This window comes from Tenrec ecaudatus, chromosome 3 (assembly GCF_050624435.1).
Source record: "Tenrec ecaudatus isolate mTenEca1 chromosome 3, mTenEca1.hap1, whole genome shotgun sequence".
Taxonomy (NCBI): domain Eukaryota; kingdom Metazoa; phylum Chordata; class Mammalia; order Afrosoricida; family Tenrecidae; genus Tenrec; species Tenrec ecaudatus.
In genome coordinates, this window is record NC_134532.1 from 170034362 (window position 1) to 170106450 (window position 72089).

Genomic DNA, 72089 nt, shown 5'->3' on the forward strand with positions numbered 1-72089 from the left:
TAAAGAATCAGTTTTTTTTGTATGTGAAGAATACACATTTATACTTTTATATATAGTCAATGTGCTATAGATAGTCAATCAAATTGTTGAGGTATGCAATTAGAAAAGGGAGCACCATGTGATTTTGACTGGATCATGCTTGTGAGGGCCCAGTGGATCACATGGCTTCTGAATTCCATCCTGGTTTTATGAGCTCATGTTTCTAGAATTAGGCTCTAGACCCCATTATACACTTTTGAATTTAAAAGATGTCAGTGAGGATACCCAAGCCGTGGTGTTTTCTTTTTTTATTTTTTAATTTTATTTTTTTTCTTTTTTTCTCTCTTCTTTGCCGTGGTATTTTCAATCACCTTATTTGTATGCAAAAACTGGATAATGAGTATGCCCGAAGTAAAAATTGATGCCTTTGAATTATGGGGCTGGCCAAGAATACTGACTGGATTGTCAGAAGAATGAGCAAATCCGCCTTGGAAGAAATACAGTCGGAATGTTCCTTAGAGGGGTGGAGGGTGAGACTTCATCTCAAGTACTTTGGACATGTTGCCAGGAAGAGCCAGTCGTGAAGAAAGACATCATGCTTGGTAGAGTAGAGAATCAGCGACAACGAGGAAGAGCTTCAATGCGATGGATTGACACAGTGGGTGTGAACAATGGGTCAAACACAGGGAAGATTCTGAGCATGGCCCAGGGCTGTTCTGCCATGCCCACGGTTGCTATGGGTGTGAACCAACTCCGTGGTATTGAAGAGCAACACCAGTGAAGCAAACCCAGTGTCATTTGTATTGCACATTTACAGCATTAAAGTCATGGGAATAGCATCGACATTATTCTAAGACAGGCTAAGAGAATACTCACGAACTGTATAGATGTGTTGTAAAAATAGTTGGGGTGTGTCAGAATGTGAATTAAATATATATTACTGTTGTTAGGCGCTGTCGAGTTGGCTTGAACCCCTATCAATCCTATGTCTACACAGTGAGAGTTAAAGCATTCAGTTGCCAGGAGTGCGAACCCACCCAGATGTGCCGTAGAAGAAAGGTCTGGTGATCTGCTTCCACGTGATCCAAACTCATTTGCTTTTTCATCAAAGACCTGTGTCCTCTACACAGAATTGATTAAGAGTCATAGTGACGCCACTGATCAGAGTCAAACCCCCTCACAGAGACTCCCAGGCCATCAGTCTTGATGGAAGCAGGCTGCCATAGCTGTCTCCTTCCAAGCAGCTGATGGTTCTCACTGCAAACTTTTCTACTAGCAGCTGCATGTGTGGTAGTTCAGGTTTTATGTCAACTTGACTGGGCTACAACTACCTGTGGTCTCGAACAAGTAATCACCCATGGTGGATTCTCCTCTAGATTGTGACCGGCTTCCAATATAAGTAGTTACTGTAGAATAGCTTACTTGCTGTAGTAGTCACTTAATCTGGTATCAATTTAAGGATTCAGAGTGTAGGGGTGAAATCTAGGCTGTCAATCTGGAAATAGCCAATGAGACTTCTGTGTGGGCATGGCCTTCTCCTGAGAATTCTGGGGAATCTGGTACTTCCTCCTTGGAGGTGGCAGACACTGCTCTCTCTGTGCCACTTCCTGGAAGATATTGCAGAAGACAAGTCACATGGATGCAACCAAACCTCTGAAGCCGGAGAAGCCATGTAGAGAGACCCCTGCCAGTGCTGAGATGCTTACAACGCCACTGGAACCAAAGACTTTCCACCCACTGGCCTGCGATCATCCTGCATTCGGCATCATTGAATGTGTTTCATGAGTCTGAAGAGGACTTTATAGATTGCTGTCAGACATATGGGCTGATATCGGAGTTATAGACTTGATCTGGACTGGGCTGGGATGTTTTCTCAATGTTCAGTTCCCCTTGTATATAAACCTTTCCCTTATATACATATGCGTATTTATGAATTTGTTTCTCTAGTTTACCTAGACTAACACACTTGCATTTTGCTGTGCCTGGATTCTGCATCTGGCTCATTGACCTCTGGATCTTTGGATATGAACCAATGGCCTACCATATTGTCTGATAGTCCTGGTAGTCATCAGTGACTTCCCATTTGGCCTATTGACCTTGGATTAATTTACTTCTATACTAACAAGCCTGACTGAGCAACCTTGAATTCATTAACCTCTGTAGCTAGAAGCCCATCATCTTCCTGCTAATCTTAGGCTCCTCAGCCCCCAAAGCCACACAAGTCAAGAGAAGCCTCCAGCCTGACATCTGACTCACAGACTTGAAACTTGCCCATTTGAATAACTGTGTGAGCCATTTCATTGATAGAAACCTCTCTGTATATATGCACATAAGGAGCCCTAGTGGTGTAGTGGTTACACATTGCACTAACTACAAGGCCAGCAGTTCAAAACCACCAGCAGCTCTCTGAAAGGGAGATGGGGCTTTCTATTCCCATGAAGAATTGACATCCCAGAAACTTACGGTGGCAGTTCTACCCTGTCCTACAAGGTCACTATGAGTTGGCATCAATTTGATGGCAGTGAGTTTGGGCATATATATAAAACACACATATTTGCTGGTTTTTCTTCTCTAGAGAACTTAGCCTAAGACTAAGTGCTTATCTGCTACACGATATGATCAAATTCCTATTAAAATGGTCATGATCTTGAAAAACCCTTGAATAGTGCATAAGAACTCAACATGTGTTGGAATTGACTTAACAGCAACTGGTTTGATTACGGTTTAAAAAAGAAGAACAATAGCTAACATATTCTGAGTGGCCACTGGATTCTAGGCACAGTGTTCTAGATTTCATTCCATTTTGCCTTTTCAGAAATGCAATAACCCCACTCTCAAGTAATTTTGAAGGATGTACTTTTTGGAACCATAAATGTGGTATGAATTCAGACCTGGCACTCCAGCAGAGTAAGACTTATTTCTTCACCCAAGACCTTTCCCTACACAGAATTCCAAGAGAAACACTTCTTGCACTGACTCTTTGGGCCATTTTTCTGATCTTCATTTACTGAGTAGACAGCCTTCTCAAAGACCCACGGGGATGCAGTGGTCCTGCTGTAAAGATCATTTCTTTCGAAAAATTAATACCAGACTAGTCCTAATGGGGCAGACATTAAAGATGTCCAAAATGTCCAATTTTTCCAAAATGCTATACCATTCATTACTCCTGATATTAATTACCACTCCTCCACTTAGTATATTCTTTCAGATCTCAGGGTTCTTTAACTGACTGCAACATCTCACAGAACCGACAAACAGGTAAGGAAATGGTTCATGTAGCTGTGAGTGCTGCTAAGTCTCAAATCCAAAGTTCATACATCCATGTGGAGGATCCTCTTTATCCACGAGGCTACAGAAGCTAGTGAAATCAGGTCAGGTGACAGACAGGACCCGAGAGAAGTCCCAAGAGCCAGAGGTCAGGTAGGAGCAAGCCAGACACAGGGTCCAGAGCCAGAAGTAAAGCGTCTGAAAGTGAAAGTAGGTCTTGCATGCTTCACAAGGTGACCTTTGGGGGGTTTGTTTGTTTTCTTTTAATAGATTATTTTATTGGGAGCTCGTGTAACTCTTACCACCATCCATCCATCCATCCATCCATCCATCCATCCATCCATCCATCCATCCATCGTACCAAGCACATTTGTATATTTATTGTCATCATCATTTTCAAAACATTTTCTTTCTACTTGAGCCCTTGGTTTTCAGCTCCTCATTTTTCCTCCTCCCTCCTTCATGAACCCTTGATAATTTATACATTATTATTATATTTTCATGTCTTGCACCGACTGATGTTTCCCTTTACCGACTTTTCTGTTGTCCATGCCCAGGGGAGGGGGCTACAGGTAAATCATTGTGATCAGTCCTCCTTTTCTTCCCTCACCGTCCCCTTCCCCTCCTGGTATGGCTATTCTCAGGGGTTTATCTGTCCTGGATTTCCTGTGTTTTCAGCTCTTATCTGTACCTATGTACATGCTCTGGTCTAGCCATATTTGTAAAGTAGAATTGGGGTCATAATAGTGGGGGAAGCAATAAAGAACTAGAGGAAAGTTGTATGTTTCATCAGTGCTATACTGCACCCTGACTGGCTCATCTCCTCCCCACAGCCCTTTTGTAAGGGGATGTCCAGTTGCCTGCAGATGGGCTTTGGTTCTCCACTCCACACTCCCTCTCATTCACAATAATATGATTTTTTGTTCTGGGTCTTTGGTTCCTGATACCTGATCCTATTGATACCTCATGATCACACAGGCTGGTGTGCGTCTTCCATGGGCTTTATTGTTTCTCAGCTAGATGGCCGCTTGTTTATCTTCAAACCTTTAAGACCCCAGACGCTATATCTTTTGATAGCCGGGCACTATTAGCTTTCTTCCCCACTTTTGCTTATGCACCCACTTGTCTTCAGTGATTATGTTGGGAAGGTGAACATCATGGAATGGCAGGTTAATAGAACAAAGAGTTCTTGTGTGAGGGAGTACTCGAGTAGAGGTCCAATGTTCATCTGCTACCTTAATATTAAACCTATAAATATATATACAGAGATCTATTTCCCCATTGTCATATATAAATATATTTACATCTATATGCTTGTATTTGGACCTCTATAAATGCCCTTTGCTTCCTAGTTCTTGCCTCTGTTTCCTTTTACTTTCCTCTTGTCCCACTATCCTGCTCAGCCTTCACTTGGGTTTCAGTAATGCCTCTGGGTTATATTGCCCTTTATCAAGCCCTCCAGGTCTCCTACACCCTCCTTGTCAACAATTTTAGATCACTTATTGTTCCCTTGTCCCTGGGTTTGTTAACAGCCACTTCCTTCCCCCGCCCCCCTGCCTTGCCCTCTTCCACGTCCCCCCAGAACCGTTGTTCCCACTGCTTTCTCCTCCAGATTGTTTATCCCGCCTATTTTATCTAGGTAGACATGCAGAGATAATTACATGTACAAAAGCAAGACAGAGCAAAATAAAGCAACAACAACAACAAAACAGAACAACAGAGCAGACTCCATGTTTTCCCCGCATGGAGTTGTTGAGTAGGTTAGCAGCTAGTGCTTAACTATTATGCAACCAGGGTTCCTTGGTAGATAAAGGAGTAGATGAAAAAGGGGAGACCCTCAATCAGATGGATTGACATAGTAGCTACAATACAACAGTAGCGCAAACATAGTAATGATTATGAGGATTACACAGGGCAAGGCAATCTTTCCTTCTGTTGGATGAGGGACTATCCCCCCAAAACCAGAATTTTTTTTCAAAGCTACGTATTTTCACAAAACAACCTTATCACCTTCAAAATACTCACCATTACACTTAATACAGTTGTTAAATCTATGATCCATTCTTGGAAACATTTTTCAAACTCATCTGTTTGGATGACGGGCAGCACCCCCCCCCCCCGTTTTTAAAAATTTTTTTACATCACAACATGCTTTTTAAAAACATTTACATGTGCTCGTGTCCCTTAAAATATTGTTCCCAAAGGTACTCAGCCCCTGGCTCAGTTGGAACCTCTGGGGAGAGGCAGAGACAGTTTGGCAGAAAGGGGAAAATAAAAAGATGTGATTTCTTTCCTTTTGGGGGGGCGGGGAGAGGGGATGGGGAAGTTTAGGGATGGGGAAAGGTGGCCGGCGCAAGGAGAAAGCAGCCTTCCAGTTGAAGATCAGCCCTCAGTTAAAGGTCAGCTGCAGGCAGACTGGCGTGACAGGGAGGAGCAGTGGCAGGCCGGGGCTGGGCGCTCTACATCTTGTTCAGGTCCAGCAGAGTCTGGTCCAGCATCCGTTGTGTACAGAGGTGTGCCTCTTCGGTGCATTTCAGTTTATCTTCCAAATCATCATTGGTCTTTTTCCAGCTTGGCTACCGATCTCTCCGCGAACTCGGCATGGGTCTCTGCCTCCTTGAGTTTATCGGTAAGAATCTTTATTTCTTCTTCATATTTGTCTTCTTTTTTAAAAAATTTTATTTTATTTAAATTTTTATTATTATTTTTTTTAAATATTTGTCCTTTCTGAGAGTACTTTTCCTCGGCAGCACTCAAACACTTCAGATTTTGGTCCATCAGTCTGATCTGCTCGTCCATCTCTCGGCAACGGGACTCTGCCGGCTCAGCTCTCTCCTCTGTGCGTTCCAAGTCCCCTTCAATAATGACCCACTTACGGGCCACCTCCTCATACTTCCTGTCAGCCTCTGCTGCGATGTGCTTCGCTTTCTTGAGCTGGATTTCCTGGAGTTCCATCTTGTCTTCATCTTGTAAGGCCCGGTTCTCAATCACCTTCATGCCTCTCTCCCTCTCATCAGCCTGTCTCTGCCTCTTCCAGCTTCTGCAGGGCAGTGGCCAGGCGCTCCTGAGCACGGTCCAGCTCCTCTTCAACCAGCAGGATCCAACGGTTCAAGGAGCCCACCTCAGCCTCAGCCTCTTCCCAGGCCTGCCTTTCTCCTTCCACTTCCCGCTGGAGGTGCTAGGCCTGCTCCTCAGCATCTTGGGCCTGCTGCTGCAGAACCGGGATCTTGCGCATCACTGCCTCGATGATGGTGATCCCGGCCATGGTGCCCACCCAGCATTTGCTCCCACTCCGGTTCCTGCCTCCTTCGCTTGGCGTAGCAGTGGCTTCTCCACCTCCCATTTTTTCCCTTCATGTCGTCTACGTCATCAAATCACAGCCCTGTCCTGTCTCTGCATTCTCAGAAACAAAAAGAGGTCACACAGAGTGAGGCCAGGTGAGTAAGATGCACGGGGAAAGAGAGTCATGCTGTTTTTGCCAAAAACTGGCGCACTGAGATAGCTGCATGAACAGGTGCATTTTCATGGTGGCAAAACCAGTCCCCCATGTGTCACAAATCAGACCTTTTCATCACACATTGTTATGCAATCTTTTCAGGACCTCTAAATATAAAGCTTAATTAACAGTCTGACCTGGTGGATAAAGTCCAAAGGCTCTATGAGTCAACCTTTTCCTCCATTTGGGAAGCTGATGGATGTCCCAAATGAGGTTTGTCATCAATCAACATTTCACCTTTTTCGATCTGTGAAAACCACTCGTACATTTGAGTTTCCCCATAGTGTTGTCCTTGTAAGTTTTACTCAACATCAGAACCGTTTCTGTGGCATTTTTCCTGAGCAGAAAACAAAGTTTCACAGCTGCAAGCTGTTCTCTTAAATCTGCCATCAGAAAATATGATGTTCGAGTGAAACTGCTTTTTTTCCCCGTTTTATTGGGGGCTCATACAACTCTTATCGCAATCCATACATACATCAATTGTGTAAAGCAAATTTGTACATGCATTCTCAAAAGATTTGCTCTCTACCTAAGATCCTGGTATCAGCTCCTCATTTTTCCCCCTTCCTCCCCACTCCCCCCTCCCTCATGAACCCTTGATAATTTATAAATTATTATTTTGTCAAATCTTGTCCTGTCCGACATCTCCCTTCATCTGCTTTTCTGTTGTCCGTCCCCCAGGGAGGAGGTCACATGTAGATCCTTGTAATTGGTTCCCCCTTCCTCCCTCTCCTTCCCTCCACCCTCCCGATATGGCCATTCTCATCACTGGACCTGAAGGAATCATCCATCCTGAATTCTCGGTGTTTCCAGTCCCTATCTGTACCAGTGTACATCCTCTGGTCTAGCCGGATTTGTGAGGTAGAATTGGTATCATGATAGTGGGGGAGGAGGAAGCATTTAGGAACTAGAGGAAAGTTGTACGTTTCATCGTTGCTACATCACACCCTGAGTGGGTTGTCCCCTCCCTGAAACCCTTCTGTAAGGGAATGTCCGTGGCCTACAAATCGGTTTTGGGTCTCCACTCTGCACTCCCCACCTCATTCACAATGATATGATTTTTTGTTCTGACGCCTGATAGCTGATCGCTTTGACACTCATGATCACTCAGACTGGTGTGCTTCTTCTGTGAGGGCTTTGTTGCGTCTGAGCTAGAAGGCCGCTTGTTTACCTTCAAGCCTTTAAGACCCCAGACACTATATCTTTTGATAGCTGGGCACCATCAGCTTTCTTCACAACATTTGCTTATGCACCTATTTGTCTTGAGCAATCTTATCATGGAGGTGAGCACACAATGATATGATTTTTTTGTTCTTTGATGACTTATAACAAATCTCTCTGGCACTTCTTAATCACACAGGCTGGTGTGCTTCTACCATGTGGGCTTTGTTGCTTCTGAGCTAGATGGCTGCTTGTTTCCCTTCAAGTCTTTAAGGCACCAGATGCTATATCTTTTGATAGCTGGGTACCATCAGCTTTCTTCACCACCTTTGTTTATTCACCCACTTTGTCTTCAGTGGTTGTGTCAGGAAGGTGAGCATCATAGAACGCCAATTTAATAGAAGAAAGTATTCTTGCACTGAGGGAGTACTTGAGTGGAGGCCCAATGTCCTTCTGCTACCTTAGTACTAAACCTATAAATATATGCACATAGACCTATTTCCCCATCCTCATACATAAATATATTTACATATGCACATGCCTTTATTTAGACCTCTATAAATGCCCTTTGCCTCCTAGCTCTTTCCTCTATTTCTTTTAACGAAACTGCTTCTACGAGAAAATTCACTGTGACCAGGGAGACCCTTCCCAGGTGACATCCCTAGGTGCATTAACTCAGAGTGAGTTGCTTGATGCTTGCTTAGCAAGAAAAATGCATACTACAAAAGCTTCACTCTGCCCATTGCAATTTCATTCTCTTTGGGGGGGTGTCCCCTTCTTATATAAGATCTGTTTGGCTTGAAGTCAACTCATTGACATATAACAACATATATATGTATATATACCAATACAAATCATTTTATTGGGGGCTCGTACAGTTCTTATCACAATCCATATATACATACATTTTATCAAGCACAATTGTACATATTTGACCATCATCATTTTCTTTCTACTTGAGCCCTTGGTATCAACTCATTTTTCTCCCTCCATCATGAACCCTTGATAATTTACTTTTTTTTTTTCATGTCTTACACCAACTGCTGTCTCCCTTCACCCACTTTTCTGTTGTCTGTCCCCCTGGGAAGGGGTTATATGTCAATTATTGTGATAGGTTCTCCCTTCACCACATCTTCTTACCTTTCTTTCTTTCTGTAGGTCATCTTACCTCTCAGCAATTTGGTCACTTCAATGGCTACCTCTATTATCCAGGAACAGATGGGTCCCAAATGTATTTATTTCTTACTTTGACTTTGCTTTTGAGATCCCTCCCCTACTTGTCCCCTTTTTTCGCTTCCCCATGCTCTATGTTATTTATCTATTTACTCACTCACCCATCCATCTATCTAATATTCTATGTTCCAAGTGCTGTCTAGCTCCACTTGAGGATCTCACATTTCCTATTCTTTTTTTTGTTTTTTTTAACAATTTATTAGGGGCTCATACAACTCTTATCACAGTCCATACATATACATACATCAATTGTATAAAGCATACCCATACGTTCCCTGCCCCAATCATTCTCAAAGCATTTGCTCTCCACTTAAGCCCTTTGCATCAGGTCCTCTTTTTTTTCCCCTCCCTCCCCTCTCCCCGCTCCCTCATGTGCCCTTGGTAATTTATACATCGTTATTTTGTCATATCTTGCCCTATCCGGAGTCTCCCCTCCCCCCCTTCTCTGCTGTCCCTCTACCAGGGAAGAGGTCACATGTGGATCCTTGTAATCGGTTCCCCCTTTCCAACCCACTCTCCCAGCATCGCCCCTCATACCCTTGGTCCTGAAGGTATCATCCACCCTGGATTCCCTGTGTTTCCAGCCCTCAAATGTACCAGTGTACAGCCTCTGCCCTATCCAGCCCTGCAAGGTAGAATTCGGATCATGGTAGTTGGGGGGAGGAAGCATCCAGGATCTGGGGGAAAGCTGTGTTCTTCATCGGTACTACCTCGCACCCTAATTAACCCATCTCCTCTCCTAAACCCCTCTATGAGGGGATCTCCATTGGCCGACACTTGGGCCTTGGGTCTCCACTCTGCACTTCCCCCTTCATTTAATATGGTATATACATATACATATACACATATACACACATATACACGTACATATACACACTTATATCTTTTTTTTTTCATGATGCCTTATACCTGGTCCCTTGGCACCTCGTGATCGCACTGGCCAGTGTGCTTCTTCCATGTGGGCTTTTTTGCTTCTGAGCTAGATGGCCGCTTGTTCACCTTACATTTCCTATTCTGAATTCATCATTCTTCCCTACAAATCTGGGAGATCGTTAGGCACGGCTGAACCCAGAGGACTCAACTACGGTCATCAAAACCAAGTTATGATTTACTTCACCTCCTGGTCCTCTCTAACATGATGTTGGCATTATTGTAGAGCAGTCCTTGTCATTGCATTTGGGGGGGTGGGAAGAGGGTGGAAGCTGTCCACTTCCTCCCCCGCCCCTTCCCAGTTGTTCAGTTTAGAATCTTTAATTGTATCTCATTGGCTTTGGCTGAGGGTATACCCATTCTAATCATCACAGTGCCTCAGAGAAGCTGCTGATGCTTTCTGATTGACCAAATCGACATTATATGCCCATCCCTGGACCTGGAGATATGGTCAGTTTAGCTCCCCACATGTATTGAGGGTAGAGAGATATCATTTACCATAATGAAAATTTGGGAAAGGGTGTGTGTTGATTCCAGAGAAATAGTTTGTAGGGCATATGCATGCTGTGTTAGTTGGACCACTGCTCCGGTAAAGATCGACAGGCTCACAAGTACTATATAGAGTCACTGTGGGTTGCCATGGACTCAGTGGCAGGGGTTTTGCATTTGAGTTTTGGGTGGTGCAAACAGAGGCCAACATGCTCACCTGTTAACTGAAAGAATGGTTGTTCAAGTCCACCCAGAGGTCCCTCAGAAAAAAGACCTAGGGATCGACTTTCAAAGATTAGTTCTTAAAAGCGTTATGATGCACAGTTCTACTCTGACACTCATGGGGTTAGCATGAGTTGGAATTTCCTGGATAACAGCTGGTTTAGGGTTGATTTTGTTTTTCGGTTCTTTTTCTATCCTGTTAGGTTGGAGGGAGTCATTCGTCCTGAAGGTACATGTGATGCAGCCTAGAGGAACTCAGGAGAGGAGTCCAGGCAGGGGCGGACCCACTGCAATGAGCAGGGGAACCACTGATGGGAAAGCACAGGAAACAGGACCCTGGTGGTGCTGCAGGTAAAGCATTGGACTACTAACCCCGAAGCTGATGGTCCAAACCCACCAGCTGCTCTGCAGGAGAAAGATGAGACTGTCTGCTCTCATCAAGATGTAAAGTCTCAGAAACCCTAGAGAACAGTTTTATTCTGTCCTGTAAGGTCAAAGGAAGTCAGAATTCATTCTGATGACAGTGGGTTTTGGATCCAGGAAGGCTTGGAGTCTGATGTCAGCAGTCTCTGGGAAATGTTTCTCTCCTCCTCCCTCAGCCTTTGGCCACACTCCCAGGTCCACACTATTTTGCTGGCACGGACAGGTTTTTCAGAGCAGGAAGGCAAAATTCAAAATGGGAAGGGCCGAAATAAAGGTAGTCCTCACCTTAAAATCAAGGAGGTAGGAGTTACAAAGATCTCTCTGCTGAATAGATCTTAGAACTTTTCTCCCACATAGAACGAGTGTTAAGATAAAGGGAAGTTCATATAATTCTTCTGGAAATAGCACCAGAAATAACAGATCCGTTTAGATAACATCTATTGAGTTCTTCTGAAGCAGGAACTGTGGAAGGTGCTGGAGATTTAAGCAGAAGGTACTTGTTGACTTCCTCTGTCCTTAAAAAGTTGTCAGGTGTGTGTGTGGTAGAGGTATGTGTTCTGCTGCTAACTGCAAGGTTAGCAGTTCAAACCCACCGGTAGCTCCTCAGGAGAAAGATGGGCTTTCTATTTTCATAAATAAGTATAGTCTCAGAAACTCAGGATCAATTCTATAGGTTCACTGCAAATAGGCATTGACTCAGTGACAGTGAGTTTTTTGGAAGTTGGGGTGGGGTGGGGTAAAGTGATGATTTAGATATTTGGAACACTACTTTCTTACCTTGTTCAATGTTGCTTCAGGTAGATGAATTCAGTCACAGAATCCAAGCTGTAGGCTGTGTTGGGAACACACTGAACTGCCTTCCTCTTGTTCTTCCTTCTTCTTCTTTTCGCAGCTCTCCTCCCACTGTCTAGCTCTGGTTCCCGCCGAGGAGGAAATTCAGGAGCTTGATCCACCTGATGAGCTGGAGTTGTCTTTGATCAAAATGTGATCAGTGGCCCTGAAAGGTACATGGAGAAACCTGGGTTGGTGTCAGTTCTCAATAAGATGGCATTAACTTACAATAATGTCCACAAAACCAACCATCACAACTCATTTTATAAACATATGTAAAGTGCTTTGTATCTGTTTTGGAAAAAGACTTTGAGTGATAATGTACTTGTGGAAAAATAATTGTTCAATTTCATAAATTTAAAATGATTGTCCTAAAAAAAAACCCAACCAAAAGCCATGTGCCTATGGGAAAGTCAGCATCTTTGAGACTAAATGACTTTGTCTGTGTACGTTGCAGGAGCACTGGTGGAATAGGGGCTGGAATTCACCAGCCACTCCATAGGAGAAAGAGGAGGCCTTCTGTTCACATGGAGATTTACAGCCTCACAAACCCAAAGGGACAATTTCACTCTGCCCTACAGAGTCTGTCAGTCAGAATTGGCTCTGTGGTAAGTGAGTTTGATGCTTACCTCACAGAATTTTTAGAATACTAAATGTTATATATGTGCATCAAAAATATGAACCCTCAGCCAAACTGCACTGTCCCTGAGTCAAGTCTGACTAACATTGACCCTAAGTAGAATTTCAGAAGTTATAAATCTTGATGGGAGCAGATAGCCTTAATGTTCTCCCAAGGAGCAGCTGGTGGATTGACTCTCTGATCTTGCAGTTAGCAGCGCAATGTTTACCAAACAGAGCCATGAGAGCTCCTTCCAAAATAGTTGTCAACTGGGAAGGCAGTATGGGAGTGGCATCTGACTTTCTCTGGCTATGTGCAATAACTGTAAATGTTTTAAAAGAGCTCTCCTAGCCATAGCCTTTGTTAATCTCACCAACTGAATTTTGTTTTCCTGATGGGTCTGGCTAAGAAGGTGGGGGAAGAGACTGATTGGAGTGATTGTTAACAGGTTTAATAATGAGTGCCATTTTTCTGGGTATAAAAGCAGTCGTTCAGCAGTTGTGGTGGGGAAATCTCACCACCAGCAATAGAGAAGTGCCAGGGGTGGAATGTGCCCTTTGGCTCCCACGATCCCTGCACTGGACTTCCTCAGTTCAGAAGAGAGCTTCAATGTTGGAAGAGCAGCAACAGCAGAGCCAGGAGCCAGGACATGATGTGCCAGCGTTGTGGACTTTGCAGCCTATAGCTGAGTGCTTTGGGGCAGGAGGCTGGCTTGTGAAGTGAGATGTCATTGGGCATTTAATTGAGGGGGCTGGATTTGTTGATCAATGAAGCTAGAGCTAAGTGCCTTTGGGCAGAGGCCCTTTGGACACTCCCCTTAACTGCAGCATGTAATTTCTTATATTCCTTTCAGATTTTAGAGGAAACAATGACCAAAGTAACTATCTAAGCATTTAAGATGGAGTGTCATGCCCCTTGGAAATATATTGACAGCCCTAAAAGCACTTTGTAACATTGACTGAGTAGGACAGAGATCAGGCCAAGGGGCTGAGCACCAGAGAGAGCCCTGCCTGCAGGCACAGCAGAACCTATCCTGACTGAACAACTGTATCCTGAACATTTCTCACAAACATTGTAGCCTGTCAGCTTCTTCAGTAAATCCCATAATCGAGTATTGTCTGTGAGTTCTATGTAGCAATTACAACGAATTATCAAACCCAGGCACAGAATTAGAGTGCAGTGGGAGAGATGGTGGGTTTCTGAATAGAGTGACGAAGGATGAAGGGCGGAGATATGTCCGACTTGTGGAAATCCACAGTGGGAGCTGGAAAATGTCTGATGGAACCTCCATGCCATGTTCAGCAGTGAAATTCATTGCAATGGCTGCAGAGACATTGTAAGGGAAAAAAGAAGGGGTGTGGAAAATGGAAGAGAAAAAAAAACCCAACAGTTTTATTGGCACATAATTTACATATCATACAATTCAATAGTTCAATCGTTCGATCATATTAAGGACAATTGTATGATCGTCACCACATCAGTTGTAGAGCATTCTGCCTCTCCTCCCCTCATGGTTCCATCGCCTTTAAAGTGAGTTCTGCAATCACAATCCATTCTAATGCTCCCTCTCCCCAGGAAAGTACAGCTTTGGACTCTTAGATAGTAACTTTTGTTATTGTTCTCTCGAAAGTATGAAAGGAAGATAAGAAATTATATGCTGCAGCTAAGGGGAAACAAGCTGCTACTGGAGTGGTATGGGGCAAAGGTTAGGCTGATTAAGCAATGCATGATTAATAGAGCATCAGGGCCTACTGGATCCAACCTGCTAGAGGCCTAGAGCTATGTATCCCTAGATGGAGACCCAGTGCACACAGATGGAGACCTCAGGGTTGGAGAAGAAAAGATTACATTTAAGTATTAAGACTTAAAGGATATGTTATTATTTTCATTTGATTTGTTTAATATTCAAAAAGTTTTATATATCTTTAGCTTCTTGACCCTGTGCTTTTACCTTCAACACGCACACAATGAATTTCTGCTCCTCAATAAGGAAAGCATGCCTGATCCTCTCTCGGACACATTAGCACACATGGAACCTTCATGGGCCTGCAGGCATGTTTTTCTGTGGTGGGCAACTCTGTGAGAACTTCAGGTCTCACAGCACGGACCCTCCTAGTTGGCCTCGGCACACGCCCAAATGTGGATTTGGTGCTTTACCAACCTTCTTTGTATAAAGGTAAGTAATTCTATCACCGGGGATTCAGGACAGAGCCTGCAGTATGGGACAGCCTATACCAGTCAGTCAGATGCTGAACCATATTGGTTCCCACTAACCCCAATCCTGAACCCCTACAGCCAGCCCTCAAAGAGTCGCCTGTTCCTGCAACTTCTTCTATGGCAGCCAACCGTACAGAAATTAGAGATCAGAAAAAAGAATGCGGCAGCCACACCTCTGGATATGTGTTATTGACTGCTCTGGATATTGACTGTTTCTTGTCTTGTAAAAAAGGCCTGCATGTGTGATGGAAACCAGGTCTATTGTGATGACAGAGAGCTCGTAGGTTGCCTAGTCTTATACTTGATTGGCTGTCTAAGAGGAGAAGGAGGAATTGCTCAGAAGGAACAGGTTTTAGTTTTAGGCAGCAACCTGTGTAGAAATTGGGAGGTGGAAACACGAGTCCTATGAAGAACCACTGAGGGAACAGTAGATTTGTATTTGAAGGGAAGACCTGCATTGAGAGATTAAAAAAAACAACAAAACAGATGGTTTGGCTTTTGAATTTTTGAGCGAGCGGTTTACATTAGATGCATCAGTGCAGAAGTCTTTGTCCAACAGAGCCGCTCCCTCCTAGGACTGAAAGGTAAAGAGAGCCAAGGAGCAGACAACCTGCTAGGCTCTTTGTAGTAATCACCTGGCTCTTCTTGTTGTGAGGAAGTGGGGGGTAGGCAGCAATGAAGAGGGGACTTGGAAATGTCCCAGTGAACCCGCTGACTTGGGCCACAGACGCTAACGATGAAAGGGTGGCTCTGGTCTGAAGTTAGGGAATTGTGTGGATTCCTGGGCCTATGGACACGAGCCCAGCCCAAGGGGAGGCAGGGCTGAGCAAGAATAAGAAGGGGCCAAGCTGGTGTGAAAGGCAGGTGGTGCCTGTGGATTCCCAAACTTACAGCTGGTCACCAGTTAACCTAGCCTGGATGGCTAGGGCTGAGGCGACCAGAATCCGAGCAATGAGGAAAGAGAGATGTTTGACTAGTAACTAGAGTAAACTGCTGACATTTGACGGTTTGCTCTGAATTAAGTTTGCTTATGGATGCAGGTGACCAACTTTCCAAACCGAAATGAAAATTCTTTGCATTAGGAATTGTGCTTATCTCTAATCTTCTCAGCGTACAGGGCTGTTAGAGATTCAGAAACTGGATGTCTAAAATGAGTAGAGATAAAGGCATGGAGTGGCTGACTGACAAGCTGTTAAGGGCGTGTGCAAGGGAGAAGGTAATTTTCAAGTATGAAAAGGACAATGGCTGAGAAGCCTGACATGTAGTAAAGGCTTTTGTAGTCACAGCCATTGTTAATCTCACCAAGTGATCTTATCCTTACTGATAGATCTAGTTAAGAAACTAGGTGAAGATACTGACTGGATTATATAATTCAGTCCTTAGTGATTGTTAACACGTCTAATTGTGATGGTTATCTTGATAGGTTTAAAAGAAACCATCTCAGAGGCAGTATGAAGAATCTCATTACCCCTAAGAGAGAAGTTCTAGAAGTGGAGCTTGTCTTTTGGACCCCAAGATCCCCTGCACACTAAAGCTCCTTGATCCAGGAGAGAGTTTCAACAGCAGCAAAGTAGCAGCAGAAGCAGGAGCCAGGATGGTGGAATTCCCAGCCCACAGATAAGCAAAGCAAAGTGCTTTGGGGCAGGCAATTGGCTTGTGGAGTAGGGTACCTTTAAGCATTTATTTGTGGGAGCTGGGAGTTGACCAATGGAGCTGGAGCTGACTGCCACAAGCTGAGGCTGGCGGTGGAATAGCATGCCCTCTGGACATGCATCGACAGCCCTAAAAGCACTGTTTATCATTGCCTGAGTAGGATAGAGGCCAGGCCTGGAGGCCAAATGCTAGAGAGATCTGCCTGCAAGTACAGCAGAGAAGAAACTGTTCTCATTGAACAACTGCATCTTAGGCATTTTCTACATGAATTACAATCTGTTAACTTCCCTAATAAATACCATGATCACGAGTATTGTCTGTGAGTTCTGGATGACCACTGCAATGAATTATTAAACCTAGCCCCAGAAGCAGAGTGCTGTGGGCGGGATTGTTGGTGTCAGAATCGGGTTTGACCATTTCAAGCCCCAACTATCCCCGTGCAAGTGACTTCTATAAAGACCTGTATTCCTGTCAGGCTTAGGAAATGCATAAATGAATGTAAGTGCAAACATGTGCTAACTTGTGACTAGTTGGCAAAGCTTAGCCCGGAAAACACAAGTCTAACCTTGACCAATCATGTGTTAAGGATGCAGGGTGAAGAAGGCATGTCAGACTCCTGCCTTGAGAGCAGGTGGAGGTCATCTGTGGCCCATAGCTATTTCCTCACTATGCAGCAGGGAGGAGGATGGCATTGGCCTCAGCTGCTGAAGGCTGCTTTCTGGGAGACTGAGGTCAGATACCCTACCACCCTCCTATTTGTCAGGAGGATGCTTTCATCCAGAAGGCTGTAGAAGCTCGTGAAGTCGAGTCAGGTGAGAGGCCAAAACTCAAATCCCAAGAACCAGAGGCCAGTCAGAAGCAAGCTAGATGGTGAAGGACAGAGAGAGAGAGAGAGAGAGAGAGAGAGAGTGTGTCCAGGCTTACTTACTTCAGCATATGCTCAGTTGGCAAGGGGAGGTCATATAGATCGTATTGTTGGAGGGGTAGCTTTTGTCTTCTACCTACTATACCCTCAGGGGACTTGAGTCATACCCTCTAGTACACCCTCTAGTACAAGCTGTGGGTACTGACCCCTTGGGGGTTGAATGACCCTTTTACAGGGGTCTCCTAAGACCATCGGAAAACATATTTCCGATAGTCTTAGGAACTAAGGCAACGCTCCTCTATCGGTCTCCAGGCGGGTCGCCCACTTGCAGACACACCCACATACAAGTACCCGTAGTGAAGACTGTTACCCATACTACCCCATGCTTCAAGACAAAATTCCATTTATTTGTCATTAGGAAAAATATTTCACAATATATAATTATATATTGTTTTGGGGATTCATCACTATGCTTTCTTTAATTATGTTCAATTGGTAACAATGAAAATACTTCCTGCATATCAGATATTTATATTACGATTCATAACAATAGCAAAATTAGTTACAAAGTAGCAATGAAAATAATTCTAAGGTTGGGAGTCACCACAACATAAGAATCTCTATTAAAGGGTTGAGGCATTAGGAAGGTTGAGAACTACTGCTCTAGTAAGATATCCCACCTTAATCCTGTCTCATGAGCATAACATATAACTGTCTCCAAAATGGGTTTATATTTACAACTGAAAAGGTGAAAATTTATACTGCATCACAAAAGGTGGTATTATGACTAAAACCTCAAACCAAACTCACTGTCATCAAGTTCCTGCCGACTCATGGTGACTCTGAGAGGGCAGAGCACAACTGCCCCAGCGGGTTTCCAAGACGGTAACTCTTTCAACAGTGCTTCTCCACCTTCCTCACGCCGAGACCCTTTCATAGAGTTCCTCATGTTGTGGTGACCCCCAACCAGAACATTATTTTCCTTGCTACTTCATAACTGTAATTTGGCTACTGTTATGAATCAGGCATGTCAGAGAAGAACTGTGCTCCATGGCTGTTTCCAGGCTGTGGCCTTTGGAAGCAGATGTCCCAGGCATATGTATATATAAAATCTCTGATGGAACAGTTCTATTCCGTAACACCTAGGGATGTCATGAGTTGGAATTGATTGGACAGTAACTGGTTTAATCTTCAGAGCAATTCGGTGATAAAAGTACTATTATCCTCATTTTACAGGGAAGGAACCAAACCAAACTCACTGCCAGCAAATCGATTCTCACATGTTGGGTTGCTAACTGCAAGGTCAGCAGTTTGAAACTGCCAGCTGCACCACAGGAGAACAATGAGGCTTTCTCCTCTTTAGATTTACAGCTTCAGAAACCCCTGGACAGTTCCACTCTGTCTTACAGGGTCACTATGAGCTAAAGAACAGAGAGGTTAAATGACTTGCTCAGGGTCACATAATAAGGAGAAGCACAGTTGACTCGCAAAAACCAAGCAGTCAGGTTCTAGGGCATATTTATAACACCAGACTATGCAGCCTACTGTGTGTGCTGGTAGCACCCTGAGCCCTAGGGGCTCTGTGGGTTAGGCATTGAGCTGCTAAAGGTTCAACTTCACCTAGTGTACCTAGGGAGAAAGAGGCAGCTGTGTAGGGTCCCTATGAGTCAGACTCGGCTTGATGGCCATGGGTTTCTTACTTATTTGTTTGCTTGTTTACTCTTCAGGAGTTGGAATCCACTCAGTGGCAAGGAATCCACTCAGTACAGAATTACAATTGCTTGCCTGAAAGAGAAATGAACTCCTGGAAGGCTGGGACTCTACCTCCTCCATGTACATGCTCATGGTTGGAGCTCTGTACCATCTGTCAAGTTAATAAATCAATGCATAAATGTGATCTGTGGAGCGATACACCTTCTGTGTTGTCCCTTCTGTTCTTGACCTCAATCACTCCCAAACACTCAAACACCAAACTCACTGCCATGGAGTCGATTCTGATTCAGAGTGACCCCATAGGCCAGGGTAGACTTTCCCTTTGGGTTTCAAACACTATAAATCTTTGAGAGCAGATAGCCTCATCTTTCTCCTGAGAAATAACTGGTGGATTTGTTATTAGCTGAACTTGTTATTAGCAGCTCAATTGATAGCTCACTATGCTACCAGGGCTCCTTATTCCCACCCAGGGATTGCTACTTATCACACGTTTCTTTTCTAATTTTTTTACAATCCCCACTTCAACAAGTGAGATGCCAATGTAGAACGTTGAGCACAGTCTAGGTACAGCAAGACTGCTCTTTTCCTCTTATATTCTCACTATGCTGAGCTCCCTCTTCAGAGTCCATCCCAACCTGGTAGTATTTCTTTGCTTAGAATCAAGTACCCAAGGTGACCCTTATCCTTTACCAGTGGCATATGCTGGTGTAGACAGGAAAACGGAATTCATTAGTCTTTTATTTATGTATTTTGTAGGAGATGGGGACAGGGGTGGGAGCGGAGGGAGCTGGCAAGGAAGGAAAGCGGGATTCTTTGAGGATTCAAAGGGAGACAATGGATTATGGGTGATGAAGTTGGACGAAGAAAACTCCATCTTCAAATCCGGAGAATGTAGAAAATTTATTTTAGGTTTGACGGCATGCCTACAGTGACCTTTCTTGATAGGAAAAAAAAATCACAACAGTTGGCTTCACAAATTGGGCTATATTTAGCAGGAAAATGGGAAAAGGCATATGAATTTGGAAATGTTTTGGAAAAAGCCTTGGAGTCAAGTGGACAAACATGCTTGCGCTGGGTGTATCTGCTGGGTTCTTCAAAATGGGCCAATGCAGACCCTGGATTACAGACTACAGAACAAAATCTGACAGAGTCGAGACTAGATTATTAGAAAAACTGGCTTTATCGTAGGCGCGATGCGTACTCCTTCCAAGCTGGGCTTTCCTGTTCCCCTGTTTGCTTTGGCTAGAGAACAGTTTGAGGAACTGTAGGCTCCACAGGACGCCGCGCACTCTGCCCGGGCAGGCGAGAGGTCGTGGCTTCCAGCGGCAGTCAGCTGCTTCCAGATCCTTGACCCTGGGCGGGCGGGAGGCAGGGGCCGCGCTGGCGGGAGCGCGCGCCCGAGGCCTCGCGGGCGGTGGGAGTGGAGGAAGGCGCGCGGGGAGGCGGCCAGGGAGCGCGCGGGGCCGCCACGTGCGCGCGCCCGCCCGCCCTTGCGCCCACGCGCTCGCCCGCACTCCCGGGAAGTCTCGCGATGCCGTAGCCGGCTGCTCCCGCTGCGGGCGGCTCGGGCTGTTGCTGTGGTTGCCCGAGTTGCTTGTGCTGCGGCGGCAGTGCTAGCGGAGGTGCCGGCCCGGGGGAGGGCGGATGTTGACATTGTGTTGTTGTTATTGCTGAGGGTAATGGCGGCAGCCGGGACCCGAGCTCCTCTGTAGTCCGAGGCGAGAGACCGCCGCGAGCAACTCCGCGGCCTCTGAGCCGGCGGCAGCAACTCCCCTCAGCCTCCACAGCCCCGGCCGCGGGACCCCCGCCCCAGCTGCCGGACTCAGGCCCTGTGCGCCGGGGGCGCCTCGAGGCTCAGGATGGCGGATTTCGACGAGATCTACGAGGAGGAGGAGGACGAGGAGCGGGCCTTGGAGGAGCAGCTGCTCAAGTACTCGCCGGACCCGGTGGTGGTCCGCGGCTCCGGTCACGTCACCGTGTAAGGCCGGGAGGAGGGGGAGGGCCACGGTGGGAGGTGCGGGGCTGCCTGGGCCCCGCGATCACCCCGGGCACCCCTTTTCTTCCCGGGGTCCGGCGTCTGTCGGCGGCCTTCGGGAAGAGCGGGCGACCAGGAAGTGAGAACTTGCTTTATTTTCCTTTGCTTCGGTCTCCGAAGCGGGCACGGAGCCTGCCCTTGCTGGCCCCACACGCCCCTTTCCGCAGGCCCGGCAGGCCTGGGCAGTGGGACGGACCCTCGGGACGGAGGTTTCGGCGGGGGGCCCGCCCCGCGGGGGGGGGTTGGAAGGACGCGTGTTTTCGAGGTGCCTGCCCCCAGGTTTTCTCCTCCAGTTTCCCTGTGGCTGGCTGGCTGCCTCCTCCTTTGCCTCAGCCTGGGGACATAGGGCCCTGGAGGCCAGGTCTGGACCGGAGAGATTCCCCCGTGACAGGAAGGAGGGTCGCCCTCGTGGGGGCGGGGTTGGCGTGTCCCCCTTATCCTCACGTTTTCCCCAGTTGCCTTCAGAGTTCGTGTCTGTGGAACCAGAGCCGCATCGCTGTCATCGTTATGGTGTAACGTATAGCCGAGCATGTAATTAAAAAGGAGCAGAAGGAGATACTGTTGACATCTGCACTTTCAGAAAACACACACACACACACACAACGCACACGATGACCATTCTCTGCTCAGGTTTCTGTGGGTGCTGTGGAATCTGAATTCCCTCCTGGGACATGGACTGGTGGGGGTGGTTAAGAGGGGTGGTGGTGGCATCCTGTTTGAGAAGACTGTAAATCCTCCAGCCTGGCTCAAACAATAGGGGATGTGGGCTTTCACCCAGGGTCATGACTAAGAAAGGAATGCGAAGGCTCGCACCAAAGTTCGGGTGGCCCGGAAGCAGGAAGTTTTGTAATGTTTCTCGGAGAAGCCCAGAGTTTTGTACAACTTGAAGTCAGCTCTACTCGCTGGCATTTGCGTGCGAACTCTGGCACAGACCCTCCGTCAAACTTTGACATTATTTAGGACCACCAGCAAGTCGCAGAACTCCCTGGAGCACTTGTTAATATTTGGGAGAAGGGGTGAGTGGGCTGTGCTGTGAATGTGAATGGCTTTGAGTGGAAGAGTGAGATGCCCCACCCACCACAGTCAGCAACGTGCTGGCGTGTCTCAGTGTCCGAGGTGACCAGCCTTGTTGCTGTTTTGGGTATGCTTATGTAATGCTTCGGACTTCCTTAGCACCTGTTAGCTTATTCAGGTGACTTAAGAAGGTAAAACAAGGCATAATTGCTTTCACAGCACCATGCCGACAGTAGAGTTTATCACCACAGTACCAGCAGATAGGTGTTAACTCTTATCACCACTTGTTTTCGATATGCTGCGGGACCAAATATTATGGCTGTGGAGGCTTTCACTGACTACACAAGTGAGCTCTCTTTGTCTGATAGCCTGCCACTTAGACCCTAGCTGGACTCTTAGGACGTTTCTTTTTCACATTGTGTTAAAACTCAGAGTATGGGGGTGCTTAAACAAGGATTGTCAGACTTTTCCATGCTATCTAGTGTTCCTACCCCCTCCCTCCTGTACATCCTTGTCAAAGAAAAGCGGGCAGCGATAGTGGTGTTAACTTCCTCAGAGGTTAAAGAAAAGCTGAGTACTTGGTGGGCCAATGGAAAGTAAGCTGGGTGGAGTACTCTGAAGCAAGTAGTAAATTGCATTGTATTTGGAAAAGTTGACAGGGTGACGGGGTGGGAGAGAATGATTCATACTTCTCAACAGGGCCACCCATTAGAATTACCTGGAGAGCTTTAAGAAACAACGCTTGTCTAGGCACTACCCATGCCAAGAGAGGGCCTAGTATCTGAGGGAGGGGTACCACTCACCCACTGCCATCCTGTGGATTCAGGCCCAACAACCCAAGGTAACAAGAGAATGCACCTTTGAATTTCACAGACTGTAACTCTTGATGGGAGTAGCCACCTCCTCTGTCTGGGCTGCTCAGAGTACAGCTAGCAGCATACCGCTTAACCGAATGCACCACCAGGGATCATTGAGAGAGCATTTTTGTTTTTAAACTGAGCAGGTGGTTGTAGTGTGAGCAAAGGCTGAAACCATCCCACTGTCTGTGGTCAGGCGGAGATAAATGTACCATTGCCAGCAAGCAGTGTGCCTTTCTCATTGCAGGTGATCTCTCTCAACCACTCCCTCGTTTAGCGACCTTGGTCTTAGATGCTGGGTTCAGATTTAAGCCTCCGCCATTTCTAGGCTAACTCATTTAATTTGTGCCATCTCATTTAAAATAGGGAGAGTTAAAGTCTCTAATTTTTAAGATTACATGCAAGTACATGCAAAAGATTCAACACAATAGATGGCAGTGTTAAAAAGCAACAACAAAGCCAGTTGCTATCAAGTCCTTTCTAACTCATGCCAAACCCATTAGTGTTAGAGCTGTTCTTCATAGGCTTTAACAATGACTGAATTTCCAGATGCCTTTTAATTATTAAGGGGCCCTACTGGTGTATTGGATTGCTCGTTGGGCTGCCTACCAAAAGGTCAGCAGTTTGAATCCACCAGCCACTCGGAGGGAGAAAGATGAGATTTTATGCTTCCATAAAGATATATTGCCTTGGCAACCTACTGGGGACAGGTCTACTCTGTCTTTAAGGATTGCTTTGAGTCAAATATAACTCAATAGCAGTGGATTTAGTTAATTATTGTCCTCCCCAGTCAGTTTTTTATTTTAAGAAGCATAGGTATAAAGCACAATACCTAGAAATAGGGATCTACACTTTCCACACAACTTTTATAGGCTTACATTAGTATCTGAAGTAGGTTGATACTACTTAATATAAATCCTACTGCATCGGAGAGTTTGCTTGTTTTATGGTAACTTGGAGATAGTGTCGTAATAGTACTATGAGGGTACATAAAACCGTGTTTTTATGTATCCTTGTAGCACTATTATGTATCTCTGTCATCTGTCATTCTTAAGTTTTGCATGAGTAGCCCATTTAGCACCTATTAAGGATTTTGGATAGGTGCTTATGTGTTACTCTACCTGTTAAGCACTTTGAAATGTTCTCGCCTTTAAATATGGATAGGAAGCGCTATTAAAGCAATAATAGTAACACTGCTAAGCTCATCACTGCCCCTGTCCTTCTCTCCCCATGTTTTCAGAGCAGCCTTCCCTACCAGTTGAGTGAAAGTAAACTGAATGCAAGCAGAATGAGCTGTAATCCAGATGCACCTGGAAGGATATAAATCCATCTGGTTGTGCTTGTCTCAGATTTCACTGTCGAGTAGGTCTTTGCAGTTGACTATTTCTACTCTTTTTTTTCCCCCCCGCTGCCTCTTTTTCTGTTAACATGTTACAGCACTATTGCTTTATTTTAGAAATTAATGTGTTCTTATAAGATAATGTTTGACATGCCACTGTGATGCGACAATGTGAATTATCTCTATTTTCAGGACAGATTTCTGGGATATAAGGATACAGAATGTCTTGCTTGCCTAAACAAAGTTTCCTTTAATGTGTTTTTTAATACACCTATTTCATACTGACCCTAAATTAGACCTAGACTTTGCAGTGTGATCAGGACCAGAAGGTAGTCACTTTTGAGAACTTCTGGATTAGGATAAGGAAGAGTTCTGGTGGGGCAGCGTTGAGCCCTTGGCTCCTGACAGAAAAATGTCAGTGGTTCAAACCCACCAGCTGCTCCCTGGGAGAAAGATAGGTGATCATTTGTTTCTGTGAAGATGTACGCCACTGGAAATCCTATGGAGCAGTGCTGCTCTGTTGAACAGGGTCCCCAGGCGTCAGCATGAACTCGGTGGGAGTGTGCGGAATGTGAATATTTTCTTCATTGGTAGATTTGGGTGCAGCAATAAGGAGGGTGACAGCTTAAACAGAAAGTTGTAAGAACAGACATTGAGAAAAAGTAATATTGAGAGACGTGATAAACATTGTTATTACGTAGTATGTATATGTGACTTTAAAGATGAGCTCATAGTTTAAAGCAGATTTGCCGTTTTTTGTGGAAATTGACTAGATGAGTTCTAAAGTAACTTCGTGTTATTCAGGGAAGATGAAGAAGAAAGTGATTTAGTAGGAAGTGTTGGCCAGATCGATGAATATTCCAAAATTATGGAATTCTCTGTCCCTCACAATGAAACATTAAACAAAATATATTGATCATTTGTTAAAGACTTTTCATATTTCACAATGATGATGACTCTAAGGGATATGTTAAATTCTAAAGATTAGAATTTAAAAGTCATTCTAGGCCTTTTTTTTTCTTTCGAACTGACGTTATTTCCTGCTCCCTCCTATTTTGGAATCCCTCTAAAATCAGAATCAAACATGGGCTTGCCTCTAGCCTGCATAATCCTATCCCAGGACCAAGTGATCTTGCTGAATTTTGATTCTAATATTCTCTTCTAATTTCACTGGTGTTCTTTCCTGAAGTATAATCCTGTTCCTATTTCCACAAATAGATATCTTCAGCACCAGCTTTTATCAGTGGCTGTCTTTGCTTGTCTTTCTCTTCAGGTATGCTGTGGAAAATGGGCAAAACGAGTTTGGAAAGTATTCTGGGCTACAATACGACTTCTGCGTAGGAGCGATCGTGAGCTCCCTTCCGTGTTTGTCGCTGTTTCATACAGTTAGGTGGCATTGGGTCGGTTCTGACACACAATGACCCTGTGCACAACACTGCTCAGTCTTGCCCCACTCCAAACGGTAGATTTAATAAATGGTCTTGCAATACCTCTGTTTCTTGAGACTGTTGCTAGAGGCTCTGATTACAAGAGACTGGGACATGAGCTGCCGAGTCACAGAAATCACTTCAGCTAAACACATTTTCTTTAAACTTAATGACTCTCCTCTTCCTTCGTTCACTCAGAGTAACAACCCGGGTACTTGCATTTTTGCTGGTTAAACGTTTGCTTTGAGCTTTTTGAGATCTTGTTGATGACACTGTAAGCCCCCTGAGTGTAAGGACTGTGCACGTTGCTCTGTATAGGGTCTGCGATATGGTGTTGGGTTCTGCCAAGTTGGCTCTGGCTCACAGCAACCCTGTGGACCACAGAAGGAGACACTGCTGCCAGCGCCATCCTCAACAATGGTTGAGCCCATTGTGGCAGCTACTGTGGTTAGGCCATCTGATTCAGGGCTGTCTCTTTTTTGCTGACCTCCATCAATCATGATATCCCAAATCGTATACATATTGGGCTACTAACCACAAGGTCAGCAGTTCAAATCCACCTGCCACTCCATGGGAGAAAGATGAGGCTTTCTACTCCTGTAAAAAGTTATAGTCTTGGAAACCCACAGGGGCAGCTCTCTGTTCTGTAGGATTATTAGGAGTTGGAACTGACTAAAAGGTACTGAGATTTTGGTTTTGGGATGCCCTTTTCCATGGACTGGTCTCTCCTGAAATGTAAAATGTACTTGAGATGTGGTTTTACCATCCTTGCTTCTCAGAAGCAATCTGGCTTATAGATCTTGAAATAGTCTCTGAGTATGTGCTTATCTCTTTGGTCTTACTAGATTGCCAAAGGAATCTATTTTCTTGCTTTCTGCATCTCCTAACAGGAAACTTGTAAACTAGGATTCATAACAGTATATCATACGATGTGGATCTTTTCTTTTTTAAAAGACTGTCTGGCAATTATGAGGCGTAGGGCTGTTGTAACGAAGGTGCCGGACTGGGCTGGGTTTTGTTCTGTGTGCACAGGGTTCCTCCGAGTCGGACGGACTCACTGGCGCCTATCCACAACAAGATGAGCCACTTAAGATAGACAGTGTCCTCTGGAGACTTTTTACACTCCTTGTCGTTGGAAAGAAATTCATTTTGAACATAACATTAACCGTCTTTGGTAATATGAAAAATGCTAAACTTTATACAGGGCAAAACTTTTTGAATAAATGATCTTGGAAAAAATGGGAAGTAGGACAGCAACTTGAAGTTTTAAAATTTTACCATATCTGAATTTGAAAACTCACCTGGTGTTTCAGTCCAAGTAATTCATTACTGGATTCCTGCCTACCAAGTTGTTAAATTTTTATATGACTTGCTAAGTAGAGTCCAGGGATGACATGGTGAAATATAAATTATACTTATGATGTCAAGTAAGTCATCAAATACTATTATCCTAAATAATACTCAAAAACACAAACTATCAAAACTTTTGAGAGCTACTTTTCAATTCCAACTGTGTTTATGTTCCCAACAAGGTTGAAAAACCCAGGACCTTAGACCAACTTCTATTTGTTGTTTTTTTCCTCATATAATGTGCCCATATATATAGTACTCGTGCATACAATGTGTACATCAGGCATAGCACATTGATGTCCTATGGCAAACCATTTGATATGAGTGTTAGTTACATAAAAATGTGATATATACTTGAATCTTTTCCATCTCTGTGTTATGTACATGTGGTGTAGCTTTCTAATCTATTATAAAACTATTTAAGATTTCATTCTAAATAAAATTAAGCTTTAAATATTCAAAAACAGGTACTCTCAAGTATTCTTACCAGCTCTTCTGTGCAGGAATTTTTTGTGTTCATAATCTGTGTCAGAATCCATTTATAAAATCTGATCTGCCAGTCTTTCCATGTTTATGTAGTCTAGCTTAATCTCAATGTAAGATTTCCTAAAGTTACTTATCAAAATCACTAAGGCACTTGAGGAAATACAGACCTTAAGTTCTTACCCAAGATATCCCTAATCAGAATCATTAGGAAAAGAGTTGAGTTTTATTTTTGATAGATTAAGTAACATTTGTAGAATAACGAATGGTACTATGGGAAGATGACTTTTGAAGTCCAGAAGACTGATGTCAATTTTCAGATAGATTCTAACCAAAGCTATCATCAATTTAATCATTTTAAATTTCAATTTTATCATCTGCAAAAAGGGATACTATTCACAGGCCAAGAATGAGAGTCAAAAATGAAGAAAACATCAGGCCTCAGCTCATACCCTCCCTCAATACTAGAACATTTTGTTCTAATTAATCGGCAGTCTGAGATGTTCACTTCCTGACACGATTGCTGAAGACAAATCAGATGCATAAGCAAATGTGAAGAAGGCGATGGTGCCTGGCTATTAAAGATATAGCATATGGGGTCTTAAAGGCTTGAAGTTCCACAAGCCACCATTCAGCAAAGAAGCAACAAGTCCATATGGAACAAGCACACCACTGGTGCGATCATGAGGAGTCATAGGGACCGGGTAATGGGCATCAGCAGATACATAACAAACAAAAACATATTTTTGAGAACGGTGGGTGGGCAGAGAGCAGAGATCCAAAGCCCATCTGTAGACAGTGGAACAGTCTCCCCACAGGGGGGCCACAGGGAGGGGATGAGTCACCAGGGTGCAGAGTAAAGTGTCGATGAAACACTATTCCTTTGGTTCCTTGAGGCTTCCTCAATCAACCCCCACTACCGTGACCCCAGCGCTACTTCTCAGTTCAGACTAGACCACAGCACGTACACATGTATAGATAAGAGATGGGGGTTCACAACACACATTTTCCAGGAACAAGAGTGGGAATAGTGATACCAGAGTGGTAGGGGGAAGAGAGGGAGAGGACGGGAGAAAGAGGGAACCAATCGCAATGATCGACACATAACCAATTCATCTCTTTCCAGGGGGAAGAACAACAGAAAACATGGGGGAAGGGAGACAGTGGTCAGTGTGAGATATGAAAACTACAATCTGTCAAGGGGTTATGAGGGTGGGTGGTGAGGGAGGGGGCAAAAAAAAAAAAAGAAGCCGATACTAAGGGCTCAATAGAAAATGTCTGGAAAAGAGTGAAGGCAACATATGTACAAATTTGCCTGATGTAAGCGATATATGGATTGTGACACGAGTTGTAAGAATCCCCAATAAAATGAAAAAAAATTAAATGATATACTGACCTCAGGCACCTTGGTAGAGAGGGCTGATGATTTGCTTTGGGAACCCTGTGGAGCACAGTTTAAGGCACATGAGGTTGTCATGGGTTAGAGTTGACTGAGAGCAACTGATGGGTTGGCTAAATGTGTAGTAGGCATTCAGTACATGATTTCTTATATTTTGATGCTTATTTCTGCATGCACTGTTTTGGTTAATATTTAAGTCTAAAATGTGATATGCGCTTTTCTGCCTTAAAATAAGATCTTCAGCCTATATCATATTAATCTAGTTAACTAAAACCCTCCAAGAATCAAACTTGTTGCCTTTGAGTCGATTGCAATTTAGAGCGGTACTAGAGGACAGAGTAGAACTTCCCCATAGAGTTTCCTAAAACAGATCTTTTCACGAGTAGAATAGCCAGCCCCATCTTTCTCCTACAGAGCAGTGGATGGGCTCATACCGCTGACCTGAGCCACTGAGCGAGCGGTTCACCACTATACCGCCAGGGCTCTTTTCTGCTTGACTACAAGAGTCATTAATCAGATCACTGCTGTCCTGTCCATTCTGACTCATGGAGACCCTGTAGGACAGAGCAGAACTGCCCCATAGAGTTGCCAAGGCTGTAAATCTTTATGGAAGCCGAGGGTGGCATCTTTGTCTGGTGGACTTTCAACTGCTGATCTTGTGGTTAGCAGCCAACTGCTTTAACCACAGTGGCACCAGAGCTGTTTTATTTGATCAACATGACAGCTACTGTCATGTTGCTACATGAACTACCTTGGGATTTAAGGGCTTTTTCTAAATGACAGTTTCTTTGGAATTTTGCATGTGTGGACTATGGCTTTGTGTTTGAAGTAAAGGAATCTTGGAAAGGAATTAGAACTATGTATGAAGTAAAATAATTAGTTTTTGAGTGATGAATTTAGATGCTTGAATTTTAGTGTTTTGGATATCCTCCCCCCCACTTTTTTTTTGGTCTTTAAAAAACCCATTTTACTGGGGGCACTTTAAACTCATCACAATCTATACATTGATTGTGCCAAGCACATTTGTACATCTGTTGCTGTCGTCATTCTCAGAACATATTCTTTCTACTTGAGTCCTTGATATCAGCTCCTCATTTCTTCACCCTCCCTCCCCCACCTTCCTTCCCTCATGAACCCTTGATAATTGTTTTTTTAACCCTTCATAATTGATAAATTATTGTTTTTTCATGTTTTCTTACACTGTTCGATGTCTCCCTCCACCCACTTTTGTGCTGTCTGTCCCCCAGACCCACCTTCCCTCTCCTCCCCTTTTCTACTGTGGTAAAATATATATAACACTTACTACTTGGGTCTTAGGATTTTTAGATTATGGGAAACCGTGGGCATACGCTTGTGAATGACACTCACATCCGCCCCCTGCACCACTGTTGGGTGGCAGATTCAAAGCCTGGAGCATGGTGGCTGGCCAGCTGGAGGACTGTTGGGATGGGGATGGATGACTGCAGTACATTTGGGCCCTGCTGGCGGTGTGGATTCCCAGTTGGGTTGCTAGCCTCAAGGTCAGCAGTTGGAAACCATCAGCTGCTCCCTGGGAGAAAGTTGAGGGTTTCTACTCCAGTAAGGATTTACAGTTTTCTGTCCTATCAGGTCCCTATGAGTCAGAATCGACCCAATGGCAGTGGCAGTGCAGCACGCCGGCCTTCCTGCCTCAAGTGGACTTTCTGGCTAGGGTTGTTTCGGAGGTAGAAAAAGTGATTTCTTCCTGTATTGAAGAAAGCAGTTTGCAGAACAGGGCGGGAATCCTGCTGGGAGAGGGAGGGACTGCTTTAGGAACCAGGGTCAGCTTCTAGGAGCCAAATCTCTGTCAGCAGGCACCCATGCGAAGACAACATTCAATCCATTGAACAGAAAGAAAGAAAAAGCAGTGGATGTCAGTGACGTAGTGGGATGGTTCCTATTGCACCCAAATATGTCATTTGACTAAAACACAATAACTCTTGCCCTTACAGAGATTACAGCTAATAGACAAACTGTAGCTGAGAAATTGCTGTGAAGGAGACTAGTAGGGCGCTGTGATGGAAAGTGATGTTGACAAGTGAGGACCTGAGAAGGTGGCATGTAAGTGATGAGAGAGCCCTACGGTGGGCCCTCCAACTTTGGAGAACAGCAAGTGCCAAGACTGTAAGCCAAGACGAATTTGTTTGAAGAATGGGAAGGTTTCTTCTGTATTATGGCTGGAATGCAGTGAACAAAGGGATGTACTCAATTCGCTGCCCTCCAGTCATTTCCAAATCCCCATGATCCTGTAGGGCAGAGTGAAGTGGCCCCTGTGGGTTTCCAAGACTAAAACTTTAAAGGAGCAGAAATCTTCATCTTTCCCCCGAGGAGCAGCTAGTGGTTTCAAACAGCTGAGTTTACGATTAGCAACCCAACTAATAACCCACTTTGCCACCAGGGCCCTTTTAGCGGGCAGATAGTACCTTGAAAGGAGGCTGGAGGGGCTGAGTAGGAGCCAGAAAGGACTGTAGAGGGATTAAATGGGGAGAGTAGTTAGGAGACTGGGCTAAGGTGGTGGTTTGTAGATGGAAGCTTCCAGCTATGCGGTATAGCAAAACAGCCATGAACAGTGGTGTCATGTGATCCCCCAGTTTGTTGTTTGTTTTTGGCTTATGCTAGGTGAAGTCAAAGCACTGCCTGTGGACTATCTAGATGACATACCTGTGTGTCCTACTCTGCTAATGGGCAACTAGTATGCCAAGAACAGTTTGGGGACTGATCAACTCAATGCCGTCGAGTCTATTCTGACTTACAGTGATCCACACAACAGGGTAGAACTGCCCCTATGGGTTTTTGAGACTGTAACTCCTTATGGGAGTCGAAAGCCTGGTCGGTCTTACTTGGAGCAACTGGTAGTTTTGAACTGCTGATGTTATGGTTAGCACTGAGGCGGCAGATTAGAGAGGAGCTGTCTCACAATTTCATAAACTTTGAAATGAGGACCTTTGTAAAGTGACATCCTTTAATTAAAAGATGTGTGATGTTTGACACTGATGAGTAGATTTGAGTAAATATAGTATTGTTTACATCTTAGATTTAAAACAGAATTGAATCCACAAGAGCTGAACATTTCTCACAGGCCATGGATCAGAATAAACTCCATGGGAACAGATTTGGTTTTGGATATCATAAATGATGTTCACTATGGTAGAGTTGGTTGGACTTTGAGGGTAAACCACCTTTGTTTTTTTTTATTTGTTTGTTGCTCAAGGTAAGTGGAACCCTGGTGGCATAGTGATTACATTGTTGGGCTGCTAACTACAGGGTCAGCAGTTCAAAACCACCAGCCACTCCAAGGGAGAAAGATTAGGTGTCCTGTGCTGGTAAAAAGTAGCAGTTTTGGACACGTACAGGGGCAGTTCTATCCTGACCTGTAGGGTCATTATGAATTAGAATGGACTCAATGGCAGTGACTTTGGTGTTTTTCAAAAAGTATATATGCAAGGGGGCTCCAAAAAATTTGTGAGTAAGTCTTATCTTTTCTGTTTTTCCCTGAATTTTTTGAAGCCGTTTTGTATAATGAGCTTTTTCTGGTCCTTGTAGTTACAATGTAGTCCTTGATTAATCTAGTAAGGGGGTCCTATGGACCCAACCATCTCCCTGTGTCTTTTCTTACTTATTTGTGAAGTTACTTGAAATTGATAAATATATGTATTTTTGGTGGAATATGTTATTCCCCACCCCACTCAGTCATTGAGTCTATTCTGACAAATAATGACTCTGTATAGGATTTCCAATGCTATAAATATTTATGAGAGCAGGTAATCTGTCTTCATAATGAATCAGAATCTATTTGATGGCAGTGGGTTTAAACCTAAAATCAGTTGGTAAGTTATTTCTGACTTTTAGCCATCCCTGTGTGTCTGTGTAGAACTGTGCTCTTTAAGGTTTACAGAGGTAGACTGCCAGGTCTTTCTTAGGCTTTAAACCCTTAAACTTTTGGTTATCAGCTAGATGTTTAACCATGTGTACCATGTAGAGTCATATTATTATCTGTTAAATGAACGTAATTTATTTGTCATTGTTTTTGCTCCTAAGATTTATGTAAGTATTAAGAGGAATATTATGGATAGGTGTAAATTTGATCTACAAAGATCTTTTTCCTCAGTGTGGTACAGATAACTGAAAGCAATTGGGTTGCATCAATTGAATCCCTATGTCACCAGAAGGGGCTACCATTTAAATTGGTATGCATCTGTGGAACTTCTGTTGGACAACACGTAATTAGGCTAACCCCCTGCTGTTGTCACGGTTGTGAGGTTTGAGCCCATTGGTGCAGATACTGTGAAGCCATCTCCTTGAGGGCTTCCTTTTTTCTCTGACCTTCCCAGGCTCAGTGCCCTTCTCCAGGGACTCTTTTCTCCAGATAACATGTCAGAAGTAGGTGAGACGAAGCTTCACCATCCCTCTAAGGAGCATTCTGACTATTTTTCTTCAAGACAGATATTTTGTTATTCTGTTAGCCCCTGGTCATGTCAATATTCTTCATCAGTACCATAATTCAATGCAACAGTTCTTCTCTGGTCTTCTTTATTTATTGTCCAACTTTCACAGGCATCTGAGGTGATTTGAAATACCATGGCTTGGGTCAGTCACATCTGAATCCTTACAGTTTGTTTCATTAGGTGCTGTCAAGTCGCTTCTGTCTCATAGCAACCCTCTGGGCAACAGACTGCAACACTGCCCAGTCCTATGTATTCTGTCCTCACAACTATTATGTTTGAGCTCATTGGTATAGCTATTGTTAATCCCTTTTGTTAAAGGCCTCCCACTTTTTTTTGGCTGCCCCTTTAACAAGACGATGTCCTTTTCCAGGGTGGCTCCCTCCTGATAAGATTGCCACAGTATGTCTTGCCACGCTCGCGTCTGAGGAGCATTTTGGCTCGATTTCTTCTGAGACAGATGTGTTTGTTCTTTTGGCGCAGTCCATGGTACCTTCAGTGTTCTTCACCAGCACAATTCAAATGCTTGGATTCTCGAGTCTTCCTTATTCAGTGTCCAACTTTCACATGCATATGAGGCAATCGAAATACATGGCTTGGGACAGGCGCACCTTATCCTCAAAGTAACATCCTTGCTTGCAGAAGAATATAATAATTTTACTATTATTAATTGGGAAATATAATCTGAAGAATGGAAAATTAGTAAAGTGCTAATGCTGGAATATTATATGACTGTGGATAGTCATTCATTTCATGAATGAGATGGCACCTTCTGAGAGCCAGATAAGCCCAAACATTGTCCAGACATTGGTTACTGTGAAAACTGATGTTGGGCGGTACATTTGCCTTTCTCTAACTTCATGAGGGGGAGGGAAATTAACCTTAGTAGGAACCCATGCTAGAGTCCTAGGAGCTGAAGGAGTAAGACATAATTCCTCTCTCCATTCTTTTTAGCAATTCTGACACCACTCCCCCTCCCAGGATACTTTCTATTTCTCTGATGGGCTCAAAATTCATTATAGTGGTTACCCACAACTCACCGACCACACTGATGGTGTAATGAGCATGTGTTGGGGCTGCAATAAACGAGACAGGCAGTTCGAAACCAACAGTTGCTTCCTGGGAGAAATAGGGGGAATTCCCAGGGGCAGTTCAACCCGTGTCCTATAGGGTTGCCATGAGTTGGTATTGACTCCATGTCAGTGAGTTTGGTTAGTTTGTTTTGGTTAGTTTGTTTCGGTTAGTTTGTTTTGTGGGAGGAACAGGTTAAGATCAGAAAACAACTCGGGATATAGTTTTTTAGTCAGGATGGCTTTCTCTCATCTGTGCCTCAGGCATACCTCTCACTGGTCCCTGGCCTCTTAGCCTCTGGCCCCAAGGTCTCTGCCCAACAAGTATTCAAAAGCTCATTAGCCTCCCAGAGGCACCTTTCCCCAGCAAACTTCTAAGCTTTTTCATTCTATGGGCCAGGAAGCCTACCCGCCACCACCTCTCCCTCTCTCTCCCTTCTTCTCCCTCCCTTCCTCTCCTCTCCTCTCCTCCCCTCCCCTCCCCTCCTCTCCCTCTCCTCTCTCTTTCTAACCCTCCCACCCCTTTAGTGACAGCTAGCCCATTCCAGAGGACACATGTTGCCCCACTCCTTGATCTCTCTTTTTCCCTGTGACTAGCAAGATGGCAAACATGACCAATCTTCTCTTTAGGGTTTCATACCCTTATTTGTGAGGTTTCAACCCCACAAGCGTACCATCTACTTTATTACTTTATTACACGTCGGGCAGGTGACCACAGGGTTAGCAGTTCAAATCTACCACCATTCCAAGGGGAAAAGATGGTGCTCTGTGCTGCTCTCAAGACGGACAACTCTGGAAGTCCAAAGAGGCTGTTCTAATCGGTCTGTAAATCTTTCTGGGAGTAGAAAAATCTTGTCTTTCTTTCAAAGTAATTTCAAACTGTTGACCTTGCATTTAACAGCCTACCTAACACAGAAACACTAGGCTACCAGACCTCCTGGGTACCAAGGAAGGGAAGAGGTTCTGTCATTCACAGCCATCCTTCAGAGAGAGGAATATTGTTTAGAATGTAGTGCAGCGCTGATGCTAAGTGACTCTTGTTTCTCAGCAGTGAGTCCTTTGCTCCCTGGTTGAGGGCTCTGTCGGTGACTTAACTGCTTTTAGCTCCAGCTTCTGTTGGCCTCATGAACTGACAGAGTATTCATCTCTTTTTCCATACCTTATGGAGATCTCTGGTGGCCCAATGGTTAAAGTACTTGACTTTTAACCAAAATGTTAGAAGTTTGAAACTGCCTGCCATCTAAGTGGGAGAAATATGTGGTACTGTGCTTCCTTCCAACTGGATTTACAGCTGTGGGAACCCTAAGGAACAGCTCTACAGAACTGAGTTGGTGGCTCTACTGGATTTGGTTTGGATTTGCCTTACTTTGCTTTAGCTTCTTCTTGAGTTCACTTTATTCAAGGTCTTACTGGTTTTGGTGTCAGCATAAGCTCTCACTTTGTCTTTGAGCGCCATCCCGTATTGCCAAAGAGAGACGGTCTCAGCGTTAGTTCATGTTGTCCGAGTTGGGCAGGATTGTTGAGCTTGCCATCCCAGAGGCTGCTAGCCAGCCCAGGGATTAGCTGTTCTGAAAGCAGGTATCCATTTGCTAGTATGTCAATGGCCAGTATTTCTGCCACTAGTTAAGTTCTCAAATGGTTTTGAGCTGTGTAGAATATTTTGGACTGATGTATTAGAATTAATGTAATTGTAAGATAGACTGTTCACTGTTTAAACCTACTGTTAAACTAGCACTGCAACTCTAAAACAAGGAAAATAAACTGAACAAGTAGTTTGGCTAACGGTAAAACATATTGAAGCAGTCAAATTCTTTTAGTTGTGTATTTAGAAGGTACGAGTCTCTATGAGTTCAAAACTTACTTTAATTCAGAATGATGTCTCAACACTGCCTTCTAAGAGACTTAGATGAGGAGATCAGGGGTCTAGGAGAGTTCGTAACGGAAGTAGAAAACACTGGGATTATATGGGTTTGGGGTGGAAGACAGGTCTTCTATTCAAAGAGAGCATTACAGAAACACCACCCCCCCCCCCAGCGTTACAGAAACGCCTCTGCTCTGTCAGGTTGCTGTGAGTTGGAATTGACTCCATGTATGAATGTGAGCTATGCAAATGATTGAAATGGTTTCAAGAAAGTGATCAATTTAGTGACCCCCAAACCTCTGTTTACTTATGATAAAATAACTAGTTAATACCAAGTCAAATATATATCTATAAAAGATGATGGTAATTGTATATCATGAATTGCTTCAAAAGGATTAGCAATTACTGTATGGTCACTAAAAATGAGTATTTTAAGGAAAAAAAAGAAATGAAACAAAATGTCTTTAACTTTCCCCGTCACAAAATAACATTGCCGAACATTGGATTGTTCTCAGTGCACCTGTAGCACTGTGATTGTTTTCCATGCATACATTTCTAAAGAAAGGTTGGTAAAAGGGTATGAATATACGCAGGCTTTAGAAGGTTCATTAGAAAAGTCCATTATCTCTTAATTCCATTTTCTCAGAAGCTCTTTGAAGCTTATATTTCTAAGACTCTTTACATACTATCAAATTGCATTCTTTAGGGTTCTATCATTTGTAAGTTTTTCTTACCATTGAGATTTTGCCACACGCAATGTAAAATATACTGTATATAATACTCATGCATAAGCCCAGTTTTTCAGTACATTTTTAACGCAGTGTTTGTGGTGAAGTTAGGTGCCTCGGTTGATATTTATTTTGAGTATGTATGGCATGTCATTTTATTTATTGTTGAGGATATGCATAGCAATACAGCCACCAGTGCAACAGTTTCTTGATATGCAGTGGTGTTGATTCCATTCTCTGAATTGTATAACCATTCTCTTCTTGTCTGTGTGCTCCTTCACTTCATTAACATAAATTCACTGCCTCCTAAGGTTCCTATCTAATCTTTCAAGTTGCTGTTGTTTGGTAAAAGTAGAGGGTCAGAATAAACGAGAAAGGATGAGATGTCTGACACAATAGTCAAAACAGTGTGGACTCACTCATGAAGTTGCTGTAAGGTTGAGCAATGGTCTGTGTGCTATGATAGATCAACATGACAGGAGTTAGACCAATTTGGTAACAATTACCAAGTAAAGACCTCTGGCGGCACGGTGACTTCCTGTGCATTGTTGGAATCATTATGTGCATTCCAGATAGATCAAGTCATGATTTCATAGGGTAAAAGTTGGCCTTCCTAATATTGCCCAGGGCTAATTGTACTCGATTTCCGACTAAAGTAAATGCTTTCACAGTATTTAAACATCTCAATATAAATGCATAAATTTTCAGGAGCATATAAATAAAAAGTACATTTGTAATATGAGTTTAAATGGAAACCTCTAGCCTATTTTTATTACTAAGACCTCCCATCTGCTAACTAGCACCCTCAGCAGAGGTGGGGTGGGGAACCACAGGACCAAGGTGTAGTATTTGACCTAATCAAGTTACTTCAAACTAAAACCATTGAAGGGTGGGTGGGTGGGTGTATTTTATATATTAAATTAAAACCATTAGAGGGAGATGTTTTGTAGTTATGTCGATGAGAAGTACAGCTTTCTCATTCAATATAATGAGATTGTCTTCTTTAAACTTGGCAGTCTTGCTTTAGTGAATTGACTTAGTGAAAAGGGAAAAAGGCATTGACAGAAATGAGAGACACAGAAAAGGATATCTTCTGTGCCCTGTAAGCCAAATATGACATTCCTTGCTCTGGCTCGCAGATCCTAGCCAGTGGAACGTGCTCTGCGAGAACGAGGATCCGCTGAAAAGAGTTGTTTTTAACTCCGTGGGTGAGGGCGCAGGCTTGTCAGCAGAGAAGTTTGGGCTACAGTCTGCGTATAGCAGTTTGAATAATGGATGAAGGGGCAGTGATGTAGACTGCTCTCTGAAGACCTTGGATGCGGAAAGGAAGGAGATGGCTGCCTTCACACATGCAGCGGGAGGAGATGGAGGAGATGGGTCTCCACTTCTCAGGCTGCGGAGACTTGAGCAGACTGCTAAGGAGCCAGCAGAGGGGGAGAGAAAGACAGGACCCTGGTTGAGAGGACTGGAGCAAATGCAACCAGAAGCCAGTGGTTAGCTTTGGAAAGCTTGCCTCTACTTAGACAGGTGGGAACGGCAGGGAAGCCCTGCAGATGAACTAAACGAAGGCAGCCAAGCAATTCCTGTTTCAGCTGTCTTTTTTTAACCTCTCTCGTTGGAGCTAAGGGCTATGGTTTTCTGTATAAAATGTGGATTGTAAGGCTAAGGCTTGAGCATATTGGGGAGGAGCTGTAATGGGAACATGGAAAACAGCTAATTAGGAATGAATAAAGATTATTAAAGCATTAATTCTCAGAAGTTAGAAATAATCTATCAGTAATGGTGTGGAACCCCCCATACCCCCCCACACACCCAGTTGTTCCAGACAATGGGAATGGAGATGGAGAAAGTTAACAGTTCATTTGGCCTTGGGTTGGCGAGAGATACTTTAGTGATTCAGAAAATAACTGATGCTTATTAAAGTAGGGTCAGAATGATTGACCGTGTGGTTCTGCTGGCTACAAGGTGTGTGTGTAAAGTCTTAAGGAAGTCACTATAGAGTGGAAAGGTGGCAAGGGATGGGAATGGGAATGTAGTAGGTAACCGAGATCCCAAACACAGATTGTGTGGTGATGAAAGAAGTGAAATAATTGATGGTAGTAGTAAGAGGATTTTAGAGTTCAATATTTGAGCTGTAGTAATAGTTTAAAGTAACAATACCACCAAGAGTATGTGCAAGGAGCCCTGGCGGTGTTAGGTAAGTCTTGGCATGCTAACCATAGGGCTGTGGTTCAAAACCACCAGCTGCTCCTCCAGTGACATGATATACAGCCTTGGAAACCCTACCCAGGGTCTCTGCGTTGAAGTGTCTCAAAGGCAGTGGGCTTGGGTTTAGAGTATATACAGTGAGTGAGTTTCTTAAAGTAGAGGTCAGGTAACCAGTTAAGCTCTGGTGTTGAATACTGAGATGCAAACAGGCTCTTGACTGGAGAGGAAAATGCAACTAGCTGCAGCCTTAGAGTGAATTCAGGTCCTTGCAGAAAAGACTTACTATTTAGCACAGCAGACCCGAGATTGGAAAGGGTTGAGAGCAACACTGGTCCTTAGCCATGGTCTGGGAACTTAAACTTTGGAGAGGGTTCCCAGCATTCTTAGATTGCCAAGACTGGCTCACTGTGCCAACTGTTTGTATAGGAGGCGGTCCCTGCAAAACCCCCCCCCCCCCCTTGCCTCAAATGGAAAAAAACATCTCCACTGAGTGGAGCTTTCCTAGTACGCATTTTTCCCTCTGGGCAAGCAGGGAGCAACTCTGAGTTAGTGCACCCTGTGAAATTTTGTTTCCTGCTTAGGAAAAATGCTGCAGAAACTGTTGTGATGGGACAGCACTATGGGAAAAACTTGTGTATGAGTGGTTTTCTCATTTCAAAAAAGGTGAAATGTTGATTGATGACAAACCCTGTTCTGGACATTTATCAACTTCCCGAATGGATGAAAGTGTTGACAAAATTCATACATTTGTGCTTGAAGACCAACTACTAGATCATTGATGGGGAAGTTAACTGGACTATCTAGGAGCTCGGTTCAGGGAAATTTTTTTTTAATTAAAACATTTTATTGGAGGCGCTTACAACTCATAATAATCCATACCTCAGTTGTATCAGGCATATTTGTACATATGTTGCCATCATTATTTTCTAGGCATTTACTTTCTATTGAGCCCTTGGTTAAGGTGACCAGACGTCCCGATTTTTAACAATTATTTCCACGTCCGACAGCATTTTTTAAAAGTCCCAAAATTTGGAAAGAATGCACGACAAGCTAGGGTATACGGTTTTCGGCTGCCATGTGGCTATTTTCACCAGGATATGAGTTTTATCAATGGTGTCCCGCTTTACCAATGTTAAAATCTGATCACCTTACCCTTGGTATCAGCTCCTTTGGTTCAGCGAATTTTAACGGAAGATTTGGGGAATGAAGAAGTATCTCTGCGAAATTTGTGCCTTGGGTTCTGACTGACCAGGAAAAAGACCATGGACTAGAAACCTGCCCTGCTGTGAAAGAACAGCTCCGAGTGCCCCAGACCTTTTTTCAAGTTCATTGCTGGTGACAAGACATGGTGCTATTCTTAACAAACCCGAAAGCAAACATCAGTCAAGCCAGTGGAAGATGCCATCATCACCTCACCCCAAAAAAGCTTTTCAAGTGAAATCAAAGATCAAGATTTTTTTTTTTAAATAGAAGGATAGTGCATTTAGAGTTTGTTCCACCAGGTCAGACTGTTAATCAAACGTTCTATTTAGAGGTTCTGAAAAGACTGCATACCAGTGTGCAACAATAACTAAAAAAGTGTGATTTGTGGCAGATGGAGCACTGTTTTTGCCACCACGACAATGCATCTGCTCACGCAGCCATCTCAGTGTCCCAGTTTTGGGCAAAAAACAGCATGCCTCTCTTGTCCCATGCACCTTACTCACCTGACCTCGCTCCATGCAACTTCTTTTTGTTTCCATGAATGCAGAGGAACACGAAAGGGCAGCGATTTGATGCTGTAGAAGAGGTGAAGAAAAAAAATGTGGGAGGTGCTGCCAGTCATCCAAGCAGATGAGTTTGAAAAATGTTTCCAAGAATGGATTAAGTGTAATGAAGAGTACTTTGAAAGTGATAAAGTTGTTTGTAAAAAAAATTTAAATGCATATCTTTTGGGGAAAGTCATTCTGGGTTTTATTGATACCCCTTCTTAAACATTGTGTGACTTTCCTTTTGGGACTCAAGAATTTTAGCCAAGGCAAGTAACCCCGGTTGTTGTCAGATAAGCAGCCTGCTAACTGAAAGATCTGAGGTTCAAAACCAATGCCGAAAAGAGAAAGATGAGGTTGTCTGTCCTAGTAAGGATTTACGTTTCCAGAAGCCCTATGTAGAGCTGCTATGGGTTGCAATTTCTGCCATTTACAATCTGGCAGTGAGTTTGGTTTTGGTTTTTCGTAGGAAGTAGAACTGGATACTGTTCTGGTAGACAGGCCTCCTAGTGAACCTGGGAGTTGTCTTGGGAACCGTCAACACAGGAAATGGCCTAGAAGGCTGGAAATTACAGTGATTAGTGTTTGGAGCAAGGTGGTATAAACAGAGCATGGGATCTGAGGGAGAAGGATTTATAGGTTGGGCTTTTTTAGTAACAAAGTTAGTGAAGGAGTTAGTAGAATTTGGTTAGTTTCATTTGGTTCAGAAATGGATTAATTTATTCAGCACGTATTTATTGAGTACTTATTCATCAGGCAGTGTACCAAACATTTAACATATAAAGATAATTAAGACCCTTCCCGAGAATGATTGACATAGTGGCTGCCACTATAGACTCAAACAGTTGTGAGGATGGCACAGGACCGGGCAGTATTCTGTTCTATTGTTTATAGGTTTACTCTGAATCAGGGCTGATTGATGGCAGTGGCTAGGTTCAAACTCAACTGCAGTGGAGTTCATTTCGACTTGTCGCAGCCCATTAGGACAGAGAACCGCCCTACACAGTTTCAAAGCTACACATCTCTCTGGAAGCAGACTGCCGTGTTTTTCTCTCATGACTTGAATTGCTGGTGGTTTTGAAATGCAACCTTGTGGTTTAAAAGTTTAGCACTTTAATCATTGTCACCAGGTCTATACTTGGCTTCTCTACTGTTAGTGAATTAACGTTCAGTCTCTTATAGAAACATTATGATTCCATTAGTAAAATGTTGCTGACTTTTGATTAAATTAATTAAATAGCTAGTATTTTTCCAGCAATGATATTCAATAACATATTTATTTTTCTCTTTTTAAAAATAGATTTGGACTAAGCAACAAATTTGAATCGGAATTCCCCTCTTCGTTAACTGGAAAAGTGAGTGTCAATTATTTAGGAATCTCTATGCTTCAAAACTAGTTTGTTACTAACAAAGGGGGGAAAATATGTTCATGAAACATTTGTTGACATTAATATCGCAGCGTTTTTATTGCTTAATTTTTTTCCCTGTAGGTAGCTCCTGAAGAATTTAAAGCCAGTATCAACAGAGTTAACAGTTGTCTTAAGAAGAACCTTCCCGTTAATGTCCGTTGGCTACTCTGTGGCTGCCTTTGTTGCTGCTGCACATTAGGCTGCAGTATGTGGCCAGTTATTTGCCTCAGTAAAAGAGTAAGTTGAATTATGTATTTTAATTTACATGTAGAAGTAGATGAGCAAGTCCTACATTATTTATTTAGTTTTTATTCTTTGGATTAAATGAATCATAGCCAAAATGCTTTACAAAGATAATTTGATCCAGTGGAGGAGGGGTTAAGTAAATTATGACCACATATAAATCACATGTCCTATTAAGTAGTCATTAAAAATAATGTGCTATGTAAGTATATATATTTTAAGACATAGGAAATTAAGAACACAGAATAGACTAGTGTTGTGATGGCAGTGGGGTTGGTTTTGGTGATGCGAGAGGATGTAGTATCTTGATTTAAGATGTTCAGTTTGTCACATTCCTCTCTAACCTTTTGACCTCAGGCATGTTTCATAACCATTTTAAGCCTTGTTTTAACCAAATCGACCCCCTAGAACAGAGTAGAATGGTCCCATACTATTTCTAAGACTTGGAAACCAACTGTGAGATCTCCTCTGGCACCACGAGTAATTTTGAACTGTCAGCCTTTCTGTTAGCAGCCAGGCAAACCTTGGTTTTTATAGCTGTAAAATGATAATGCTCATCTGCCTTCCTGAAAAGGATTGTTGTGAGGATAAAATAGAAGAGCATTCATAAAACTAAAAAAAAAAAGTGCTTAATAAATACCATATATACTTGAGTATAAGCTGACCCAAATATCAGCCGAGGCACCTAATTTTACCAGAAAAACTGCATTCAAAATGTGCTGACAAAAAATCAGCGTATACATGAGTATATACGGTAATTATTTGTTAGAATTATTACTACCATGTAAGAAAGTATCCACAGAAAAATTAAATGGTTACCTTTGTCTTGAATAAAATTACAGGGGATTTTTTTCCTTTATTCTTTGTGGGTTTTTTCCCCCATTTTATAATATATGAGCATGTAGTGAATCTGTAACCAGAAGAAATTTTCTGGGGAGTCATAGTTTTCACTGTAATTATGATAATTCCCAAGATGATGGTAGAATGGGGCAAACCAGTATAAATTGAATTCATGATATTTTTATTAATTTTTAAAAAAAGTAACAGTAATCTGTTAAAATGAAATCTGTTACAATGACATAACTAAAGTTGAAATAGAATGAATGGTTTATGTGATCACATTTCAGAGTCTTACTAAATATTAGCATTCAAATATAGGCAATCTGGAAAATCAGATTCTAACCTTATTCTTAGAGAAAGTTATGCTTGTGTGGTATGAGTTGGTGGTCTCTCCCAGTTCTTTCAATTAGGGGTCAGATTCTTGTTGATTCTCAGAAGCAGGAGGACAGAGGGCTGGCTCATTGGTAAAAGACCACTAACCTGTCCTCTCACCCTCAGGGTGCAGTGCTGCAAAGGATTAAGGGCCCCTGGAGGGAAGCTCAGGCTAAAGCTGCACTGCCCCTTCCCCAGTTCATAGGAGATTGTAGTTCCCATGAGGAGCAGTCGGGTGCTTTTCACAGCCCTAAATTCTTTTTTGAAAACTAAAATGACTTCTTTTTAGATGTTGACTGTCCTAGCATATGGATAGATGATGTTAGGGTAGCATTACATGTCGAGAGATCTTATCACCACCACCACCCCCATTTTTTTTTCTTTCTGATGCATAACTCTCTATAATCCTTTTGGAAGATTTGGAGATGGCGATATACATTAAAAAAATTAAGGACCAACTTTTATATGACTTGTCTACCAGTTACCCCAGAGCAGCGGTTCTCAAGCTGTGGGTCACGACCCCTTTGGGGGGGGTCAAACTACTTTTACAGGGGTCACCCACTTCATAACAGTAGCAAAATGACAGTGATAAAGTAGCACCGAAAATAACTTTATGGTTGGGGGGGTCATCACAACATGAGGAACTGTATTAAAGGGTCGTGGCATTAGGAAGGTTGAGAACCACTGCCCTAGAGAGTGAGTCAGTGCGGCACCTCACAGATTAACTTTCATTGGAAATACGGCAGCCCTGTGGACATAAAATTGTTAACTTGGTTGGTAATGGCTGTGCTGTTTTTCATACGTTGAAAGGCTCTTAACTAGCTATTATAAATGCTAAAGTGTCAGTTTTTCAGTGTCTGCCGAATTGATATTGTTCTTAATCTTGAAATATATTTTGATTTTGTTAACTAAAAATAATTGTAGGGTATTAAATATTATCAGTTGAAGCCCTCCTAAACCCCCACTTAATCTGAGCTTTTGTTACGAACAAATAATTTATGGCACAGTTTTTTTCTTTCTTTTAAAAATGACTGCTAGAATTCATATTCCTGTCACCTTAGTGTGCTAGAAATGTCCCACTGCAATCAAGGGTTCCTTTCTGGTTTTGTGTGTGCTCACCTGCCCCTCACTGTAAATCATTGAGATGTCAAGTGTGGTGATTAATTAAGCTGCACGTGCAAGTTTTTTGGGGGTTTTTTTTACCCGCACCTGTCAAACAGGGGAGAAGTCATAGCAAGATTAGAGGGTGCTGTCTTACTCAAGCTTTTACTCCAGGCCACCAAGTGTGCAGGAATAGTTTCTAGTCAGATGTTTATTCAGAATTTGGCAGCCCAGGCTTTGTTTGGTTTGGAACTCTGAAATATTGCAAGATACAGTTATTATACCAAACCCCATCATTAAACACTCAATTAGAGGCAAAGAATAAGTTCAGAATTCTTACATAAATATTTTAGAATTCACAGTTAATACTTCATAATTATCCTTTAATGAAACACTGGTAGTGGCTGTAAGTTATTTAAAGTAAAAAGTAAAATGAATTCTCCACTGATTGCTTATATATATCATAATGAGATCCATTGTCATAATGTAGCATGGATTTAGATTTGTGATGAAAAATGATGGTGGTGGTAATGTCAGTTATTTCTTTGAATGAAGTTTTTGCAGAATGCAATGTTGCGCCTTTGGTGGGTACAATTTTTATACATTCTTCGGAAACAACAGATTTGGCCAGCCACTGGCTTCTCCCCACCATAGTTCTTTCATGGCTTACCCCCTCCTCCTCCTCCTTTTTTTTTTTTTTAAATCAGTAAAAGTAAAACCCTCAAATTGTATAGTAATCTTAATCTATTATTAAAAGGTCCTAGAAAGGAAGATTACAAGGTAGATTCAGGTTTTGAATCGGGTTTGCCATTGGTTTAGCAGCGGGTGGGCAGGCAGATGCCTGCTCAGAGTAGAACCTATTGCCATTTTTCACCATTGATAGAGTAGCCTTTCAGAGTCAATGAGCTCTGTCAATGTGAGCTTGTCAAGGCTACAACTTCATAGACCTGAGAGGCGGTTTGAGAGGTCAGCCCTTTTCAGGTTCGCTGTGATGCAAATGAACTTTAATGCTTAAACAACTATTGGAATTTTTATGTCTGCTCCTTGTTCTTTTTTCTTCACAAAGTCATTGACGAGACATTCAGTGCTTTTTAAATTGGAAGTTGCATTGTGCTAAAGACCTAGTACAGATTTACGGAGGGCTGAAAGCAGTTAGATCATGTTCTTTTCATGGTGCGATTAGAATCAAATCGATTTCCCCACAGCCTTCAGCGTTCAGATGGCAATCTTAACAAAGCTTGGGGGCTAGACAAGGGACAAAACGACTGAACTGAATGTTAATTACACTCCGCAGCCTGATTTTCTTTTGATTTGGGGCTGACTGGCAACTACATTAACAAAAAGTGTGACCAGAACCGCTGCCCCATTTTCATTTAAAAGGAGCGCTGCCTCTAAAAGGCTATCTTGACGAAGAAACAAGTGAGCTCTGCCAGCATTGTTAACAAGGGCACTTTTTTCTTCCAAAATTCTTGCCCCAAAGACTCTGTTCCAGAAAAGCAAAGTAATAAATTAATCATTGCCGAATTATTGCCCAGAACGTTAGTTGATTTTTTTCCCTTGAATTTTAATGGCATGCGCTTGGGAAATATATGAGGTGGTAGTGGCACTTCAGTTCCCTATGGGACCTATGGGTCTTCAGGTGACTAGATTGTCGGGTAGGTACTTTAAGGATTCACATGAACTAAGTAAGCAGTGACTCACAGCCACCTTAGTGCTTGCAGTGTGCACTGTCACCTAGCTCATCCTTCAGATAGATGGCATGCGGCTTTTTCTGAGCATTGGCCTTTGTTTACTGCTGTGTTGCATTAGCAGCGTTAGATGCTTTTCTTCCTCCCTGGTACCCAAGCTGCAGCTGCCTGGGAGCTGCAGTGATCTTGGTGGCATTGCTGTCCTTTCTGCACCTGCAGCTGTGTCTGTCTCATCCTAACACCTGGCCCCAGGAAGGGTCCTTTCCCTTATTCATGCTCCGTAGCATGGATTGCAACAGTCAAGTGAGCCTGAAAGGCAAAAAATGCTGTGTCCTGGAGACAGCAGTCCTGAATAAGAGTTTTGACTTTATTCTTCAATGCCACTTTTCTGTTCGTTTCAGTGAGGTTTGGGCTCTGTCTGAACAATCCATGTGTGGAATCAACCAGCCTTTTAAACTGGGATGCTCTTTCTAAGTGCGATGTGAGAATTAGCGATACATTGACCTGTTAATTTATTAACTTTTAGTTATTTGTTTAATTCTCCTGATAAGCCACTTGTCTTTTATTAACTAACATTTAAATAATCCTTGTTTAAAAACAGATACTAGTGGTCAAGCCTTGAAGAGTTACTGTTGAAAGAAGTGGGGCTATAAATTGATATTGTTTGGTAGCTAATAATTAGCTTATAATTTTTTTTTCTGTTGCTGATGGTTTAAAGTCAGGGGGAGTACATTTAAAACAGTTAAGACGTGATCGAAACCCAAAACGTATCTTCTGCCCCGGTTTCTGCTGAGTGTCAGAACAGCGGTAGTGTAGCAGACCACCCTGTCCTCTGTCACTGTCGTAGCCCTCTCCGCCTTTCACACACAAAGCAGCTGCAAACCAAAGTTTTTCTAAAACCAGTCAAGAGTAAACTTTTTTCTCATTTGTCTTCTAGACACGAAGATCGATTGAGAAGTTATTAGAATGGGAAAACAATAGGTTATACCACAAGGTGGGTACCGCAGGGAGCAGCTTCGTACTGTTGGGCTCCGAACTGCACAGTATGGAAACAGATGCTTTTGTTGAACTGAAAATATGAAAGGTGGACAAATGGGCTAGTCTGTGGGCTGCACTAAGACCCAGCTCATTTTTCTTGTTTTACTGTCTTCCTTGTCTAGCTGTGCTTGCACTGGAGACTGAGCAAAAGGAAATGTGAAACGAATAACATGATGGAATATGTAAGTTAAAGGGCTGTTTTGTGAGTTTCTCTATTAAATGATCATTTATTTTGCTTCTGATCTTATTCTTTCCATGATTATTAATCAGCAAAGGTGTCAGGCGCTTAATCTCCTGAGTGCAAGGATTTTCTACGGTTCACAGATGCATGGTTTCATGTGCAAGACTGATTTATAAAGTTATGAATGACTTGAAAACAAGGCTTTACTGTGTTCTGAAAAATAATAAATTAATTGCCAAGATAAAATAGGCTGAACATGTGTTGATGGAGTGTGAAATTTTAGATGCTGTATAAAGAATAACCACAACTTTGGTTACGCAGCAAGTCAGATATGGCTTTTTTATATAATGCTAATCAAGTTTCCAAGTATGGAAGAAACCTTTCAGCCAGACTGTTGGAGCTTAAGAAACCTTTAGCCTTCATAGATGTTAACTGCCCATACCTCAGGGGCCTTTGAAGAATCTTTCAAAGTCTTATTAGAACATTGTCTTGTGAAAGTTATCTTAAAAGTAAGTGAGGAGATGAGATGGTGCTCAGCGAGTTTATTCTTTAAAAGATCATGTTATTCTTGAAAAGCTATCTTAAGTTGGCATTTGTATGCAATGGCTTTTGGAACTGCAGCATGGGATGGAAACTACCCAGCTGGCTCTGATTTACTTGAGCAATGTTTGTCCTTTTGAAAGTTAAGATACTTGAGGCAATTAGTATTTTAAAATTTATTCTCCCTTGAGTTTGAGTGTTTTATTTTAAATATGAAAATGCTACTACATTAAAAAAAGAAAAGCAGAAAAAGATCAAAGAAAGGGTTAATTGTTGAAAATGAAAGTCATCGCCTTTGTGAAGTACCTAGCATAGCATTTCCAACGAATCTCCTCTATTCTCTGAAACAATGACTCCCGCGTTGCTGGGATATGTACGTTTAAATAGTTGGAAATTATCGTAAAATCATTTTTCTGTTAGAACCTCCCCTTTCATTATCACACAGTCAAATTCCATTTCTAGACTTGAACATAAAAGACCTTTTAAAAATGCCCCCTTTTTCATAGATCTATTCAGTAAACTGAATAATGTAGATTTTTCATATCATTATCTATTATATCAGACATGTTAATTTATGATGATGAGAACTACACATCGTATTTCTTTATAGTCACAAAATAAAACATACCTCCAAGTATGGTGTGTTGAGATTGGCCTATGAAAATTCTTTTTTTTTTTAACTTTCACTGTGGATAGGCAACATTTCTATATGTATTTTGGGCAGGGGGATGGATATGTAGGATGCTTAAAGGTTTTATCATAAAACGTTTGCTACATTTATAAACCCAAACACTAGGCTGAGGCTTTATCCTGTGTGTGTGTATTTTCCAAATTTACTTGGAAAAGAAAACTAAAGTTACTCCTACTACCATTCATTACCCCTTGATATAGCTATCTGCTGTAATTTTACACAGCTAGGCACCATCCACATTTGTTTCCCAGCCAGGCATTCTTCCTCACACATCTCCTCAGCAAGCTAAGCTTCTATTGTCATGAGCTTATGAAAGACACTGGGTGAGGAGGGAGCAGGAGGGATGTCACAGGGGTGCAGTTGACACACAAACATAGAATGCTCAGTATTTGTATAAAGACTTGCTGGTTGTCATGTATCCATAAAATATGTTAATTTTGTTTATTTATTTTTAGCACATTCTTTTATTAATTAAAGATCTAGTAATCTTCCAAGATATTCTAAACTGTGTGCTTTGAATTTTTAGATAATTTAAACATTTTATCATTTTTGACAGTACCATAGAAGATACCCATGAGAATAATAAGAACAAAGACTATTTAAAAATTTCTTTTAAAAAATGTTTCTTAGTTTTCCTCCTATTTGTGATGCACAAAAAGGAAGGAACGTAGCTTGGTGAACTCCCTTTAATATAATTAAAATAGCAAGAAATCTACTGGATTAATGAATCTGGGCCTTTTTACACATATTGCTCTTTGAACTTAGTTTTCCCATAACATTTGGTATTGTATTTGTTAATAAAGGAAAGTCAGGCTTCTCAATTACATTTTGAATATGAAGATAATCTAGAAAAGATTACCCACTCAAGATCAAATTTTCTATATCCCCATTAAATAGAGAGGTATGGTTTAGAGATACGGTTTCTGAAGGAAACCATGTTTATAGGATATGTTCTTTCCAAAACAATACCTGAAGGCTGTATTTTGGCTTATGTTTTACTGTGTAATGCCTGCACCGGAGGACTGAGTAAAGTTATTGAGATGCCTCGATCAAGGATATAGTTGCAGAATGTTTCAAGTCGATCCTTAAGTTTAAGTATTTAATGTTCACATTTTAGAGCTTCAAAGAATCTTGTCCTCTAGTCCAGTCTATGTATTTTATGAATGAGAACACCAAGAAATGGGGAGGTCTAACCAGAGGGAGGAATATATGTGAACAGTGAAGCCAGCGAGTCTGTTGTTGGAAAGGAACACATGAAGAGCGGGGCAGAATGGCTCCTAGAGTGTAGTGTAGGCTAGCTCAACTAGGGGAGGGCTACTTTGGATTCAGATACAGGAGTAGCTACCTCCTTTATCAGGCAGACCAAAAGCCAGGAGAGCCCAAGAGTTGGAAACAGAGGTTCCTGGCGTGGAGGGACAACTGTAGAAACGTTTCCAAGCCTGGAGGTCCTATTAGGACCACAAAAACCCGAACCCCAATGCTCTGCCATTGAGTCGACTGTGACTCATAGAGACCCTGTGGGACAAGGTAAGATTGTCACTGTGAATTTCAGAGACTAACTCTTTACGGGAGTAGAAAGTCTTGTCTGCTGGGAAGTGGCAGGTATTGAACTTCAGACCTTTCAGCTCACAGCCCAATGAGTAACCTCTATGCCCTTAGGGCTTCTCCTATTAGGACACAACACAGGACACAGGTTCTGAAAGAGAATGAAGAGTTCGCCAAACTTGGAAGCTGTTGAAGTCAAATGATTTTCGGTTAGCTTCTACTCCATACGGCGTGGAGCAAAGGAGAGAGTTGCTTGGGAATTAGCCCGGGTTACCAAGTGCATTTCTGTTTCGCTTTTGTTAGAGTTTCTTTAGTGGACTTTGGAACAACATTGAATGTGTAATTTTACTAACCTAAGGGAAAGATTTTTAAAAGTAAGATTAAAATACCATATATACTCGCGTATAAGCTGACCCGAATATCAGCCGAGGCACCTAATTTTACCACAAAACCTGCATTAAAAATGTGCTGGAAAACTAGGCTTGTACTCGAGTGTATACAGTACTAGTACCTTTTATCTAGAAGTTAGAGATCCTGGTCCAGGAAAATGAGAGTAATTCGAAAACCTAAAGAAGTCCCATGAAATTGGGTTTCTTTGTGGAGAAAGAAGTACTGCGTCAACTGCAGCCACATGATACAGTGTAATAGGAAGGGCAGGACCTTGAAGTCAAGTACGTTCTATGCTCAAATCTTGACTCCACTATCCATGGTCTGAACTTCCTCATCTGTAAAAGGAAAAGCGGTGTCGGGATTAAAGGGGTTCCGTTTAGAATGAACTCCCCCTAGCATGAGCTTTGTTCTCAGGAAATGCTAGTTCCCTTCTTGATTCATTCAAATGCCTGTGTGTTAGGGACACTTCTTGCTGTCACCTTCCACCCTTCACTCACTTCCTCAAGGCTGGCTTATTTTACCTACTTAGCTGCCTGCCATTTCACAAATACAGAGTGAATGGAAACATTGTGATTATTTGGTAAAATCCAGAAAGAAAAATTCTCAATGGGCAAAGGTATGGTTGTGAATTTTCAAAAATAAACTGACGGAACATAAAGTATTATGAAGATAAATGTCTGTTTAAATCTCAAAACTTTTTTCTTCCTCTTTCTACAGGTCATCCTCATAGAATTTTTACCAAAGACACCAATTTTCCGACCCGATTAGCATTGACTTTATTTATAGACTTTCCAAGTATGTTGTCTTTCCAACGGTGCCTTGCTTGGTGCTCCCCTGGTGGTGACATGACATTGGTTCTACAGAATCGTGTGGTGTTTTGTTTTTTGTTTGTTTTTAAATAACCGCATGTTCTAAGTGTGCATTTTGTCAGACTTTGCAACAGTTATTTCATACAGATGTTTAATACTTAAGTTATTGTGCTCTTTTCTGTTATGTATTCTGATTTCAAGGATTACTTTTTTGTATTATCAAAAAAATACATTTGAACTTAGCCTAAAAAAGTGGCCAGCGTTTTTTATTTTACCTCCCCAGGTATATAAGAGCTCTTTATTTATAAGCACCTTCACACAGAAAAGCACCTCTATAAGTCTTCTTTTGTTTAAAATTTAACATGCTCATTACTGTTAAATAATAAATTCTCTTCATAGCCATTTGGGAGCCTACATACCCTTTCTCATGTGCTTCTTAACGCTCTGTTTACAGCAGATGTTCAGTGATCATGGTAAAAACCCAATCATTAAACAAAAGGAAGTTTGAAAGTATTTCTGCCTTCAAAGTTAGGAAGGCCAGACGAAATTCCTTTATTAGCTTAGATGAGCAACCAGTGGGTGGTGTGCATGCAGTTACTGCTTATGAGTGCTCAGGATCACAAACTAGAGCCGCATCGTAACCCATGGATTGCTTATCAGAATGATTATGATAATGGCCTTCTTCTGACAGAAGTATGGGCATATTCCTTTGAAATTTTTCTAAGAAAATATCCAACTCCTCCCAATCTAACATAATTGTGGAATGGATGCATGAAGGCACTCCACCAGGTTTGTGGAAAAATCATCTTTTAATCCTACATTTTCACGAACTTTTAAAAGTGCCCCGCCCCCCATGTCCCTGAAAAGCTTTTAAAAAGAAAGCAAAAGTTCTAGAGTGAAAATTAGCTGGTGTTTAATACCGTCCTGATATTTAGGACAGCTTATCACTAAATTGTGGGGGACAGTGATATCTCTGTCCACCAGTTCCCTTTCTACCCACTTAAGTGTATACTTTGGATGTCGAATCATGTCAACTTGGTTTTTTTGAACACACACACGCACACATATTATCCCCCCCCTTTTAGTTATATATACCTCCATGCATTAAAACCTTTAAAAATTTTTGCCTGGGCTATGTGTAAATGGTTGTTTTTGTAAGTGTGAAATTCTCCACATTTTAATGTACATCAAGAACTTGTTCATACAACTGTGGTCTCAAGCAATAATGTGAAGAACCTTTAAAATTACACAATGCTGTACATAATATGTATGAAGAATTGGTTCCACCAGACAGCCCTTTTTTCCCTTGCATTAAATCTTTTAAACACCAGCTTCATTAATTTATATACCTGTATTTCTCAACAGAATTCTTGTACTCCCCCCAGGTACTTAATTCTAGATGAATCTGAATAGCTGAATGCCAGCACCCTACACCCTGTATTGGACATTGGGAGCGCCATCATACAAAGTTAGGGCAGTGATTATTACTTGTTTCACTCCCTACATCCACGAACAGCTTGCATTTTTAAAACACTTCTTCTGACAAGCTCAAGGAATGGGCAAATCTAAAACGTCTGGATCCTCAGGTTTCAGTGTGGAGAATGGATCTGCCCAAGAGTCAGCTGAAGCCAAAGAGCATGGTGACCAGGTGACCATGTGACACAGACCCCCCTCTCTCGGATCACTTCATCTGCAGAGCACTGGATTGATTGGCATCATAAGGCCTGTACTTACGGATTTAGAAATCTTCTGTAAAATTGTAGTTTTAAAATTGTTAGATTTCCTTAATAATTTTTAATAACGGCAAGGTAATTTTCAAGTGTGGAATTTAAAAGAAAACAAAAGCAAAACAGCTGTTCTAATTTTATTGTCAGTTGTGAAAAGATGCCCTAAGGACTAAGCTCTTAAAATTCCAATTTATATGTAGAAGGCATTACCATAAGCTGCTTTTGCCTTACATAGTTAGATCCCCATGTTTTCACTTTACCTTAATAGCTCTCAGTATAACTAACTGATGAATCCTTTCTTGAAGCATGGCTTAGGAGCCCTGGTGGTGCAGTAAGTTAAGCACTCGGTCGCTAACAAAAAGATTGGTGGTTCAAACCTAACAGTTGCTCCGTGGGAGAAAGATATGACCGTCTGCTTCTGCCAAAGGTTTTCAGAGTTGGAAACCCTTCAGGCTGTTCTGCTTTGTCTTATATGATCGCCGAGAGTCAGAATCAGCTCAATGGAGGTGGGGTTTGTTTTTGAACCCTGAATTTAAATACTCATGTTACAAGAAATTAACATCAGTCCAAAGGAATATTTAAAATTTTAAATGCTTTGTTCTGCTGCTGCTGTCCTCTCAGCCAGCACTGCCAGTAGGATGTGAAACATGGGGACTATTTAGACTTGCCAAGAAAAGTCTATTGGGTCCTATGGGCAGAAAATCTAATGTATAGATTTTACATGGGCCAAGTGACATAACATTAAAAAAAATACATTCTTACATTTTCCAGTCAGTGCACCATTCCTGTACAGAACTTTGGGTGTGTACACTGTGATAGATACTCCAAAGCCTCATGAGGATTGTAAAACTTTGATGTGACGTATTTACTTCTAAAGCAGATGTCACCCCTCTCCCACAAGAGACTACCTTACTGGTTCTCGCTGATTAGCAGATGCTTCATTAAGGTTTTGTTCAGTCAAAAGAGATTCACATCCGTGGCCTAAAATTATTAAGTGTTCAACCCTTACTAGTAAACGATTATTTCTTTTCCTTAATAGAAAAACTCGCTTTATAAGTGAATACTTTTAAGTCAGGAAAAACCGCTATTCTCCCATGGTGGTTTCTGAATGCTTCTTATGCTATTAGTAGACAAAGAGCCAATCCCGTGAGACCCTGGCAACAATCCAAATCGATCTGCGATTTAAACAGGATGGTGTGCAATAGTAACGCGTACTGTTGGACCCATGGTTTCATGAGTTCACCCTCCCCTAGTCTGATGTCACATGCTCATAGTCTGGTAGTCTGAACCATTACGGTATTCTGCTTTGAGAGGCCTTCTCTCTGGGTGCCTGATGTGCCATGTTACTTTGTTCTGGGCCAGCATTCCTGTTTGGATCAGTAGTGCTCAATCAGAGGTACAGTGTGTGTCACACTGCCCTCGACAGAGCTCCGACAGCTAGCCCTTGGCCCCCCGTCCTTCTCCCCTGCTGCAGAGGCACTGTAAGTCCTTTTACTGCCCTCTTGATGTTGAGTCTCCATTAAGTCTGGACACGGGTCAGAATTGCCTTTCTATCTTCCTTACCCACAGTTCCTAGGAAACGCAAATTTTTTTTTGCATTCTTAGGTAGGTGCTTCAAAAGCCCATGAAAATGGTCATAGGAAGCGCTAAATGGCTAATGTCCTTGTACTTTTCAAAAGGCATTTACGTTGAAGCTCACATTCTAAATTGGTGTATTCTTCCTCAATAGACCCTGTCAGTCTAACCTATCCCAGAGGAGAAGGTGGTAGGGTCTAGGCTCCATGCACCACGGCTTCTGAGGGAAACTGATTCATAGCCAGAGGATGGAAGGGGAGAATCAGCTCAGGGCCAGTCCTAAACTGAACTTGTATTAATATTTCAGAATGGTTTGTGTTGGCTTATAAATTTTTATTTTTAAGTATAAGTATTCATCTTAAAATGAGATAGAGTAACGGATCCTTTTGCATAGTTATCTGTCCAACTTAATGTTCTTTTCAAGAACATACCTTTTATATAAGTTGCTATTGGGAGGGTGTCTTTAAATCCTGAGAGTTGTCCGGTGTACTTTTACAGACATAGTAGATGGTAACTTAGGAGAAGCCTAAATATTGTTCTCATTACTAATCATAATTTTATGTACTTATATATTTGAAGGGGCTTCAAAAAGTAGCCCTTGGAAAATGGAAATAAAAGATGCTGGGTTTTCCCCCACGAACTTTTTGAAGTCTCTCTATATGACAAAAAGCAACGTCCATGTTGTCCAATCCCCCCCCCCCCCCCGAAAATGGAAATAAAAGATGCTGGGTTTTCCCCCATGAACTTTTTGAAGTCTCTCTGTATGACAAAAAGCAACGTCCATGTTGTCCAATCCCCCCCCCCCGTCCTCCCCCAGCCCATTGGCATATTGAGACTGTAGAGGTTGCTTAGCTGTAGTGGACACCCCTGAAAAGAGAGATCCAGAATGCGCGTCCTGATTTTACATTAACTTCTGGTGTTATATAAGACCAGCGTTACTTGACCTATTTGCTTTTATTTGTATTAACACAAAAGGCCGGCTCCTGGTGTCATATTGTTACTGTGAGGTCTACAGAAGAGCAAGGAGCCCTGGTGGTGTGGTGGTTACACACTGGGCTGCTAACCACAAGGCCCGCAGTTTAAAACCAGCAGCTGCTCTTTGGGGAAAAGATGGGTCTGTCTCTCTACTCCCGTCAATACTGACAGTCTCAGAAACTCCCGGGCAGTTCTGCGCTGTCTCAGGGTGGTCTTTATGACTCGGGATCAACTCAATGGCAATGCGTTTGCTGTTTGGGCATAAAAGCAAAGGCGCCTGGTGGCACCGTGGTTTAGCACCCAGCTGCTAACCAGAGGTTGGTGGCTTGAAGTTTTTCGGCAGCTTGGGCGGGAGATGGACAGGCTGCATCCCCAAGGGGTGTTCCATTCTGCCCAATATGGTCCCTAAGCATGGGAATCACCTGGAAGGCAGTGATGTTTTTAAAATGTAAAAGCAAGTAGCTGGAGGATTCACAGTAAGGAGGGAGCAAAGGGTGACTAGCAGCACAAACTTGAGTCACAAAGTTTTACAAAGAATGCATTTGTAATAATCCTTTCTGTATTTAAAACTCAGGTAATCAGACCCTCTGAAAACTTGCTACCTCTGAGATGCTTATGCTAAACCTTGCCTCTTTTTTTTAAAGTATTTTTTTCTACAAGCACGGTGTTTTGAATTTGCGAACACAGGTTTTTTTCTTTATTTCTATATGGAATTGATAGTATATTCGTTTCCTAGATCTTTATTTTAGATCTATGTGAATAAACTGACCACACCAAACATTCTTCAGTGTGGCAGAAGAATGTTTTACTGCTTTTCTGTTTAAAAAATGGTTTAAAAAAAATGGTTTCATTCAGTCTCAAGATTAATACTGGGCAAGGGTATATGTACTCTCCTTTATTGATCCTTAACCCGAAGGCCCAAACCCTTGCTATTGAGCTGGTTCTTATTCATAGTGACCTTGTAGGACAGAGCAGAACTGTTCCCCAGGGTTTCTGAGACTATACATCTTTTTATTACATTAATAAATCCTTTTATTATTAATCATTTTATTAATAATAAGGGGGGGGCCTTAACAGCTCTTCCAACAATCCATACATCAGTTGTATCACGCACCTTTGTACATATGTTGCATCATTTCCAAAACATTTTCTTTCTACTTGAGCCCTTGGTATCAGCTCCTCTGAAAGTATACATCTTTTTGTTTTTTCTTAGTTTTAGACAATTTATCCACATACTGTACAGTTTAATAGTGAAATCATATCCAGAAGAGGTGTACAGTCATTACCCCAATTTTAGAACATTTTCTTCTTCCTTTTACTTATTGTTACTTGTGTAATTATGTTTAATTGTGGAAAAATATACACAACAAAACATTTTCCAATTCAGCAACTTCTACATGATAATCAGTGCTGTGGATTATACTCTTGATGTTATACACCCATAATTGACACCCTTTTCCAAGTCATCCCCCCACTATTAACATAAACAAAGTATGCACGTGTAATAGTCCTCTTGCCAAGGTCCCCTAAGCATCCGCTCTGCCTCCTTCACCCATGGCAGCCATCGGGCATGTGCGGCTGCTGCTTGTAGTCCTTTTCTTGATATAATATTCACATGTTGTACACTTGCATAGTTAAATCGCGTGTAGATAGAGTTGTCCATACACCAGCACAATCAGGCCTAGTGCCCCCTTCCTCCTCCCGCATTCATTATTTGCTCCCCAGTTCCACTCACCCTCCCCACCTCTTGTCCCCCTTCCACATCCCCAATAAACCATTGCATCGGCTATTGTCTCTACGTCCACTCCTATGCTTCACAAACTGGGAAACCCAACAGAAACAAAAAGTAAGGCAAAACAGGAAGAAAATAATAATATGAAGAGAAAAATACAAATTAAAAGATCATCAATATTTAGCGAAGAAATATCTGTCATGGAACCCACAAGAAATACTTGAGCGGAGAGCAAATCAGGCTGGGTTATGAGGGAGGTAAACTGACCAGGTATCATATACCATGGTTCAATCCACCATGATCAAGTTTACAATAGTCTCGGATAGTAAAGTCTGAGTCCCTTGCCTGTGGCTAGAGGGGATCTGTCAAAGGCTTAATCTGCAGATGGATTTCGGGCTCCCCGTCTCCTCCGTAGCCTGTACATTGGGTGTTCACAATTTCAGCTCTGATACTTTTCCCTTTGCCATATTTAGACTGTGTTATTGTTAACTTCGGATCACACAGGCTGGTGTGCGCCTTCCTTATAGACTTAGTTGATACCTCGCTTAGATGATTGCTTGTTTGAATTACAAGCCTTTAAGATCCCAGACACTGCCAACCTGATAGCTGGGCACCATTTGCTTTCTTCACACTTATCTTAGTCACCATTTCATGGAGGTGAGTATTGAGTGGGACCATGTTACCAGAACTGACTGTTCTGGGACTGGGGCTAGAGGTAAGTGGGAGGCCAGAATCCATCTGCTTGTCCACGGTTAATGATCAACTCTGGTTTACTTGGGTGATTGTATTATAACAAAAACCAAAACAGATTAAGAACAACAAAAGAAAAACTCCCTAAAAATGAAAGAAAAAGCAAACATTGTCAATCACCCCCCCAGGGGTATAAGACAATTGCATTGCTAACATAAATCATTCATCCAATGTCACAGAATTTAAGGTACTGTTGACATGAGGAGTTTATGCAAGAATAGTCCAACTGGGCTGCGATCCATGAGTTGCTTTGTACAGGTTGATTTCTTAATTGAACTCTGTTTATATTGAGCGTGGGGGTTGGTGCTAGGGGAAAATTCCCTGCACCGTTTCTTACCAGGGCAGATCCTTGCCTCCCAGATTAATACCTGTCATAGTAGTGCAAGGGGAGCATTGAGACACAAAATACGGTGGCTCTGGGCACCCTTTCATTGGATGCCCGTTAAGCTAGGGAGTCCCACTCAAGGGTCAATGACCACCACTCCCACAGTGGGAGGTGAGGGGGGTGGCCAGATAGGCTCATCTTTCTCCTGGGTGGGTTTGAACTGCTAACTGCTCAGCAGCCCGATGCTTAACCCACTTGCCAGCACAGCTCCCTACTGGGCAATACCACACCTCTAAACTTCAGACTTTTCTTGCCTGTTCACCGCCCTACTAGCCATCCCATCACTCTTCATGAAACCTTCATATCAGCGTCCTTTTGAAGTCAGTTTTGTTGTATACTTGTTGGTGTTAATGACATTGTATCCTCCCGGGAGACTGGAGTTTTGTGAAAACTGGTCCTGCGTCTATGGGAGACATGGCTGAAAGGCATGCTGCTGAACTGTATTGGTGCAGAGATATGACCAAGTGTCAGCCTGCACTGTAGTTTGCAGTGCAACTGTATGCTTTCTTGTTTACACTTCCCATATGCTTTAGAATGGAAATTTCAAAAAGAAAAAATCCTAAATAAATGTTTCTAATATTCTTGGCCCTTGAGGAAATATAGTGAGAGGCTGCCTTGAAATGAAATATACTTTGTTATCTTGTATAAGTAAGGCATGGCCATTAAAAACACCATTAAAAACAACACTAAAGTGTGACCAAAAAAACCCAACACTTTAGGAATCTGCCTTTAAAGCATAGACTAGTTTTTCAAATCAGATCTTCAAAAGTTTCTGAGGGTTGTGCAGTTATACTAAATAAAAAACCCGAGTCACTGCCACTGAGGCCATTCTGACTTAGGGACCATGTAGGACGGAGTAGAACTGCCCCTGTGCTTTTCCAAGACTAGCTGTGGGAGCAGAAACCTCCTCTGTCTGCCGAGAAGGAGCTGGTAGGTTTAAGCCACTGACCTGGTAGCAGCTTAATGCTTAGCTGTCTCTGCCACCAGGGCTCCTTAACTAGGAGCAAGGTTCTTATTAATTGTGCTCTCAGAAATGGCAAATTCAGGTAGGTTTGGTAACACTAAAACTAAAAAATGACAGGAACTTTGATAAGCCAGTGTTGAATTTTAAAGATGCATACTTTCCCTCTCGTTATTAAGAAATTACAGCCAATGCCTAAACATGTGGTCTGCGTTACTTTTTTGGTTTTGTTTTTCTTAAAATAGAGTTGGGGTTTGTTTTGTTTTGTTTGGAGGAGGTGGTGGTGTTAGATAAAAATTTCTTGCCCATCCTTGTCAAAATGGGATGCATTAAAGTGACTTGGGGTTTGGGTTCCAATTGGGCTATTGTCTGTTTGATCTCCTTCAAATCTCATTTTAAAAATCTTTATTGACTGGACTTCTAGCAAACAAATCAGCTAGAGAAATTTTTTACTTTTAACTCCTTCCCTTGGCTAGTTGAAAGTTGGTTGTTTTTAAGTGAGTTTGTTGTTCCACATGACCTCAACACATGAGCCCATGCTCAAAATTAAAACCTGGGCTGTTTCATACCATTTGTTCTGCAAAGAATAACATGTTACTTAAAACCAAGTCACTTTACATGGATTGGGATAAGGACTGAGGCTTATGGAGTCACATCTCTTTAAAAGGAAGTTGGCAAAACTAATGTCTGCTAAATTAGCCAAATGAGACATGTACACAAACTTATTTCTTTTGGCAAAATAGCCTATAAAATAGGAGCACGTGAATTAAATGGGTGCGTATGAACATGAGTTTAGGAATGGTGTGCAATGAGCTTCATGAACCTGCATCATGCTGGAAAAAGGAAAATCCTTGTGTTGCACTTTTTGTTCCACTTTCTTATTTCAGTTATCCCCACTTTACAAACTACAAACTCAGTGCAGTTTCTCTCTAGGATTCTTTCTCACCCCCCCCCCCCAATTCTTAATTATCCTATTTAGGTTTAACACTGGCATGCAAATTTTCAGAGGGAGGCAGAAATAATTCTGATTACTCCTGAAAATACACATCCTAACAGCAGTTCACTGAAGCTTGTCTTCTGCATTGTATCAGATCCCTGACATATTTAGTTTTCATTTTACTTTCAGATTCCATTGAAAAGCCTTTATAAAAATAGAGTCCCATAGAGAGAAATATGTGATTATATATGTATAAACACAAATACTAGGCACAAAATAGAAATAGTTGTTCACTTTTAGATTAAAGTCTACTAAATACATTATTAGCAAGTAATTGTGACTCAATTTATCAAGTCTTTTTGCAGAAGATAGTAAAAATATTGTTACATCTCTCACTTGGATTGCTTTTGTTAAAAATACAGAATGAAAATTGATTCTGATTGCAAATGAAGAGAAACATTGTGCTTGTAGATTTTTGTTTGTTTCCTTGGAGATTCTTAATGTAATTCTTACAAGAAGGAATAATGTATATTTTCTGAATTCCTAGGCGTTTATTAATCTTTTCTTCATCCTGACAGGAAAACTGAGCACCCCAAGAAGCACTGTATTAGTTTCCTTTTTCACAAATGGAAAAGTCCAACAAAAATTCCATTAGGGATGCAGGAAGTCCTTACTACCTTAGAATCCATTGCAGAAAGCCTAGAAAACAGCCCAGCATTTTGTACCCAGTCTGAGAATATTGTTCTGTTACCATCCCGTTTTCTTTGCCTGGTGTATGTGATGAATATTTCTTGAGCCTTTTTTGTTTGCTTTACTAAAGAAATCAAGGGAGGGTGGGGTGGGGGACAAAAAATAAGCCTCAAAACAAAACAAACAAAAAACACCCTGTAACTCATGTGAAGCATGCAGGGTGTTGTAATTTCAGTTTGCAAAGCGGTGTGATACAATGTTGCTGAGCCAAAAGCACACGATAGATTTAATGTAGCCAATTGTGTACTTTTGAAAAAAAGAGTAACTGTTCCCTGTGAGTTGATTTTGGATTTTTTCAAAATCTCTCTTTTAGGCTTTGTCCGGATTCTTCCAGACAAATGCGTATTCCATGTGGGCCACTGTTCTGCTAAATGCTCTCCGTTCTCCTTTTGCAATCAAGATTATGTTGCTAAGGAGATTTTGCTTTTATTGGTGCCATTGATTTGTGTTAATACGTTTTGAATACCTCTCCGTATTCTTCCGCAGACAAGGCCAAAAGAAAAACTTCCCCGAGTTTCCCAATTTGCATTACAAATGGAGCGGTGGTGTAATGAAGCCGATATAAAGTGGGCAGTTGAAAGGGAACTGAAGAAGGGCACTCAAGTGCGAAATGAAGAAATGGGCCCAGTGCGGGCTGCGGGCTGCCGGCAGTCCAGCTGCAGGAACTGGCCCCGCCAGAGGCAGCGGCGAGCGCCTCCCCTGCAAAGACCACCCACTTTCCGCAGCCCGGACTGGCCCAAGCCAGGCCAGCGACCGCCCGTTTCCACCCTAAGTCCCTTCTTGGGTCCTTCCGAGTACACGACGGAGGCGGGACTTCCGGCCACCTCTTCCAGCCGTCTTGTCAAGGAAGTCCTGTTCCTGAGCCCGGTGCCTTCGGTGGACACTAGCCCACATTCAGGTCTTGTTGTCAGGTCTAAACCCCCTTGTCCTGGAGGACGCTGACTACATACACCAGGAAGGCTGTCGTTCTATGGCCTTTGTTTGTTTCCGCGTGTGCATTCCGAAGACTCCAAACCATGGAACCCAGGTATCCTGCTGTGAATGGCAAAAGTCCCAGCAGGCACGCCTTTACCCACGAAGTGGCTCGGTGATTGCGCTTAGATGCTGTGGAGTTGGTTCTCACTCTGAGAAGGAAACACTGTGTGGCCCTGCGCCATCCTCCTGATTGTCCTTTGAGCTCATTGTTGCCGTGGCTGTGCCAATCCACCGCATTGAGGCTCTCCCAGGGTGTTTACTGCTCGTCTGTGTCACCAAGCATGATGTCCTTTTCCAGGGACTGGTCTCTTCCAGGACTGGCTTGCTGAGGTGCAGTCAATGAAGGTGTCTGCTGGCACATGTCCATCCCTTCGTGGCCGATAGAAATTCTTACAGCAGCATGATGTTAACATTTAAAACCAAAGCATAAATACTGCACTGACAAAATGAGCTTTGGGGCATTAAAAATTCAAATAATAAAAGAACAACAGCTACAGATAAGAGCCCCAAACATAGGGAATTCATGATAGATTAAACCCCTCAAGACCAACAATGGAGATACCTGGAGGATTAGAGGAGGGGGGTGAAGAGAAAGGGGGACGAGATCACCAGGATCAACATATAACCCCTTCTCAGGGGGACGAACAATGGAAAAGTGGGTGAAGGGTGACAGGCTAATGTAAGATATGAAAATAATCTATAACTTATAAAGCATTCAGGAGGGTGGGTAGGGGAGGGAGGGGAAAATGAGCTGATACCAAGGGCTCAAGTGGAAAGAAAATGCTTTGAAAATGATGATGGCAGTATATGTACAAATGTGCTTGACACAAGGGATGAATTGCGATGGGAGATGCAAGAGCCCCCGATAAAAGTATTTAATAAAAAAATAAAACTTAAAGGAAAAAAACACAAAACAAGCAAACAAAAAAACAACCCGCGTGTCTGTCCGCATATACCCAAACCAAACACTGCTGACTCATAGCGGCCCTATATCTATAAAACTTGTGTGAGAGAACATTGCTACAAAGTCTGAGGAAATTAAAAAAATCACAAGTAGAGTATCTCAAGTGCTTATAATGCCTGTAAAAAACATTACTTGGGTTATTTGGATATGCAAATGACTGTAGAAACAAAAAGGGAAGTATGAATTACTGCAGTAAAGAGCATCGACGTCTAACGCTGGACAGGTACTGCCTTTTCAGGAGACGGTTCTGACGGAGGCTCGCCCACTGGGCTTTGGCATGCGCGCACTCTCAGGCTCCAGATCCCATGGAGCCTGGTCTCTGCCTTCCACGCCCATAGCTTGTACTGCTGTTTTTGTTTTTTAATTTGTTTTCAATAGTTGTATTGGCATAGAATTCACACATATCATTCAACAGTTCAATCTGATTAAGAAGAGTTGTACAAGAACGACCACAATCCATTTTAGAACACTTTCTTCTTGTTGGCTTCCCATTTACCCATAAGCGCTCGGGTCTCTATTAAATAGAATAAACTACCCTCGGTTTCTTATCAAAGGAACCCTGGCAGTGCAGTGTGGGCCTGCTACCCTCAAACGTAGCAGTTAGGAACCTGCCGCCCGATTTCTACTCCTGTCCAGTTTCCGTCTCAGAACCCACAGGGCAGATGGACCCATCCGCTAGGGTCTCCGCGATGAGCTGGAATACAGTTGATAGCAGTGAGTTTGGTTATTTGTTGTCGTTGTTGGATTTCATATACAGACAAGCATACAAAACACCACCCCCCACCACCATCCCCACAAACACAATGAAATAAAACAGAAAAATCACAATTGACAAGAAAGTAGAAAGCATTCACAACTGGGACAAATTTAAAAGGGGTCAAAAGGAAGAACCCCCAGGCTCAAAACATGTAGTTAAACTCCAGGGATGAATTGATACTTTGGAACTATTAGTCCTGACTGTACTTGACAGGGCTTCTACATGTAGGATATCCTTCTATTACACCCTAGTGGCATGGAGGATATGATCCATAAGGCCTGAAGTTCAAAACCAGCAGGGAATCCTCGGGAGAAAGATGGCGCTTTCTGCTCCTCTAAAGAGTTACCAACTCAGAAACCGCGAGAGTCAGTTCTATCCTGTCCGATAGGGTCACTGTGAGTCAGAATTGACTGGATGGTAGTGAGTTTGTCTTTGGGGGAAAGTTAAGAATTCTCTGGGAAACATAGAATGAGAAGAGCTAAGACTGCATTCTAGATGAAAGCCAGTGAAGACAAATTCTCTACGGTATATTGCTATATATTGATAGTCTTTTTTTCTTCTTCAAGTTGGAATTAATCTATGGATACTGACTTTAAAATTCATTTAAACGTTAAGCTTCTTACCCTTGGAAAGACTGACCCTAAGAAGTGAGCCGCCGGGTTCTGTTCCTACATGCTAAAAAATAAGCAGCGAGATTTTACTCACCATCTGAATCCCTGACAAAACCTCATGAAATTATCTTCTTGATATATATGAATCATACCAGAGTATTCTAAAACTTATAAATTTGAAAAGCCTTGCCTTCTGAATCTTTTCTTTGGAATATGGGACGACTTGCCAGTTGGCAGTTGGGTGATTTTGTAGAAAAACACCAGAGTAGCCAATCAAGTCTGCTACCTGGGCTGTCCAGCCTTTCCCCCTGTATACTGTGATGGACAAGAGCTGCTACACCCAAAGCCAGCAGCTCAGATCTACCGGGGAGATGAGGCTGCTTGCTCCCGTAAAGAGTTCTAGGCTCAGAAACCCACAGGAGCAGGTCTACAAGGTCGCTTGGAACCAGAAATGACCATGGCTGTGAGTTTTTGAGATTGAGACTGTATAGAACAGAGATGGATGAAGTTTGCTATCAAAGCAGTACATGTTTTTAAAGAGGTCACAAGCAATAGCCTTGAGTCTGAAACAGGAACAAAGAGCTCCTAAGAACTATTAAGATGCCTGCGTGGTGTAGTAGCGTTAGACGTTGGGCTGCTAGCCCCAGTCAGCAGTTCGAAACTAGTAGGGGCTCCTCAAAAGAAAGATGAGACTTTGGGCTCCCATGAAAAGGTGCAGCCCGGGAAATCCACGGGGGCAGGTCTGTCCTGTCCTACAGCCTCTGAAGTGGAATCAACTCGATGGCAGTGAGTTTGGTTTGGGGGAGGATGTCCATGTGGGAAAGCACTCCACTGCTCTTAGCCATGGCCTATGTCCATGCGAAGGGAAAAAAGGATGGAGTCTGGGGGCTGGACGAAATCCCAGAAGAGACTTAGGGGTGTGCATTAGAAACACTGGGGAGTCTTGCTTTTATTTAACGACTTGCTTGCATGCTCTCTTATCCCACCTCTTAGAATTGAGGGGAGAGTAACAGCAAATGTATTTTGAAAATATTCCCCACTATGACAAGGCAGTCCCTCTACTCACTATAAACTAATTATTTAATGGCTTTAAGGCTCAGGGAATTTGTCACTTGCTTACAGGTCATTGGTTGATAGCTCTTGCAGGTTGTTGGCAATGGTAGTACTCAAACCCCGGGCCAACTGACCTGTAAGGAGCTCTGGAAGTGCTGTCAGGTAAGCCTTAGACCGCTAACTTCAAGGTCAGTGGTTCAAACTCACCGGCCACTCCAAGAGAGAAAAGTGAAACTGGATGTTCCCGTAAAGATTGACATTCTTGGAAACCCTGTACAGGGTCACTTTGAGTCAGAGTTCACTCTATGGCTGTGGGTTTTGATGGGCTTTCAGCTCACAAATATCGACCCTTCCTTTTTAGAGATGGGCATCCTGGTTACACATTGGGCTCTGATCCACAAGGTTGGCAGTTCGAAACCACGAGTCATTCTGTAGGAGAAAGAAAGGGCTTTCTGCTTCTGGAAATAGTGACTGTCTCTGAAACTCACAGGGGCAGTTCTACCCTTCTTATGGGTGACTATGAGTCGGCACTGACCCCAGGACAGTGAGTTTGGTTGTTTTGTGTGTGTGTTGGGGGAGGGGGTGTCCTTTTTATGACTTTAGTGATAAAAAAAAAATCCTAAAGGTAATCGTTTGAAACCCATGTAAGAAATTAGGACCACAATGGATTTTCTAGCAATGGCAGGACATCACCTAAGGCTAAGAGTCTTAGAGGCAAATTGTTTAGTGGCCCCCGCACCCTTTACCTTCCCCCCAAATCCGTATCTCTCTCCTTAAATGAGAGAATGTAAGCTCTAGTGCCCAGTCTGAGGACTGTGATTTAGACACTTAATTCTTTATTGCTGGTCCGTGTGAAAACATTTGGAAGGGCTGGCAGCCTACCAGACCCTGAGTTAAACATTCTGCAACCTGACCAGACTGCTAGGGAGCCCACTTCACATCAGATTAAGCACATTCTCTTCGTGATGAATAGCTTGGAGCCCAAAAACTTGATTTCCTTACCCCAAAATGCAAGGGGTGTGTTCTCGGCTAAGTTAAAATAATTTCATGTTTTGCCGCCACCATTCTGCCTGTGGTTGTCAACTGTGTTTCCTTTGGGGCCTGGTGGTGGGCGGAGAGCGCATGGCACAATGAGGGTTTGGGGTCCTAATAAAATCAAAAAGGACTCCCACAAGGCCCGGGACAATGCAGCCTAGAGATGAACATTCATGAATTTGAAAAAATTTACATGTCATTAACATTTTAAATGACAAAGACAGGTCTACCAATACCAATTGTGTGTGTGTGTGTGTGTGTGTGTTTGTTCTCATAGCATTTCCCAAGCAAATGAATAATGTAATGCTACCTACCATCCTGTGTTTCCTTAATTTGCTGCTTAAAATTTTGAAGTGCCAGCTCACTGTAATGTGCAGTACCACTGATTTCAATGAACCTACCCTGTCTTCTACATTATTTATAGGTCTCTGCACCGGCCCTCCATGTAATGTACCCTCACGCAGTAAACACTTTGGAATAACGGAGGGTGCGCTGAGTTTCACTGCTTTCCCCAGACTCCCCATTCTTGTTCGGCACGGACGTGGAGGAGAGATTAGCGGTGCTACACTTGATGATTAACTCTCGCCAGACAGAAGGATACCATCACCGCACTGCCAGTTTGCCATTCTTTCGAACATGTTCGATTTGGGCAAGATCTGTGAAGTTACACAGTGCCGTGAAGGGAAACTGGCCAGTGGACTAGATGGAAATGCTGGAACCATCGGATTTCCCGGGTGGGAAACACCTTGGTTCTTGGCTTTGCATGAGAAAGAATACACGGCAAAGCCTGGTTTGTAATCCGAGGGGATTTTTATAAAGGATGGAAGAAGCTTCAGGTTTTACAGTCTCAAAAGGGTACAAGCTATTTCAGGAAAGTGTGCCAAATGGCGCATAGGCTGCCCGGGGCCACCACTGAACAAGGCCACCTCGTGGGACTGCAGCCCATCGTGGTGAACTGAGGCCAGAGAGGCCACCGCCGAGCTGGAGCGGCCCAGAGGAGAAGGCACAGGGTCGAAGGTGCCAGCGGTCCTGCTGCTAAGGTATTTAAACCTCTGGCTGGGGAGGTGTGGTCAAAGGTATTGGTTGACCCCCTTGACTGAATCCAACCCACCTGGGCCTAATTTGGGCCGCCCAGGTGTACTGCTTGAATTGGAGCATGCCCAGTTAAAGTCTTTATGGGTGCCTGAGGCTCGCCGGCTTCTCTTCCACCTCCTCTGGGGGTGGGGGTGGGGGGGGCGGGGGCTTTCAGGCGGGGTGCGGGACCACTCCTGTCCCTAGTCTGCTATCCAACAGAATTAAGAATTGGGTCAACTTCAAGGAGCTGGCTGTTCCGCAGGCTGCCAGGTGGGGCTTCTTGACAAGCAGGTGCTGGACAGATGAGAGGCAAGGCCCTCCTTGGAGTGAGGGATGTGTCAGCAATGACCGTGATGAGCACCTTGCCGTCAGGTCCCCAGTGCGGAAAGTCTTTCCGAGAGTAAACTCGCGTATGCTACACACCTGAAGGATGCGGCCGGTTCCGTTGGACAAAGTTACTGCACCTACAATGGTTTTTACTGACTGGCTGTCTTTGGATCAGAAGCTCTCATTTAAGAGCTCGTTCTTGTGCAGTTTGGACCCTGAGCCACTTTGGGTATCTGTTCAATACAAGATAGCGATAAAGCACATTTGGAAAACCCCAGAGGCCAACAAGTGCTTTTCTTTTATGGATGTGCTTTCAATGAGTGCCTGAAGCACCCTCCCAAGTCTTGAGGAATCAGCCAGGGGGAAGAGGGGTGGGTGCTGGAGAGCCAGGGGTAGTGCACTCTGACAATCATCTTCCTGACACCTGCTCCCAGCAGCTCGCTGTCCTGACAGCTAGGCTCCACAAGGGCTGTGATGCTTCCATGAGTCGCTTACAACCACGAATGGGCAAACCACGAACAATTTCTCAGTTATCTTCTTGGTCTGTTCCCCGTACAGCCTGCCTCCTCCCCCCGCCACCCCGCGTCCATTAAACTACTTTTTACTGAGTGTGTTCATTGCATACTTGGCATGGATTTGCATCAAGATCACAAGCAAGACTCATTAAATCACTCAAAATCAATGGGAGAGTAGATTTACTTAAATAGGAAGATGACGTAAAGGAACTGGCTAAATGGAAACCCAGCTATCCGCAGGGCATGCTAAACCTTACGGAAAGGGTTCTGGATAGCAAGGGGGTGATACTGAACTAGCTGCCAGCCAAAGGAACAGAAGCAGCCCCTTGGACTCTCTCTGCCTCTGAGACAATTCTGACTCCTATTGGGGTACAAAGCCTCGTCTTCCTCCCGCAGGTAGCTGGTGGCTTCAAACCGCTGGCCTTGTGGTTAGCAGTGCAACAAATACCCAGAACGCTGCCACAGGGAGCTCTGCTGGTCCTGGGTACATGTGGGGCTGCCTACAGCAAGGTCCGAAATTCGAAGCCTTCGGTTGCTTTGAGGGAGAAAGATGGGATTTGTTGCTCTGTAAAGAATTCCAGTCTCAGAAACTCACAAGTTTACCGTGTTCCGTAGATCTCATGAGGCAGCACCAACTAGGATGATGACAGTGTGCTTTTTGAGTCTCGTTGGGATAGAATTTAGATTTCAGACGTGTAGTTTCACTTCGATGTTTGTTTTGTCAAAATGATTATTTTTTCCTTTTCTCTGAGATGACTTATGAACATTCTGTGACTGGGCTAGTTATAATTATTAAAGTCCTTTTTTTAAGAAAACCTATTAAAACAGAGATAATGTCAAATAAATTCAAACCAATTGACGTTACTATCACAGCAAATATTACCTGACAACATTGCCTTTGAAAGACCTTTCAAAAACAGAAGGGGCAAATCACTGATTATTGGCATTTTAATGCCTCTTTATGCTTATCTTCTTTTGCCCCCAAGTGTGTTCTTAACGCTTTTAAGATAGATGATCCGTGAACCCCCTTTTTTCCTGAATCAAACTCAGTTTTACAAAGTCTGCTTGGTGCGCAGTCCGTGCGTGCTTTTAGGGCTTACGCATCCCACTTACATAGGGAAAGTAAGTTGCCTCGCGATGTCCTGGTGTCACCATCTCACAAAGCTGTACGACTGTTGGTTTTTTGTTTTGTTTGGCTACGAACAACGGCATTTTCAGCTTCTAAGACCTTTCATGTTTGCATCAATCCGAATGTGTTTTGTTGATGTTCGGTGCCAGCGGTGGTGCTGGCTCACAGTGACCCTGTGCAGGAAACACCGCCACGTTCTGTACCTCCCTCACAATTGCTCTGTTTGAGGCCCTTGTGGCAGTCACTGTGCCATCCCTGCCCCAGGGCAGCTTTCACTTTACCCGGGCAGGCCTGGTGCTAAGTGCTGTGAGCGAGCAGGAGCCCCTGGTACCCGGGGGCTGCCCAGTCGCTGCCAGCCAGGCCTCCGAGTTCTCCCACATCACCTTGCTGCCAGCGTCAGGCAGGGGCGCGCTGTCGCTCCGGGGAACTGAGGCGACAAAGCAGCCCTGTCCGTCGTCTCGCCTGAGCAAAGTTAGGGTGCTCAGCGCCCCAGTAGCCACCGCCGCTGCTTTGCCAATCACGTCCCCGAGCTTCTGTCACTCCTGCACCTCAATCAAGCCACTGCCCGGGGTCAAGCTTAAGCTGAAGGAACCCGTGCGCAGCAACCGCAACGTTGAGCCCAGTGTTCCGATTCCCACTGCCGCCAGCACAGTGGCCGATTTGGCGGACCTAATTTTGAGACTAGTTTTACAGGGTTGTTTCGGCTTCATCGTTCTTTAGCAATGACGGTCTTGTTCCCGCTTGGGCTGAAGCAGCACGCTGGGATCATCGCTGAAGGAGAAGTCCAAGGCCTTTTACAATCCAGTCATTTCAACATCTCTATTCTGATGGACTGCCTTTATTCCCCCCCCCCCACCTCTGCCCCAAAGTTTCATTGGTGTATAAATGGCACATACCATGCAATTTAATTGTTCCATTGCGCAGGATTGCCTTTCATTAGAAGGGTCCCCTGGTGAATCTTTCTAGTCAGTGGGCCAGGTGGCTAGCTGCCTTTCAAATTTCTTGACCTGGACAAGTGGGCGTTTGCAGCCCCGATTGCATCTGTGTGCTGACACGGTCAATGGGTAGTCCTTCAAGACGCTCCATTAAAATGCTTTCCTTTGTCTTCTTCAACAACCATTGGTTGTTGGTCACATGCTGCCTCTTGAAATGGCTGAACACGGATCAATCCTTTTTGGGACGTGGACAGGTGTTTCTTCCATTCTCATTTGACGCTTCTTTCATCGGTCCGTGTTTAGTCCGTGTTGCTGGTGTTTGGGGCCATTGAGCTGGCTGTGACTCATAGTGGCCCTATGCATGGCAGCACCAACCACTGCCCAGTCTTGGGCCAGCCTCACAGTGGCTCCTGTGCTGGAGGCCAGTGTGGCAGCCAGTGCCAACCCATCCCACTGAGGGCCCCGCTCTTGTTCTCTGTCCCTCCACTTTACCAAGCAGGATGTCCTTCACCAGACTGGTCTCCCCTGACAACATGTCCACAGTACGTAAGTCTCACCATCCTTGCCTCTGAGGAGCACTCTGGCTGTACTTCTTTTCCCAGGAAATCTTTCAATATTGAAACTTGAGTGACTTATTTTTCCCTCCAGCTTGAGGAACGCTCTGCATGTTCTTCCGCTTTGGCTTTCTAACTCCAGGTCTTTATATATTTTGTCATATTACTTTCCATGGTCTTCTTGAACTGCTGGTTTAAAGTTCCTGTTTAACTCTTTCACTGTGACATTTCTTCTTTTTCACCATTCCCGAGCAAGCTTCAGAGTTCTTCAGACACTGATTTTCATCTCTTCTTCCTTGTATTTTTAATGACTTTTTGTTTTCTTCAAGGAGTCCTGATGATGCAGTAGGTTATGTGTTGGAGTCCTGATGATGCAGTAGGTTATGTGTTGGGTTTTCAACCGCAAGGTCAGCAGTTCGAATCCACCAGCTGCTCTGCAGGAAA

The 72089-nt window shown here is 43.1% G+C and overlaps 1 protein-coding gene and 1 pseudogene across 1 annotated transcript; one reads left to right on the forward strand and one right to left on the reverse strand.

Moving 5' to 3' along the window:
- Positions 1 to 5705: 5705 nt before the first annotated feature.
- On the reverse strand, positions 5706 to 6511 carry LOC142443663 (uncharacterized; annotated as a pseudogene).
- Positions 6512 to 20626: 14115 nt separating this feature from the next.
- On the forward strand, positions 20627 to 53254 carry CHIC2 (cysteine rich hydrophobic domain 2). Its single transcript, XM_075544310.1, has 6 exons — positions 20627 to 21076; positions 42378 to 42432; positions 42568 to 42723; positions 47668 to 47724; positions 47891 to 47950; positions 51833 to 53254. Exons 1-6 carry the CDS (start codon positions 20958 to 20960, stop codon positions 51881 to 51883), a joined length of 498 nt encoding a protein of 165 aa, XP_075400425.1. The 5' UTR covers positions 20627 to 20957; the 3' UTR covers positions 51884 to 53254.
- The last annotated feature ends 18835 nt before the right edge of the window (positions 53255 to 72089 follow it).

Excerpts from the sequence above, each read along its gene's own strand:
- CHIC2 (XM_075544310.1), top strand. The coding sequence starts at position 20,958 with ATGGCGGATTTCGACGAGATCTACGAGGAGGAGGAGGACGAGGAGCGG. Across the intron at positions 42,433-42,567 it reads CCTCTTCGTTAACTGGAAAA|GTAGCTCCTGAAGAATTTAA; the intron begins GTGAGTGTCAAT and ends TTTTCCCTGTAG. Across the intron at positions 42,724-47,667 it reads TTATTTGCCTCAGTAAAAGA|ACACGAAGATCGATTGAGAA; the intron begins GTAAGTTGAATT and ends TTTGTCTTCTAG.